The sequence below is a fragment of the Zeus faber genome, assembly GCF_960531495.2.
Source record: "Zeus faber genome assembly, chromosome: 2".
Classification (NCBI taxonomy): Eukaryota; Metazoa; Chordata; class Actinopteri; order Zeiformes; family Zeidae; genus Zeus; species Zeus faber.
In genome coordinates this window covers 47,046,728-47,108,473 of record NC_137189.1, presented here as the reverse complement: position 1 = coordinate 47,108,473, position 61,746 = coordinate 47,046,728, and the positions used below count along the sequence as shown (strand labels likewise).

Below are 61,746 nucleotides of genomic sequence, written 5' to 3'. Positions count from 1 at the left end.
TATTGTGTTATATTATATTATATATTATATTATATTATATTATATTATATATTATATTATATTATATTATATTATATTATATTTTATATTATATTATATTATATTATATATTATATTATATATTATATTATATTATATTATATATTATATTATATTATATTATATTATATTATATTATATTATATTATATATTATATTATATTATATATTATATCATATTATATTGTGTTATATTATATTATATATTATATTATATTATATTATATTATATTATATTATATTATATTATATTATATTATATATTCTATCATATTATATTGTGTTATATTATATTATATATTATATTATATTATATTATATATTATATTATATTATATTATATTATATTTTATATTATATTATATTATATTATATTATATATTATATATTATATTATATTATATTATATTATATTATATTATATATTATATTATATTATATTATATTTTATATTATATTATATTATATTATATTATATTATATATTATATTATATATTATATTATATTATATTATATTATATTATATTATATTATATATTATATTATATTATATATTATATCATATTATATTGTGTTATATTATATTATATATTATATTATATTATATTATATTATATATTATATTATATTATATTATATTATATTATATATTATATTATATTATATTATATATTATATCATATTATATTGTGTTATATTATATTATATATTATATTATATTATATTGTGTTATATTATATTATATATTATATTATATTATATTATATTATATTATATTATATTATATTATATTATATTATATATTATATGCGGCGTTAAATGTTCCTCCTTAACTAAACGATACTTACGTTCCTGCAGAGCTGTGTCAGCCTCCTCGTGCACATCTCCATGGAACTGTAAGGAATGAAGTTCTAAATAATGCTCAAGTCATTCATAACACATCCTGTGCATAGGATCGCTTTGTTTAGATAGATAGATAGATAGACAGATAGACGGATAGATAGATAGATATTATATTATATTATATTATATTATATATTATATTATATTATATTATATATTATATCATATTATATTGTGTTATATTATATATTATATTATATATTATATTATATTATATTATATTATATAATATAATATTATATATTATATTATATTATATTATATTATATTATATTATATTATATATTATATTATATTATATTATATTATATTATAAACAGAATCAACCGACCAGAGTCAGAAGCAAAACACGTGACGTCACCTCCTCCCAGAACTCCGTGCGGCACCATGGCGGACACCAGGGAGAAGGGACTGCAGGACTACAGGAAGAAACTACTGGAACACAAGGAGATCGACGGGCGGTTAAAAGAATGTGAGCGCGTCCAACGGTCGTTCGGGATAGTTGCGCTGCGCCGGGAAATATACCCCACGCCGGGTGTTCATCGGGACACGCCGGGGGAACCGCTCACCGCGGCTAGTCAGCTAACAGGCTAGCTAGTGCTTTGTCATGCAGCGTAGAAATGAATGGGAGTGAGCGCTGCTAGCCCGCTAGCCTAGCTAACAAGTTGTTAGCACGGGGGGGGACTTGGCGACCTGTCGGCCATACGTTGATAGTCGAGATGTTTGATGTGTCGTATGTGTTGTTGTTAAGATTCCCAACTGACACGATAACAAGAGCTCGTTTTGGCGCGATAACGTTGCATGAACCGTCAAGTGACAACGCTGTTTGCTAAGCTAGCGTCACACTGTTACCCCGCGCGGTAGCGTTGGATCGTGTCGACGGTAGGAACCCATTTAACGGCGTTTAATTGCTCTCTGTTGGGCGTCGGATCCGGTTCCCAGTGAGGGAGCAGCTGCGGGAGCAAACCAAGCAGTACGAGAAGTCAGAGAACGACCTGAAGGCTCTCCAGAGCGTTGGGCAGGTAAGACTTGTCTCCACCACGGCACCGGTTTGTTAAAAAAAAAAAAAAAAGAGGACAGAGTAACGGACAAAAGTGAATAACTGTTCCTCTGCAGATTGTCGGCGAGGTTCTCAAGCAGCTGACGGAAGAGAAATGTAAGTTTGCAAAGTGACTTTTACCCTGACGTGTACACACTACATCCAGCTGTGGGTCATCGATCATCTCGTGTTTTGCTCCTGGTTGCAGTTATTGTCAAGGCCACGAATGGTCCTCGCTATGTGGTGGGATGCCGCAGGCAGGTACGTCTTCTTTCCTTCATGTACCGTGTCCGTCCTCTCAGTACTCCATGTCTAATGCCGTAGTTTAATCTGAGAAAGGGGCTTTGATTTGAATAAACGCCGCGTGTGCTGGATGTTTCTATAAGGCAAGTTAACGATGTGGAAATGATATATTCACAATAGTTTGTTGATGTCACCTAATTTCCCTCAATCAGTCTATTTTTTTTCCTGTAATTGTCGGGTTGTATGTTTTGGACTAAAGCAATATAATAAGAAAAAAAAAATGTGCATCGACATTGCTGGAAAAGGTCTCGGACACTTTGATTTACCTGTGGGATCCATTGATGATTTCATTGATTTTGAGAGCCACGTTAGTTTGGTGCAAACTACAATTTCGCTCGATTTTTATTTTTTTTGTTTTGTTTTAGTTGCGTGTATTTTTTTCTTTCAGTTGGATAAATCGCAGCTCAAACCTGGCACCCGAGTGGCGTTGGACATGACGACCCTCACTATAATGAGGTATGTTGGAAGATCATTTCGGACCCCCTGTGTGTTTATGATTTCTGTTCTCTGATTCATTCACCGTTTAGTTTAAAGCGTGAAGAATTACGTGTTTATTCTCGTTAAGCAGTCGACAAGTTAAAGGAAATTTCCTTCTTTTCTCATTTGTCCACTTCCAAGCGGCTTTAGGAGGATTGATTGATTTGTGTTTCATGGTCTCGGTGCGTCCCCCCCCAGGTACCTGCCACGCGAGGTGGACCCCCTGGTGTACAACATGTCCCACGAGGATCCGGGCAGCGTCTCCTACTCCGAGATCGGTGGCTTGTCCGAACAGATTCGCGAGCTGAGAGAGGTACGTTTCAGGGGAGAAGGACAAAGCCGGAGGGTGGAGTTGGCTGGCTTCGTGTTGTTTGAACTACCTGAAATACAACCAGTTGATGTGGCATGAGTAGCACGACAACATATGTTAAACCTTCATTTACAATCCGCGTTTCTATTTTCTGCGCGGCCATGATGTGTCCGCCCAAACCTGTAACTTAGGAGAGCCAACTAAAAAAAACAAACAACTTCTGAGGAATCTGAACAACAAAGGTCTATGGTGTTGTATTGTTTTGCATATGAAGGGTGTGAAGAATGTGAAGTTGACTTCATTTTTGTTGTGTTCCAGGTGATCGAGCTTCCTCTGACCAACCCCGAGCTCTTCCAGAGAGTCGGCATCATCCCCCCCAAGGGCTGCCTGCTGTACGGGCCTCCAGGTGAGGACGCACCCCACACTGCTGCCGCTTTGAAATTCCCCAGAAGTAGGATCAGCTCAAATACCCTATAAACCCAAATATATATATATATATATACACACCCCCCCCTGGAAAAAAAGTGTTGTTGTCTTGTATTTGGGTTGAGACTTTTAAATGTCAATATACGGTGTAATCATAAAAGATAAAATGGTGCTTTGGATGGAGTGTTTCAAATTGTTTCCGCACACATTCATCACCTTACAACTGTGGAACAACGCCGACACCGTCCTCGTCCCATCCACCAGTCGCCCTCCGTCGCTGTCGTAGTGCATTCGGAGCCCGATGTGTTGTCAGACATGTTTTAAAAGAAGCAGGCGGGGTCTTCCAGCTCCTGTGTGTCAGACTCATTTGCACTCAGCACAGTCAGCTTTAGCTTAGCATGTTGCTAACGGCATCCCAGTGGCACTCGCGCTTGTTAGATTGGTTACAATTCACGTGCCATCAATCTTGGCACATTCCGTACAGCTGTAGACTGCGTTATCATTATTTTGAAATGATTTTCTTAATAAAAAAAAACAAAACAAAATTTGTTCTTCAAAAAGTATTTTTCCAGTAAAGAAACAGTGAACCTTTGCTATGCTGGATCGCAGTGAACTTGTCGTTTCATCTCCCGTTCACCGCCCGAACAGTGACGGGCACTTACTTTGACTTATTTTGGGGATTCTCACCGTGAGAAATAGGAGGTGCAGCGTGTGAACTGGTTGACATGTGCGCCTACGTCCACCTACGCCCTCTGTGTGTGAGCAAGTGAAGGAGCTTTGCCCGAGCGCTCGGCTGCTCCGTCTGTTTTTTTTTTAAATATTGCATATGGTGGCAAATATCGATCCCAACCGACACAGCAGCCAGCCCAAGATCCATATCATCATTATTTATCATTTATATATTTTTTTATTCATATGGTCACGTCTGTGTCGACGTTAAACACTGTAACAACTGACGACGATTATTTAAGAGTAGAGGAAGTGAAGGTTAGTTGTTTTAATTCTCTTTGGAGCACTGTGGTGACCGTGGTGAAGGACGGTGGCATCAGTGGGTGGATTATTGCCTGTGGCTGCTGTTTTAAACCTAAAACTGATGTTCTGGGGAAACATAACAAGGAAACAAACAGGAACCTGAGGGAAAAAAAACAAAACAGAATATTCCAGCTCCACTTGTTAAAAGTTGATTTTCAGTTGATTTGGTTAAAATCATTCATTCCTCCACTTGGTCTTTGTCAGGGTGTATTTCATACCCATTAAAAACCTGTCTCTCCTCACAGGGACTGGAAAGACTCTTCTGGCCAGAGCTGTGGCCAGTCAGCTGGACTGCAACTTCCTCAAGGTCAGTGGCAGCGTTAACAGTAAAGTCACGCTTTTATTTTGACATCGCCTCGCTCACGAGGTTAAAGGTCAATTCCACGGGGAAGCCGCGTTAAACTCTGAACAGATCGAGGCGCGGCCGACCGTCCCTCCGGGGTCTGAGCCGGGGTCACATCTGAGGCCTGGTTGAGGTGTTGCGCGTCAGCCTCCTCACGCAGGCGTCGGCCGTGTCTCCTCCAGGTGGTTTCCAGCTCCATCGTGGACAAATACATCGGTGAGAGCGCCAGGCTCATCAGGGAGATGTTCAACTACGCCCGCGACCACCAGCCCTGCATCATCTTCATGGACGAGATAGACGCCATCGGTGAGTTCAGCCGGGGACGAGAACCTGGTCTTATTTTGGAGAGTTTTTATTAAAACATTTTGACAGCAGGGATGTAAAGATATAGTCTATATACTGTGTGTGTGCGCGCGTCCTCCCTCTCAGGCGGTCGTCGTTTCTCCGAGGGAACATCCGCCGACAGAGAGATCCAGAGGACCCTGATGGAGGTGAGTCCTTCTGCCGGCGTTCCCGCGTAGCCTGGAAAAACCTGGAATTTGGTGGTGTGGTTTACCCAGTCCCCGCCTGTAGATTCACCCTCCTCCTCCCCCTCGTCTCAGCTGCTGAATCAGATGGACGGGTTCGACACCCTGCACCGGGTCAAGATGATCATGGCCACCAACCGGCCGGACACCCTGGACCCCGCCCTCCTGCGACCCGGCCGACTGGACCGCAAAATCCGTATGTTGCTCCTGGCGGCGCCGCCGTCGCAGTAAATCAGACCTCTACCGGGGAACCTCCCCCAAAACAATACAACGGAACCTTCACCTTCTTCTTCTTTTTCAAACCCTCTGTAGACATTGAGCTGCCCAACGAGCAGGCACGGCTGGACATCCTGAAGATCCACTCCAGTCCCATCACCAAGCACGGAGAGATAGGTTCGTCACGGCCGTCGAACCTCCTCCTCCATCATCCTCCTCCACCATCCTCCTCCTCCAATCTCCTCATATTCCACCAAGATCCGTTCATCAAGTTTAAAGTAAAGTAAATGAGACCAAAGTGAGTCCTTCTTACTTTCCTGTTTGTTTTGTTGTCTCCATAGATTACGAAGCCATCGTCAAGCTATCGGACGGTTTCAACGGAGCGGATTTAAGGAACGTGTGCACGGAAGCAGGTGAGTGGACGCGAGCGCCGGTCCATCCACCGGGGCCTCGTTCCCCCGAATCGTCGTCGGTGCGACGCGTTCTTACTTGCGGCTGTTCACTGGTTTTTAACGTGCGTCCTGAGCCTCCTGACGCCGCTGTCTGTGGTGCTGCCGCGAAGGTTCAAGACCTTATTTTTTTTTTTTTTTTCCAGAGACTAGGTAGTAATATTTAGTCTTATTTACTACCCATCTTATTTTGTACAGGGTACATGACTTTTATACAGATAAAGTCATAAGGTTTTGGCCTCTGACGAGTGGGTGAAGCTCTGGTTAATCTACAATCATTTCTGAGAGATTTGAGAAGTGAGGTGTTGGATCCTCCTCAGCGCCGTGTTGTACATTTTTTCTTTTTAATTCTCCGTCAGGTTTGTTCGCCATCCGCTCCGACAGGGAGTACGTCACCCAGGAGGATTTCATGAAGGCCGTCCGCAAGGTGGCCGACTCCAAGAAGCTGGAGTCCAAGCTGGACTACAAGCCCGTATAACGCCTGTCCGCCTCCAAAATAAAAGTCCTCTTTTTTTCTCTGTAACCGAAATGTTTTCCAGGAGCTGGGAGTTTTGCATTTTGCCGTGTGTGGTGTCATTTAAGCCAGAACAGAAAGTTTTGTTACTTTTGTGTTTTTATTTCTTTTCTTCCCCCCCCTTTTTTTTTTTTTTTTTGTATGTTTACGTAAAGCAGCGATTCTAGAAGCGCTTCTTTACCGTCGCCGACAAAGTGACAAGAGACTCAATTCACCTGCAGATCGTTTCCGTTTTAGTCTGAGGATGAAGACAGTGACCAGGAAACTATGAGAACACTTGTATAAAATAAAAGTTGAGTTGAAAGTTGGAATTAAAACCCTACATTATAACGCGGCGTCTCTTTGCGGTCATTTGCCAAACTCTGACAAATCAAAGCGAATCTTTCAAACAAGGTGCTGATTTAAACTCCAAACACACTTTCAGGGTCGTACTTTTTACATGTAGTACCCCTGAATTGGCGTTCAAGTGTTTTGTGCGTGGATCTGAGGTTTTCTCTGATTATTCTGTTTAACAGACGCACAGGACATTTCAAATCACGTTTACAGGTTGTTTTTTCTTTTGTTTTTGCTTTGAATCGGGAGTTTATTTCCATAGTTCAATATGAAAGCTCCTATAAGCGCCAACATCCTCCGCAGCCATATTTTTGGATTTGCATATGCCTCTTATACTCTGGTATCGCTTTAAGCAATTCTGCTTGTTAATAAATACAGCAAACAAAAAACATTCACGACCGTGTAGGAAAGGTGCGCAGGGCGTTCTGAGTTTGATCTTTAACTGAAAAATAATTAGTTGAGAATTGTGCGGAACGACCGTCTGATTGTAGCGGTAAAACCTTTCAAAGCTTCGGCGCCGATCGTCCCTCGTAGCCGCTTCAATGAGCTGGAACGGGGGCCCACCGTGCTGAGCCCACACGTGAGCTCAAGAGTCCAACATGCACAAAGCTATTAAAAAAGTTAGTATTTCAATTTGAAGCCTATGTACAGGATTTGTACACGTGAATTTAAAGTATCCAGCGTTCCTCTCTAAACAGGTCAACTTGTTTTCTTTTTTTAATACATTCCTAAAACATGTTAGAGGATCGGACAAAAAAAAAAAAAAAAAGGTCCAGGCGCAGCGATTATCGCCAACCCCTTCCACTTGCTCCGGCGGTGACCGACAACGACCCCGTGGAAATAAATAAGCGAGCAACGCGGCGGCGGCGGCTCATCCGTCCCCTCCCTGCGACAGCGTGAAGGACTCCATGACGACGGCCCGGCAAATGGGGCAGAGCTGGAAGTGCGACACGCAGCCGTCGCACACGCAGGCGTGTCGGCACGGCAGCAGCACGCGGTTGATGGGCGCGTTCTGGCAAACCACGCAGTCCCTGCCCCTCCCCTCGCTCCACTCGTCTTCCTCCACCTCCTCCTCCTGCTGCTGCTGCTCCTCCTGCTCCTCCCCTTCCGACTCCCGGGCCCGCGGCTCCGGGGGCTCGGCCGCTTCGTTCGGCTGCTCCGGAGGTTCCCCCGACATGAAGAGAGGCTGGAGGGAGACGGCAGAGGTGGAAACCAAGTAGTTACTACTCCTCTCAGTACAGTGGCAGAGTACTTTTACCACCCGACAACGGTGAACCCAAGAAAATAAATGTAGTTCTTCTGAAAGTACATCTCCCACCATCAATGATACGACGATATAAGGAGGAAATCCACGATGTTCATCTGTTCTCGATGAAAATATGATCCCATTTGAGACATGAAATAATATAAAGGTATCATGTAAATCACATATTAGGGTATTGGGGTTTGTTTTTTTTCTCCATAACAATAACAATAATGATAAAAATAATAATTACAATAATAATATAATAATAGATCCACTTATAAGAATATAAACAATGTATTCTCATGATTTGCTTTTTTTCACTACGTAAATTGATATTATTTCACGTCTCAAATGGTATCATATTTTCATCGAGAACAGATGAACACCGTGGATTTCCTCCTTACATCGTCGTATCAATGATGGTGGGAGATGTACTTTCAGAAGAACCACAATTATTTTCTTGGGTTCACCGTTGTCCTTTTTTTCCCCCAATAGTAGTTCAAATGCACTTTCGTCCGTACGGACGGAGAAATCAAAAAAACATCGGAAAAGATTTGCTTTCCAGAGACAATCGCAGCAGTGTGTCTCTCTCCAAAGTGAGTTCTTCCAGAACTCCCTAACCCGCCAAAAATATAAATATATTGGAAATAATGACGTTCATCCTGCGGACGTCATCCTGCGAAACAAACGCCGCATTTAAATCTTGATTTGGCGCCTTGACGCCTAGGCGCCAAATCAAGATTTAAATGCGGCGTTTGTTTTGCGGCGCGGCGTGACCCGGTGACCTACCTTCAACTCGTACACGTTCCCCCGCGAGGTGAGGAGGTACTGGAACAGGATCCGAGCGGACACTCTGTGTTTACAGTCGGGAACGTGGAGGACCGTCACGCTGGAGACCTGGGCGGGGGGACAAAACCACGGAACGCGGTCGGTCGCGAGTCACAGCAACGACGCCACGGCCCGATTGCGGTTCCTCTATTTGAGTCCAAACTCGAGAGGAGTTCAAACCGATGCGAGGAATGTGGTAAAGAATAAAATGCAAACACTTTTTTTTTTTCATTCACGAAAAATGTGCACAATACAAGTGTATGGAAAAACACAAACACCCGTAAAGCCTGCTTCACACCGAATCCGACCAACGCCAACATCAAACCGGAAGTCCATTAATTCCTATGGATTCTGTGCAGAATTTTTTGTATTTTTTTTTTTTGCAATTTGCAAACACTACTTCAACGGAGTTTTAAACTCTCATTCAGTGATAATGGTACATGTCCAGCAGAGCAAACGGCTCCCTGTCGTACTGGGGAAAGCTCTCCCATTTCCCACTGACACGTGATGAGATGAGGCGCAGTTCATCCGACGACCACTAGCGGGGGGGGGGGGGGGGGGGGGTCCGACCGTCAGGTGCGGTTACAGTGTCGGTGTGAAGCCGGCTTAAGGAAAAGAAACATAGACAGCGAAATCCGCTTCCACATTTCCTAGAGACATGTTGTTTAAACTGAGCTAAAAACAACCGGCGCGAGCTATTTCTGGGACCCACGATGTTGTACGCCTCCCTGGCTCCGGGCTCGGCCAGCGTCAGCACGGCGACCAGCGGGTAGCGTTCCCGTGGCAACGGGCCAAAGTCCTTCACGCCCAGATCGGCCGGCATCTGCGTGCGCCGCGGCTCGCGGTCGTCCCTGCCGACGCTGAGGCTTCGGTGAAGGAAACCAAACGGACCCCGGCTGAGAAGAACTGGTGCCGGCGAATCGGTGCAAGGTCCGCATCGTTTTTATCATCCCTGAGCGTCAAAACTATTACTATTACTACATCTATTATTATTATTATTTTTGTTTTTATCATTATTATTATTATTATTATTATTATGGAGAAAAAAACAAATAAACCCCAATACCCTAATATGTGATTTACATGATACCTTTATATTATTTCACGTCTCAAATGGGATCATATTTTCATCGAGAGCAGATGAACATCGTGGATTTCCTCCTTATATCGTCGTATCAATGTAAAAATAATCAAAACGCTTCTTTGCGCTACGGTGACGTCCCGGCGACGCCCCGGGTTGCAGAGGATACTGGAAGCTCTGGCAGTGCTGGTACTGCAGGCCCAGCGCCTCCTGGAAGCGGCGCGGCGTGCAGAGTCGGGGGCCGGCCGCGTGGCCCTGCAGGGCCCCCTGCAGTGCGCGCACCCCGCAGCCCCAGAAGCAGCTCAGCACACAGGGCTCCAGGCACCGCAGGCCCAGGGCCACACCCCCTGGAGGAGGAGGAGGAGAAACGACTGTTAGAAGGCGTGAAAGAAGGTGCGTTTTTCCATGAACCTCCAATTTGAGCAAGAATCTTACGTTTAAATTTGACCGTTGCTCATACGGACAAAAACCATTTATTATAATATATTTATTAAATATTTATTGCTGATTCCCCTGCACAAGAGACACAGCGGGAGGGTTTTGGGTTCTTTCTCCAACGTTCATTCATCCCTGGGGATACTATGCCTCACACACAAACACACTGGTTTTCCGACCACCGAGCAGTTGCATTGGAGACATTTTGGGGTGAAATCGTCGGCCATTTCGGGCGGAACCCGGCGCTCGGGCGCTCTGCGTGTTGCCCGCCCACCGTCCACCGTCCTCACCGGCGACCGAGGACGAGCCGGATCCCAGCTCCAGGGCGAAGGGGTTGGTCACCTGGACCATCTTCTTCTCCGGCGTCGGCAGAGTGGCCTCATCGGAGGTGCGCAGGATGACGGGCACGTCGAAAACAAAGCTGCAAGACGGCGCAGACAGACAGATAGATCAATACATAGACAAAACGATAGATCGATAGACAGACAGACCGATCAATAGATGGACAGAACGATCGATAAACAGACAGATCAATAGAAAGAACGGCAGACAGACACTTTATTCACCCCAGGGGGCTGTTAGAATGTCTCACATCAAAACAAAAAGCCAATAACTGTACAATAGATGAACCTTCAAATTAACTTGATGGAAAAAAACAAAGTTAAAAGTTTGCCTAAAAATCAACTTAAAAAACAGAAATTGGCAAAAAAATAAAATGAACCAAGTTTTTTTAAATAATAACAAAAAATGAATGATTCTTAAATATCGACGTCGTCTGGGATTTATTTTTCTGTGACGTCGACTCGTTCATCTGCTCTTTAAGGACAAGTGACAGTCCAGCATCAGTCCACTCCTCCCTCCCCCCTCCCTCCTTTATCCATCCCTCCCTCCCTCCCTCCATCCATCCACTCCTTCACCCCCCCTCCACCCACTCCTTCATCATCCCTCCCTCCATCCACTCCTCCTGCCGTCCATCACTCCCTCCCCCCTCCTACATCCATCGACTCCTCCAGCCATCCATCCCTCCCTCCACTCCTCCCTCCATCCATCCATCCATTCCTTCATCCCCCCTCCACCCACTCCTTCATCATCCCTCCCTCCATCCACTCCTTCCTACATCCATCAATCCACTCTTCCCGTCATCCATCCCTCCCTCCCTCCGTTCCTCCCTCCCTCCCTCCATTCGTTCCTCCCTCCCCCCACTCCTTCATCCATCCCCCCCCCCTCCCCCCGTTCCTCCCTCCCTCCATCCATCCCTTCATCGCGACACTAATCTCACCACATGAGTAAAAGCGGATCCGTAGAAAGGAGGAACGAACCCTTCGCAGACGTGCGGAAGCTACAAACACAAACCAGAACCCTGCGACACGCGCTCGCGTAAACCGTGTATTATGGGATGGGGCTCCTCTGACGTAGTCCTCTTTTCGTGTTGTTCTGTGTCGAGTGGGGTCCATGACGTCGCCGTGACAAGGAGCCGCTTCCACAACTCACCAGCCGAGGACCATGGCGGCCGTGATAACGAAGCACACCGTCACCACGCCGATGTAGAACATGGGGGAGTTCTCGTAGAGGGTCACCAGGAACACGGTCACCATGTTTTGCCATGAGTTATCCCCCCGATGCGACATGTTCAGGGTGAGATCCGCGGGTAAACACTGGCAGCCATGACTCCCACCGCAGCCACTTCCGCTTCCAGCTACGGTGGCCTCGTGCTGCGTTCGGCGGATCCGGAATTTATTTTTATTTTTATTGATTCAATGACAAAAAAGGCGCAACTGCGTTGAAGGCAAAAGTGTTGCCCCGCGTCGGAAAATACACAATAAATGAGGGATGACCTGATGAAACAAAACAAAACAAAACAAAAACAAAAACATTTAAATAAGTCAAAGTCAAACCAAAATAAAATAAAATAAAATAAAATAATATAAAATAAAATACAACCAAATACAATAAAACCACATAAAATAAAACAAACTATATAAAAGATTCAAGATTCAAGAGGTTTGTTCGTCACATACATGTACATACTTTCATACATACATGCAGTGAAATGTCTTTGCAACGCTACCGCAGATTATGCTCAATAGTTACTAAACCGAACATAATGGCTAGCCTAATTCCTACCTAGCAACTAACTGATTCCTAAAACGTAATGCAGTAAGAGAATAGAATAATATAAATAAAAATAAAATAAGACTCAAAAGGATAATACAAAGTGGGGGTACAAAATAGAAGGGAATATAGTTATGCATATGGGATAGGCAATTTGTATATACAGATATGTGCATTACATTACATTACATTTAGTCATTTAGCAGATGCTTTAATCCAAATCGACTTACAAGGGAGAATAACATTCAAGCTACATTGCGACAGAGACATTAGTGTAACAATAAATACTGCTAGGTAGTGCTAAGTAATTGTAGGTTAGGAGAGGAGGTGCTCTCTGAAGAAATGGGCCTTCAAGTGCTTCTTAAAGACAGAGAGGGAGGTCCCTGCTCTGTTCATTTTTGGCAGCTCGTTCCACCAACGTGGAACTACAAATGAGAATAACCTGGATTGCCGTGGCTGTATGGCCGGCAGAGCCAGGCGACGCTCATTTGATGAGCGCAGCATCCGGGGGGCAACATGTGCTCTTACAAGAGCATTTAAGTAGGTGGGATCATTCCCAGCAATCACTCTGTAGGCAGCATCAGAGACTTGAACTTGATGCGAGCGGCTACAGGTAACCAGTGGAGCTCGATGAGCAGCGGAGTGACATGTGCCCTCTTTGGCTGGTTGAACACCAGTCATGCCGCAGCAATCTGTATCATCTGCAGTGGCTTCACCGCACAGGCCGGCAAGCCTGTTAAGAGGGCATTGCAGTAGTCGAGACGGGACATGACCAAGGTTTGTAGCAGCAGTTGAGTGGCATATTGGGTCAGGTACGGCCTGACTTTTCGGATGTTGAATAGTGCGAAGCGGCAGGACCGAGAGACGGCGGCAACATGGTCCGAGAATGTCAGTTGGTCATCGATAATGACACCTAGATTCCTTGCAGCCTTGGTAGGAACAAGAGATAGAGAGTCAATTTTAATATCAATGTTGTGATAAATACCTTGTTTGGCCGGGAAGACCAGCAGTTCCGTCTTCGCCAGGTTTAGTTGAAGATGATAATCCTTCATCCATGTGGATATGTCAGCGAGACAATCCGAGATCCGCGTCGAGATAGTCCTCAGGCAGGAAGGACAGATAGAGTTGAGTATCATCCGCATAGCAGTGATATGAAAAGCCATGCGAGCGGATGATAGGGCCCAGTGAGGTGGTGTATATGGCAAAGAGGAGGGGTCCCAGCACCGAGGCTTGGGGCCCCCCCGTGGTGAGGTTGTGAGGCACAGACAGCTGGCCTTGCCATGTCACACTGAACGAGCGACCAGTGAGGTAAGATTCGAACCAGGAAAGTGCACTGCCCGATATGCTCATACTTGAGAGTAAGGACAGGATTATGCTGTGTTTGACAGTGTCAAAAGCAGCTGATAAGTCTAGCAGAATGAGAACCGAGGATTTGGCAGCAGCTCTAGCAGTTTTTAAGGCCTCTGTCACAGACAACAGGGCTGTTTCGGTGGAGTGACCACTTTTGAAGCCAGATTGAAGTGTATCGAGAAGGTTGTTTCTTGACAGGTATGTGCAGTAAAGTGCATGTGAATACAAAAAAAAAGCAAAACAAAACAAAATAAAATTAGAACATAAGAAATAAGAAAAAATGTATACAATTATAGAGGGAGTAAATTATTCCATCAACCGAGTGCTTTGATCAAAGGAAGGAAAGTTCATGGAGCCTGCAGTAAACGTGTATATGTTTGACAAGCTTGTGAACTCACAGCAAGAAGGTCCTGGGTTCGATTCCCGCCCGGGGCGCTGTTGGCCCCGCGCTCCGGCGGGTTATCTCCCAAATAGGAGCCTTTATGTGTGGAGTTTGCATGTTCTCCCCCGTGCACACGTGGGGTTTCCTCCACCTCACGTCAGTAAGGACCCCCACCAAAAACATGCACCCATCATGGTCTGACCAGCGATGGACACTCGTCACCTCCTGGCTTGTCCCCCCCCCCCCGGAGGAAGGACAAGCCAGGATGGGTGAAATGCAGAGGCCTCGTTTCACTGGCCACCACCCACCAAAAAGCGTGTGTGACATGTTCATTCTTAATTCGACAAGCGTACAGGCGATGGAACCTGCAGTTCGGATCGAAAATCCGCAGTGTATCGGTATTCACATATGTATGCATGTGTATGTGTTTAAAACAACTCGCGTCTCCTTTCCACCATTGCTGTTCGGCACTTTGGCACGAAGATTACTTGTGTTCGAAAGCACTAAATACTCGATAAACGCGAAGTTGAACCCTTTTCTACGTGTAGCGGGTGGGATTTAGTTTTTTGTCCCCCCCCCCCCCCGGGTCCCCGCTCCGACGTCAGAGGCGCGCTGTTTCGCCGGGGCTACGGTGGCCGGCGGGCTCCAAACCCCCCCCCCCAAGCGCACAATAAGGCGTCGCCAGCGTCCGTCGTGTCCGCCGTTTAATCGCGTACGCGCGGGCGCAGACCGGGGCGCGTCGCTGGGATGATTCAGGTTGAATCTACTTCGATTTGAAGAGGAACAACATCCCGTTCCCATCGCCCCGCGTCGCTTCGCTTTGTTTGGTCTTTTTGTTGTTGTCTTATGTCGGAGCCTCCAGATGGTGCAGATGGTGCCAGCTGCGGGGGCCCGTAGCGGTTGCCCCGGCGCCCGGTCCAGCGGCGGAAGGTTCGACGCCCTCGCCCGACTCGCTCTCCGACGCGTCACCGGGTGGCGAGAGTCGCTCGGTCGTCCAGCGCACGATGGCCGCGCGGCGATCGCGGCCGAGCCCGAGCCCGCGGATTCGGACTAAAAATCGTTTATTTTCCGCACAGCGACGCAGCGTGCAGCGTGCGTGACGTATTCAGCTCCCGCCGATGTCCGCCGTTCCCGTTGGCGGAGCGCTCAGCGTCAATCAGTGACTCACCATGAATTAAACAAGATGTCTTTCCCCCCTGCACATGCTTGTGTTCCCCGGTGATTATCTCCAGGTTCTCCCGCTGAGCTCAACGCCGCGCGTCCGGCCGCGGTTACCGAGACGCGAGCGGCTCTCGCCGGGGCGGCTCCCGACCCGAATCGTTTCGAAAGACCCGTTCGCGGCGAGCGGATCGTTCCGCGGGGGGGCTCGTATCGCCGGGGCACGGCGCCGAACCGCGCACCGTGTGTTGATTCTGGTTTGAATACTTGACGGGATGAACCGACCCGATGTGCCCGTCGAGCCATGAGCAGCCCGAAGGAGAACGCGACCGTCCGGCAGCAGAGCTCCGAGAACAACTCGGTCAGCAGCAATGACTGGGACATGGCCAACGACGTGTTCGTGTCCTGCTACGAGGACCCGCTGGCGGTGGCGGACCACCACGGGGGAGCGGAGCCGGCGCAGCCCGGCCCGGACCGGCACCTGCCGCTGCTCCGCGCGGACCGCCACGGCGACCGCGACGACGACGACGACGACGAGATGCTGCTGGGCCTCGTCGGGGAGGAGTACCCCGGGCCGGGCTACCTGGAGCAGGACGTGGACCCCAACTACACCGAGAGCGACGGGAGCGTCTCCGCCAAGAAGCGGACCCGCTCCAACGGCTCCCGGCACCGCGGCGAGGTGGTGACGGAGCTGGGACCCGAGGAGGTGCGCTGGTTCTACAAGGAGGACAAGCGGACGTGGAAGCCGTTCATCGGGCACGACTCGTTGAAAATCGAGATGGTCTACCGGAGGTTCTGTGAGCTCAACCCGGGCAAGGTGAAGCGACGCGCCGCCGGGGAGGGGGAGGACGCGGCGGAGGCGACGCCGGCGGAGGGCGCGGCGGAGGCGGCGGGCGCTCTGGCGGACACGGCGGCGGGCGACCGGAGGACCCGGGGCTCCGCGTCCGAGGAGCCGAGGGACCCGGACGGGGTCACCGTCAGCGTGGAGGCCGTGTGTGTCCGGGGGGGTCTGTACGAGGTGGACGTGAAGGAGAAGGAGTGCTACCCGGTCTACTGGAACCGTGAGCCTTACTGCTTTTTACCTGGGGCTAGAGCCAGGGGTGCCCAAACCGCGGTCCGCGGCCTCCTTCGGGGGTCCCCGCAGGAAAGTTCATGTTTATACTGGTGGAGAAATGAGACAGGAATTAAATTGTTCTAACTAACCCAAATTTTAACACAACGAAAGGGGGAAAAAGATCCACCCACCCCCGTTAGCCTTGAAATCAGTTTAACTCAGTCAGTGTGGCTTTGATATTTAGAAATAACAAAAAGATAAAGTTTGGGAACCTCTGGTCTGGACTGTAACTTTGCTACCATTACTATTGGACTTCATCACCACTACTACTGCTACAGCTCTACTGCTCCTAAATTATGCATCATGATGATCATATTCAAGATAATCATCATTATAATCATCATTTATTTGCAAATAAAACATTTACTACTAATATTACTACTTCTACTAATATATTCTACTAGTAATACGAACAGCAATAGTATTCACAAAGAAATACTACTGTGATTTCAATTCACCACACTACCCTACTTTACGGGCTGTAACCATTATGACATTTCAGTTGTCGTTTAACAATTCATCTGCCTTTTGTCTTATGTTTATGCCACTATAATAAACGGTAATTGGACTGCATTTCATAACGCGCTTTTCTAATCTTGCATCCGCTCAAAGAGCTTTGCAGCGCACGCCTCACATCCGCCCGCCCAGACGTCGGTGGGCGAGGCGCGCCACCCGCTCAACGAGAGCGGTTGGGGGTTCAGACCCTCGCCCCACCTCCTGCGCCGCCGTGGCCCTTGATGACATGACGACAATAGAGTCATAATACATATCCACCTTAGGAAGAAACACCATGAATATTGGAGCCTGGAAACTTGGGCGGAGAGTTAATTCGCCTCCGCCCAACCGATGGAAACGTTCCATTTACCGCCCCACGTCAACGGCTCAAGACGCTCCCAGCGTTTCGACGGGACGTTGTGTAGTAGCCGCGGCGGCTCTGACGACACTCGGCGACACGACGTCGCGACGACACCGTTCTTCGGTCGACACGTTTAAGCCGCCTCCCTCTCTCGCCGTCCCGCCAGAACAAGACCGCATCCCGGTGATGCGCGGCCAGTGGTTCATCGACGGCACGTGGCTCCCCCTGGAAGAGGACGAGAGCGACTGCATCGAGCTGAAGCACCTGGCGCGTTTCCGGGGGCAACAGATGAGGGACACCTACGAGGTGGAGGTGGAGGTGGTGGCGGCGGCGACCACGGTGGACACCAAGGACGGTAAGCGGGAGGCGCGCGGGCCCGGTCCGAAAATGGACGTCGTGGCATTATGGGATTGGGGCGAATCGGCCGATACGCCGCTTTTTTTGTTTTTTGTTTGGCGAATTCCACCTGTTTCCAGGGTTTGGGAATCGTGTTTCTAGAGTCTGGGGTTCTTGCCAGTACTTGAGGTGTTTGAAGATCCTCAGAAATTTTAAGTACTGGAATACATTGAAAATTTCCCCCTTTGGGCTGAAGTGCTTAAAAAGTCCTTGGAAAAAAAACGCGATGGTTGGAAACCTGCGATATTCCTCCAGGTTTTGTCATCTTTTACAACATAGACTATGCCAGGGAAATGTACATTTAATCCAGCACGGTTTGAAACACACCTGTAATAGTGGATGGCAAGGAGATTAAGATAATATCATATTTTAAGTCATAAAGATCACATTGAAAATCTATTAAATTTGTTTTGTGTCAAGCCCTTGAAAATGACAAATTTGTGGTTAAAAAGGTACTTGAAAGTCATGGAGTTTCATTTTGTAATGCCAGAATCAACCCTGAGAGTCTTAAGAGACAGTTTCTTTGATCGTTTTCACCAAAAAATGCTTGATATGGCAGCAGACGTTTAATTATTTTTGTTTTATTTGCAGTAAAACTTCAGGAATTGGAAAAAAGTCAAAGAAACCAAAGTCTTTTTAAACTGCCGCCAATAAAGTGATATGTCATCACCTTTTTTCAATAAAACGTATTCCACGTGTTACACAAACAACTTGAAATATTTTAGTAGGAACCATGGGCCCAAAGTTAGTTCAAATAAATAAAGCGATGACGTACTCTCCGTCAAGTTGATACGCTTCGCTGATTCGGTCATTTTATGCGGAAACGTTGCGACAAATGTTTCAAAATATCAAGCTCTCGCAGGTATTGCCGAAAAGTCGCGCTTGAGTGAAAAAGACAAATGAGACGTCTCCGCGGCGGGAAATTGAAATGCCGCTGCACAGGTATCCACGTGGTTCGCTGTCCCAAATCTCAGGAAGAAATCTGTACGTCCTGGAAACAAAAACAAACCAGGGACCTTATGGACCTTCCTTATCCCAGATAAAGAGAGTGTGCGGACGGACGGTGGCACTTTGAGTCCTTCCAGAGAGGGAGGTGTGTAGGACGCAGATAAGACGGGAACAGCTGTTTTTGAGAGAGAGACTGAGGGGCCATGCATGCGTGTGTGTGTGTGTGTGTGTGTGTGTGCTTGCGTGCGTGCTGCCATTGAAAGCAGCTCCACAAAGCCAGTCAGGTGACGTTGTTTTCGCTGACGACAGCCGAACCAATGGGACTCGCAGGAGCTCACCTGAAAGATGTAGGTGTGTGTGTGTGTGTGTGTGTGTGTGTGTTGTGTGTGTGTGTGTGTGTGTGTACACACATAATGTGCCCTTCATTACAGCAGCTCATGCAAACACACACACACACACACTCCTTTCCTTTTCTATTGGCTTCTCACTTGCATAAATCTCTCTCTCCTCTCTCTCTCTCTCTCTCTCTCTCTCTCTCTCTCTCTCTCTCTCTCTCTCTCTCTCTCTCTCTCTCTCTCTCTCTCTCTCTCTCTCTCTCTCTCTCTCTCTCTCTCTCTCTCTCTCTCTCTCTCTCTCTCTCTCTCTGACTTTGGGAGTGATTTATTGTCATTATGTGCCCATGGTTTTCAAAATGACTAAATTAATTTGGAGATGACCTAGAGATGACCTAAAGCACAAGGAGGACGGCATTTCGTCCCGTATAACGACACTCCACAACACGGGGACAGTGTAAACATCCAACATTGAGGTGCTTGAAGTGCTTGAAAAGTCCTCGGGGGGAAAAAAAAAAATGCAATCCTTGAAAACTTGTGATGTTGCCCCTGGTTTTGTTATTCTAATCATAACATAAAAAGAAAATGTTATGACCCTTAAAATCCTGTAGTAGATGAGATTAATAATAGAATATTGCTATACTAATATAGACAATGAGACTAAAAATCATATTTTAATGAATAAAGATCACATTGAAAAAAGATTAGATGTGTTTTGCATAAAGTCCTTGAAAATTGAAAAAAATGTGCTTAAAAAGTACTTCAAAGTCCTTGAATTTCATTTTGTAATGCTAGAATGAACCCTGAATATTATATACAGTAGCTGCTTTCACACATGCGCTGCAACCCTGAAATAATCCAGACATTACCCGGAGGAGCTGCATGTGTGAACGCAAATTGCCTGGACTCTACCCAGCCAGCATCCCTGTACAAAGTCTGCACAATGTCCGATAGAGCGGTATGTGTGAACGGGGGAGGTAATTGTCCAGAGCATTCACAGCGAGCGAGTGGGCGTGTCGCATGTTGATGATGTCTCTATCATGCGTCAGTTATTTACCTTGGTGTGGATCTTGCTGCTCGGAGCGTAGCTGCTCCGTACTCCTGCTCTGCTTCTTCTTTATGTTCCTTTCCACTCCTTCCTTAATATGATGTGATGTCCAAATACATGGAGTATCAACGGCAAAAAAAAGATGAGTCGGTAGCCTCGTCCGCCATCTTGGGTGTCCTTAAACTCCGCAGCGTCATTGCCTCACGTCCTGCCTCGTGCACGCTCTACCCAGGCTCCGCCCCTCGTCCAAACCGAACGGAGTATTTCCAGTAGGGAAATAGTAATGTATGACTATATTAGAATTAGACATGCAGTATATTAGAAACTCATAGATTAGAAACGCGAACACACGCACACACACACAAACACACACACACATACACACACACACACACACAGTTGTTTTTCGTCCATTTTGTGTTCTGCACACAAATGTCATAAATCGGTCTTTCCTGCTCTGTCCATCTGTCTTCTGAACGCTCCTCTCTCTCTCCTCTCTCTCTCTCTCTCTCTATCTCTCTCTCACACACACACACACACACACACACGTATCCCTTCGATCTTGTTTGCACCCGCTGTGTTGCTTTTCTCACAAGCAAACCACATCAGTGCTTCTACCTCTACTCGTCCACTCAGTCTGTTTAGAGCTTTCAGGATCCCTTTCTCTCTCTCTCTCACACACACGCCCACACACACAGGTGAGTATTATTTTGTAATTACTCCTGACGGTGTGTTAATTACCCTCTCCCTCGCCGCCTCGGTCCCGCCCTCTCGGCAGCCATCCTCAGTCTGAAGCTGAGCCGCAGCCATGTGGACTGGCACAGCGTGGATGAGGTCTACCTCTACAGCGACGCCACCACCTCCAAGATCGCCCGCACCGTCACCCAGAGGCTCGGCTTCTCCAAAGGTGAATGAGACCGAGAAGTGGGAACGACAGGAAGAAAACGGCTCCCCTCTCGCTCTGGCTTGGGTTTGAAATTTAAACGTGAAAGGGGAGATTTGGCGGACACAGATCAGATCTAATCACAGAGAAAATCCCACTTTCTAACTGGAATGCTCTTTCTCAGTCACGGTTTGAAATAGCCTCGGACTTGACGTGGTCTGGTTTTAAAACATCCGATTTCCAAGAGGAAGATTAGAGCTGATATAGGTCTGAGTGAAGGCCCAAATTAAACATTGGGATTGAGGGGCGTGGCCCCCAGGTGGACCAGGTCGATCTGGACGAAGACCAGCGCCAAGAGCAGACAGCAGGAGCTGACTAGTCCTTCATCACCTTAGTCCAGGACTTCCTAGTCTGGAATAAATTCATCTGAAATGTAAAATGCATTTTTTAAATTCTGGATTAATTGAAGTAGGATTATTAGTCCCGATTTAGATTTTAATCCCCCGTCTGCGAAACTACCCCATAGTGTTTCAGAATGTTGAATGTGGAGCATGTCTTTATGCAATGTCATTTCGCAGACATGCAGGGGAGAAGAAGTTTGACATAATGCTTTTGTTCGCGTACAAAAAAATTGGAAATTTCGCGCTCATGTTAAAAAAATAAAAGTTCTACTTTCAGCCTGGTTTTGGCTGAGACATAACGCACGATGATATTTAGACACACGAAATAATAATCTAAGCAACCATTACTAATGTGGAAATGACCAAGCAGGTCAGTCTATGAAGATGAGTCAATGTAACGATAACCAAAATCCCAAACAATATCTAGTCTCACATCACAATATCGTATTGACGTGTGTGTGTGTGTGTGTGTGTGTGTCTGTGTGTATGTATATGTATATATATATGTATGTGTATATATATATATATATATATATATATATATATCGCTGGGCCTAATAGTATCGCTACACCCCTCCATCCCCCGCGCTCGCAGCCTCCAGCAGCGGCACGCGGCTCCACCGGGGCTGCGTGGAGGAGGCGGCCCCCGAGGACACGCCGCCCGAGACCACGCACATCGTGTTCGTGGTGCACGGCATCGGCCAGAAGATGGACCAGGGCCGGATCATCCGCAACACCAGCATGTGAGTTTTAAGAAGTGGGGGGGGGGGGGCAAGTTCTATCAGCTGTCATTTGCTCAGACTCACAAAACGGTGGCCATTTTGATCCTCAGTGAATAAAATGTCTATTTTTAATAATCAGATATTCATATTCAGATCAATGCACCTGGATGACCGCGGAAGTTTCTGAACATACATCGTACATCGTGTTTATTTTTCATTCAACGTATGAAAAGTTGTCGGCAATGGGGCAACCGGACGGGATCTCTGCTACAAAGGGAATTCTGAATTTCACCGATTTATTACCAGTAAAAAAAAATGTTTCGTCATAATTCTTCTTTGAATCTTTGCAAACTCATGACATCACTCGCACAGCAGGAGGGTCTTTAGAAACATCAAAAAATTGGGACTTGGCTCACGATTGTCGGAAGGAAGGGGGGGGCTGAAATCGGCTTCATTATCGACTGATTGCACTGCCGATTATTGGCCTTTTTTGTCGGTTAAACAAACGCTGCTCCCGGCGCTTTTGTGCTTAGACGTTAAATTCCCAACCGCCGCTGTCAGTTTTTTTCACGTTGTTTTTTACTCGTTGCAAAACGTCTCCCGTGATAAACCCCACGTCTCTGCATCATTTATCTGCTCCCGGCTCCGCCGACGGCCGAAGTTCAGCTTCAGGAGCTGAAATTAAACCGCGTGCGCGCTCGGGGGGAAAAAAAAAAGAAAACAACCCCTTTCCCCCCTCGCAAGCGGAGTTTTACTTTTTAATTAATCCCAGGTTTTGATTCAGCGCCCCCCCCCCCAGGGTTTTTTTTAGGTTGAGTGATGGAAATATCGAGAGGCCTCAGATGTGTCGAGATCGAAGTCTTAATCATGAAACTTTAATTTAGTGCCACAGAGCAGAGATGGCTGAGATTGATGTGAGGGCTTCTGGCGCACGTTGGAAGGTCTCGCTCAAATTAAAAAGCTTCCTTTGGTCCAAAGCAATTAGTTGTGTTTGGGACCCGCCAGCTCACGGTTTGCACTCATGAACTCAGATTCATGTTTCGGAAAAATACTCTGAGATCATGTTCAACTTCTACTTATTTATCTATTTTATAAATGTTATGTGTATTTCAAATTGTATATCTACCTGATCTCCTTTTGCTTGCTCGTTCCTGTCCAATCTGCTTTTGCCATCACTTTCTTGCTTGTAAAAATTGAAAATTTTATTAGTTTTAATCTGTTTTCATTTGATTGTACAGTGCTTTGAGTTCTGAGAAAAGCGCTTTATAAATAAAATGCATTATATTTATTATTATTTATTATTATTATTATTATTATTATTATTATTATTATTATTATTTTTTTTTTTATTATAATTATTATGAATAACTTTGTATACATTTTCTCTTTTTTTCACACACAATTTAATTATATTTCTTATTTAACAGTGAATGAATCAATTACTAAAAATAATAATTACTCAAAATCAGTGATCTCGGTATTATTGTAACCGAGTTTGAGTATTTTAACTACTCTGTATCGGAGAGTACCCATGGTGCCCAATGGACCAAATGTCTGTTCCTAGTTCTTAAATGCATCAGGAAAAAGCATCTGCATGAAGTCAAACTGATGCTGTAACCATGATTGAAATATTTAATATTAAACAGAAGCTACAGCAGTTCAAACGAGTTAATCGCCTCCCGAACAGCGGAACCTCTGCCGAGGGATTGTTTTCCGCTGAAATATGAAAGGGAAATCGAAATGCTTTTTATGCGCCTGTGTGCCCGTGTGTGTTCAGGATGAGGGACGCCGCCCGGAAGATGGAGGAGAAGCACTTCTCCGACCGAACCACAGAGCATGTGGAGTTCCTGCCCGTTGAGTGGAGGTCCAAGCTGGCGCTGGACGGAGGTACCCTGCACCCAGCGGCCAAAGATAACGTTTAATAAACTGGAATTTATTCCGAAAATATCTTTAAAGTCCCTATTACCGTGTAGCTCTGTTGGATTCCCGAAGGTGGAGTTCGGGTTTATCAGCAGTGTCGCCACATCCAACCGCACCGCGTTGAGTTCTCTGTGATCGACGCGGTGATTGAAATTCTCGGTGTCCTTCCGCCCTCAGACACGGTGGACTCCATCACCCCGGACAAGGTGCGCGGCCTCCGGGACATGTTGAACAGCAGTGCCATGGACATCATGTACTACACCAGCCCTCTGTACCGAGACGAGGTGAGACCCCCACCCCACCCCACCCCACCGCTGTACGTGCTGCATGTTTAATAAGCACACGCACTGCTTTTAGATTATGCAAATCTCAAGAGCTTTAAGTTTGAAAATCTGTGCTCTGTGTGTTTGTGTGTGTGTGTGTGTTCATTATTGTACATTTACAGAGGGCAGGTGTGTGTACCAGGGGTGTGGTCCCGTATTTGTATGGTTTTTATTTTGTGGCTGCGGTTGTGTGTGTGTGTGTGTGTGTGTGTGTGTGTGTGTACAGCTGTGTATTGAATATGTGTGTGTGTGTGTTGTATGCATGTGTGCTTTTTTCTCTGTGTGTTTGTGTGTGAGCGAGTGCAAGTAAGTACAATGTGACTGCCTGTCTGTTCCTCTGTGTGTGTGTTTGGTTTGTTTTTGCATCCGTGTGTGTGTTGCATAAGTGTGTCTCTGTGGGGTTTTTGTGTGTGTGTGTGTGTGTGTTCCCTGTTTTACACCCGAGACAGCGTGCCGGAGATGAAACCTCTTAAATGTCATGTTGAACAGCTGCAATATAAATATTTGACTCTTCCGCATCTACAATATTCTGCGTGCGTGCGATGTGCAGATCACCAGGGGTCTGACTCTGGAGCTGAACCGCCTCTACACTCTCTTCTGCACCCGCAACCCGGAGTTCGAGGAGAACGGCAAGGTGTCGATCGTGTCGCACTCGCTGGGCTGCGTCATCACCTTCGACATCATGACGGGCTGGGACCCCGTGCGCTTCCACCACCTGGAGGCCCCGGACCCCGAGGAGACCCGGGCGCGCTGGCCCAGCCACGAGGAGCGCCACCTGCAGGAGCAGCTCAGACTCACGCGCCTCAGGTTCCGCCTCAGTTTTGAAGGGAATCAAATGATGACTCTATAATTCAATATAATCACTTATAATGAATTATTAATCATATTAAGTATTAAAGTACAACTATTTGAAGTTGAACTGGTTCTCACAGTTCTTCTATTTCACAAGTTATATAGTCAATTTTATGCAAAAGATCGCCCGTTACACCCCTATTTGGTCCAATCGAGGGGTAAAATATTAACTGAATAATCGATTAATCAGTTGACAGAGAATTATTCAAATAAAACTCAAGTAACCGTTTAAATGGTTTAGTGATGTAACATGAAGAACATTTAAAATATGCCTTTTACATTTTTACCCAAGTCAGATTTCCGTGTTGTGAAATGGAAAACTGTATTCAGGATTTTCTGGGCAAACATATTGATTGACTCATTATCAGGACGTTTCGATAACCTTCATTCTGTACATTATCACCTTAATCTGCCATTGTATTATTGTTTAAATTTATCATTTCAAATGTTGGTTCAATCTGCTAAAGATGAGGAAGTTATAAAAATAACCGTTCATTTCGGAAGAGTATTATGGTCTGCTTCTCAAGCCGGGTGGAGTCTATTACTGTAGCTTCTCCTCACAGTTACACATATTTGACAGACGCCGAAGCGACACAAGCAGCAGGTGATGAGCGGCTGCTTTTACCTGAAGTCCTCCTTACTCTGATTTAGATGATTGCAGGTGTTGATGGTAATTAACTGTACCGTAGGTTAAAGGTCAGATGAGGAGTTCCCAACCTGGGGTGCAAGGAGAGATCACAAGGGGGTCACAAGGTCCTTGGACAATCTGAGGCAAATGTGTCCTAACAGTCAAATGTTAGTAAAAAGAAATCCAATATAAATTGTAACAAAATCCTTGGCTGTATGTTCTAATGAACGAATCGTGGCAAAATACATGATTATGTAGTGTGTGTAAATACGTGTTATATATTATTGTATGTAACTATGTACCCACTTTAAATAAGAGGGTCTGAGCAAATAATACGTCTGAGCAAGTTGCACGTTGCGACTGGTCTCATTTACGGCAAATGTGAGATTCGGACTGCATTTCAGCGCCTTCAGTGGGTGAATATTGACTGTGGCCTGACTCTCTGACAGACTGAGGGACCTCCAGGACCAGTTTCAAGGTTTGCAGACCTCTTCCTTTGTCGCGGTGCCAGCCCTGAAATTCAAGGTAAGGGTTTTTTTTGTTTTGTTTTTTTTCAAAAGCTTGGCAGAGACATTTTCATTTCAATAAAGTGCTTCGACCTTTTAGCCGCAGAGATACTCAGAGAGAGTCCCGTGTAAGAACCACATCAAAGGCAAATTTTGGATAAAATACAGGGAGGAAATGTCCAAATCACCGATATATCCAAGACGGAATGTTTCATGGATCGTTTACTGACATGAACTCGTCGCGTCTCAGCTCAACGATCTCCCTTGCGCCGCCTCAGGTGGAGAACTTCTTCTGCATGGGCTCTCCCCTCGCCGTCTTTTTGGCGCTGCGGGGGATCCGGCCCGGAAACAACGGCGTCCAGGAGCACATCCTCCCCAAGTCCATCTGCCGGCGGCTCTTCAACATCTTCCACCCCACCGACCCCGTGGTGAGACGGCGCGAAACGCACCCGAGAGTTTCCGTCTTGGCCCAGAGGGCTTCTTGTTTGCAGTGTGGGAAGGGAGGGGTTCTCTGACTATTACCTCGTATGTGATGCCATTATTCCATTATAATCCAGGCAAAATATGGGGTTTTATGCTTCATCGGGGGTTAAGCTCGCTTATAATCCTGGACCCCCCCCCCACAGGGATTAATAAAGTCTTATTTTAACGCCGTCCTCTGTTTATTTCCAGGCATACAGGCTGGAGCCACTTATCCTCAAGCACTACAGCAACATTTCACCCGTTCAAATCCACTGGTGAGACCTGTACTACTGGACATAATGAGCTCATAATATACACATCATCATATACTGCACATAATAACCTATGATATATATTTACATAATAACCGCGGGCATAGTAACCTATTCAATACATGCTAACCTCATAATAAACATAATAACATATAGTAAACAACACTGGGCTGGGCAGACCACCATCAATGATTCAAATCTTCATCCACAAGGGGGTCACAAATTAACCCTATATGCAACACATCTGTTTTCTGTTTTGTATAACCTGTTACAATGTTTTTTGCATTGTCCCTGACAAATTAATTAATAATAATCATTAAAATAAAACATACCGTATGTATTTATAATATTGTGTGTGTTTCCCGACCCTCCGCGCAGGTACGACACCATCAGCCCGACGCCGTACGTCCACATCCGCCCCACGCTGCTCAACCCCCTGAAGGAGAGCGCCTCCGTGTCGGACTCGGACAGCATCCCCAGCCCCTGCACCTCGCCCCCCCAGGCCCGGAGGCACTACGGGGAGTCCATCACCAGTCTGGGCAAGGCCAGCATCATGGGTCAGTCCCGGGCGCGGGGGCGGGGGGTGGAGCTTTGAGAAACTTTCCAACATTGGCTTAAAAATCTCCATGAAATTTGGAAGGAGACGGGTCATTGTAGAGCGGAGCGTTTTTTCTTTTTGTCCGTTCTGATATGATTATTAACCCATATTAACCCAATCAAGCCAATATTAAAGGACATACCTACCAAAATGAGGATCAATTGGGTTAGGAGGAAGAGGTTTGAACGGATGAGTTTGATTTTATTCATAATGTTCAGTGACTTAAAGGTGTTCAGGAAGAAGGTCATTCGCCTTTTGCTTTATCTATGTTACCTCGTTGTCAAGCCGCTGTCAGGCAACTCACTGACAACCAAATCGGTCGACAGATATTTGCCACTGACAATCAACTGAAAAAAAGCAGTGTGGGAGGTTTATCCCACTTTAAACTACAGACACCGAAGTACGACTCGCACAAGGGACGGACGGGGTTGAACCTCGGCGCGAGCGTCGTCGCTCTCCGACATTTTTGCAGTGAGCTCCCGGGGAGCAGCGGCAGAGTTGCTTGTTTGGCTGATATTGTAGCCAGGCCAGCAGCAGGACGTCCAGCGCTAAACAAATCAATGGAGCAACGGAGCAATTAGCTCCCGTCTGCCATCCTGACGTCCCCCAGGCCCCGCGTCCCCGCTGCAGCGGAGGGAGGGAGGGAGGGAGAGAGAGAGGGAGAGAGAGATGGAGAGAGAAAGAGAGAACGCCCCGACAAGCACTTAAGAGCTGGGAGACGCCGCTCCTGGCACCGCCCGCTGTACACCGCGCGCAGGAAACAGCACAAAGTGCCGCGTGATCGCTTCGTTTTCCTCTCGGTGTGACTCAGCGAAAAACGCCCGAGAGGAATAAAGTGATCAGAGGACGCGATGATTTATCATTCTTATCATCATCATCATCACTCATTCTAAACCAGTATTATTATTATTATTATTATTACTTTGTTTTAATGCGGAAGGGAAACAGCATCTGTTCCTCCGTGAGAGAGGGACACGGCGTCTTCTCTGCTCTACTCATGCAGAGAGAACTGACGAGGGAATCCACGATTTTCACCATCTTGACGTCACTTACTTGACAGAAATATATGATATTTGTCAACATAAAGACGTAATAAGACATGGAATTTTGTCCGTTATTTTTTACGTTTATCCCAAATTTATGCCCTTGGCGTTAATTTAACATTAGATTATGGTAAGTTTCATTGAGGAGGATTTAAATGTATATTTAATACAACACAGACAATTAATTCTATTATATAATTATAGAACCCAGAATCGCGATTGTGGCATCTTGCGGCCGCCTGCGCGACCACCTCGTGTCGATTACGCACATTTTAGTATTTTTAGTATTTTTGGAGCTTATTGTGCGTAAGCACCGGGTGTCATGACATTTCACTGCATATATGACTGCGCGATATATCTGTGCAGTACCACCAACTACCAGTAGGGGCGTGCGTTTCCATTTGAGAACCACTGGTCTCCCTTTAATGTCCGACTCCGCTCGGGGCTCGACATAAATGTGTGAAGGGGTCGGAGTTGATTTCCGGCTCCTGCACCAGACCTCGGCGGCGGATTATTTCAGTGACTCCATCTCCCCTGACCCAGGGAAGCCATTCCACCGTGTGCTCCCCACCTCCAGGCGCCGCGAGCATCGGGAAGGGCATCGGCGGGATCCTGTTCTCCCGCTTCTCGCGCTCCAGCGGCTACGTGAGCGGCGTGGAGGAGGAGCCGTCCGACTCGGAGGGCGGGGCCTCGGAGGCGGAGAACGCCGCCGGAGAGGCGGAGGAGGAGGAGAAACCAAAGGAGGAGGAGGAGGAGGAGGAGCCAAGGGAGGCGGAGCCCTCCATGTCCCAGTCCACCTCGGCCATCTTGGACGTCACCTCCGGTACGTCGAGAGATGTCCGCCTGTCCGTCTGTCTGTCTGTCTGTCCGTCCGCCCGCCCGCCCCTCCATTCACCCATCTGTCCCATCTTGCAGTGGAGCTGGAGCAGCGGATCGACTTCGAGCTGCGTGAGGGGCTGGTGGAGAGCCGCTACTGGCGGGCGGTGACGTCCCACACGGGGTACTGGTGCTCCCACGACGTGGCGCTGTTCCTGCTCACCTTCATGTACAAACAGAAGGAGCCACCTGAGGGCGCCGAGGACCACGCAGAGTCATCCTAGCCCCCACGGCGTCACACACACACACACACACACACACACACACACACACACACACACACACACAACTGACAGGGCTGGACTGGGCCACAATTCACTCCTACTGTCGATCATCTTTTTGTGGTGTTGCGTCGTCATAAATGATGATGTCGTTCTCACGCTGCGATGTGGGAATGACAGTTTTTGCACTATAAATTGAAGGCATGCTCCAGTTTTTGGGGACATTTGGCTTTTTGTCCGTCTTGCGCGGATTCAGACGAGAGGGTCGGCGCGTCGGCGCGGCGACGGGCTGCATGCTAACCGCGTTAGCCCACAGCATGGCGGCGGAGGGAAGCAGCTAGCCTAGCTCCTGTGAAAGAGTTATTTATGAGCTGCGTCTTGCGTCAATTGACGAGCGAGAACAAAGAGCTTAAAAGGGTCCGTGTTCAGAGCTATTTTTGACGGGTAACCACAAAGATATGTTTTTTTTTATTTTACTCATGATACAAAAATAATGATGTATAAAGATTATGATTCCGGGCTCGGTGTCATGACAACTGACCCAGTTTAAGGTAAACTGGTTGTGTAGAATGCGTAATTTCGAAAACAGTCCGTGAGATTTATTCGTCATTCAAATGCCAAATAATAATAACATAATTTAAATGCTAAAGTCTCTCTGCTTTGCCAGATGTTGTTTTAGGCCTTCATACAGGGACAAGTCAAACCGGACGTCACCGCCCGTCATAAAGGCACTACGAGCAGTAGGCGTTTCAGGGATATTGGCGCCCCCTGTGGCCTGTGTGCGGTAGCGTTTCCAGCGCCGTCACCGCGACAGAGCGACCACCTCGACTCTGATGGTTCACTTGGATCGAAGAGAATGATAGCGGTGATACCGAACATCCGGTTATAAGATTAACAGCGAAGAGGTGACGTGAAAAAAATAATAAAAATAAAATAAAAATGCATGAACATTTTCGATTTTTTTCTAATGTCAGTCGTTAAAAAAAAAAACAAAAAAAAAACTTGAATACTGATGCATAAATGGTAGGAAACCACTCGTAGTGCCTTTAGACTGATTTAGGGGAATAATGATCGGACCGACGTTCCAACCATTTTCCACTGAATAATGTTCAAATTTGACCATGGCCTCATTTCAACTAAAACCTCCCGTTCGATCGGACTTAAAAAAAAAAAAAAAAAAAAAAAAAGGCCCTCCCCCGCTCTGACACGGATGCATGCATTGTTAGAAAAGAGGGGGAGACACACACACAGTCACACACACAGTCACACACACGCACAGTGAAAACTCCAGATCCACGTCCTCTCTGCGACCTCTCAGACCTGAACCCGCCCCGCCCTTTTTTTTCCTTTCCCCGCGTTTCTTTTGTGCTCGATAATAACGACTGTTAACTTCCTGCAAGTCCAGCTCTCCCCGCCTGTGACTTTTTGACTTTCTCATGATCGCGTTATCAGTGATTGGCCCCGCCCCCGACCCTCCCGGAATCGAACCCCCCCCCCCCCCCGCCCCCTTTCATCCGCTCTCGTCCCCGCCCGTCCATCTGTCGACGGGATCCGCGGATCCGGAGCCGCCCGGCGCCCAGCGCCAGCGCTCAAGGTCTTACCGCACCTGGGATGAAAACACGTGGACGCCCGACCTGACGCCCAGGTCACCGTTCTCCACATCCCTCTCTGTTCCAGAGGGGTTTTTTTTTTTTTTTGTTTGTTTTGAGACCACCCCCGAAAACAGAATGTGTGTTTCTGGTATGGAATCCAAAAAAAACCACATGCCAAACAGAGTCGAAGACGGTCGGTCAAAAATGATCCCTGTTATTGAATGGTTTCATGTGGGACCCCCACATGAAACCATTCAATAACAGCTATCGATGACAGGTTTCACCCAGTCATGTTTACATTTAACTAAAGTCGGTTTTGTTTGTTTACATTTATTTATTTATTTAAGTGTTTGCGTATTTATTTTTTTGTTTGTTTGTTTGTTTGTTTATTTATCTATTTATTTATTTTTATGGAAATAACACCCATATTTCTGAGCCTTCATACAGTGCAAAACCTGCTGTTCTGTTCCGGTGCACTGTGGTCATTTCGGGACTTCCGCTGTTTTCTGTTTCAGCTTCGTGCGGGAAAATGATGCGGAATGTTTAAACACAAGAGGCACAAAAGGGGGGGGTGGACCCGGGTCCAGAAGGTTTGAAAATAAAACACTCCGGGATTCCGAGTCAACCCCGTGGATTTGCTGACGGGCGTCGACACGGAGGAACGACCGGCGGATCAGTGCGGGGCCGGAGCGGGAAAAACCTGGAAACAGGGTTTTTAACTTTCCGGACCCGGGGTCGTCCGCCTCTGCAGACGGTTCCGGCATCTCCTGCAAATACTGACGGTTTCGCGTTTTACAAATCACCTTTTTGTTTTCCATTTCGCCCGAATGCGCTCGGGTGGAGGGACCTGAGCGCATTCGGGCGTTGGTTTCATGTCATGCGGGACACGCGTAATGATGTTTTGCTTTGGGTTTTTTTTTTCGACCACTGAGCCGCATCAGAGTCACATTTATTTTTCTCCCGCTGCGCATTCGACACGTTTCCTCTGATAACCCTTCAGGGCCCCGGCGTGAACGGAGCGCGGTACAGTATGGCCGCGCGCCGCGGATGTGGAGCTTTGAGCTTTGCTGTGATTTAGTCGAATTCCCGAGCTCGGTTTTCGGACGAACGACGCCGTCCGACGTCGTCCGACGTCGGGACCGCGGCTTTCGTTAAGTTCCGTTTATTCCCCCCCCCCGTTCTATGAGTTTGTCGACGCGGTTCTACCGTCGCACTTAGCTGCCGCCACTTTCTCAACTACGTAGAAAGTGCTTTTTCCCCCTTCGTTTGATCAGTGTTTGGAAACCTAAAAACTTAAAGAATGTTTGCATAACTCCCAAACAAAGTAATCGGTTCAGAAATCGAAACGATAGGATTCGGCATGGGTCTTTTTTTTTTTTCTGCTTAGTGCTGTTTGGTGGACGCTCCTACATCGTGTCCCAGTGACACGAGTGTGTTTTGGGTGGAGGTTATTTTTCTTTTCCGCCGGAGGAAGAGCAATAAAGAACGCCGTGCCCTGTTCTAGTTCTGTGATGGAAACCCTCCTACTCCACCTCCACCTCCTCTTCCTCCCACTCCACCTCCTCTTCCTCCTCCCCCCGCCCCTCCTACTCCACCTCCTCCCTCCTCCGTTGCCTCGGACCGCCGTTGGAGTCTGGTCACTTCTGTTTCCCTTCTCTCAATTCCACACGGAGAGTTAGGCGACGGAACGTGGAGATGGAGCCGTCCACATGTTGTTTTATGCCCCGATTGTAATGATTTAAAAAAAAAAAAAAAAAATAAAATAAAAGTCCTGCTTAATGTTCAAATCCCCTCAAATTTCACATTGAAATGAACTTCTGAATGGAAACTGAATCTCGACTCAAGCTCTCATTAGAAAAGCCCCCTCGTAGCCCTGGGCTCCTGTTGCTTTCCCGGATGATGTGGTGCTTTACCTCGGTCGGTCTTGTTTTTCTTTTTCTTTTCCATTAAAATAGACCTTTGCACCTTCCCTTCCGTGGCCTCCGTCCATTCATTCACAAATGTCTACCACTGGCTTTTCACATGTAAACTATTGATGAGCTGACTCCCTGTTGATCTTGTTTGTTTTTTGTTTTTCTGGAAACTCAGGACCACCACGCGTCCTCGGCTCTTTGGGGTTCAGAGGTTAGGAAAGCGAAAAAATGAAAAGGGTGCAACAACATTAAAAACACGACAACTTTGCGTTTCCGTCACAGGTTCTGGTTCCTCACAGTTCCACAGCCACATGTATTGATGCGGGATCGTGTTCGGAGGTGAGCTTTTGAAGACCTCGCCATTCTTGTGCGATCCGGTCCAGGCCGAGCCTTTTTGAGGGAAAGGAGCAAGTCGAGAGCAAGATTTTTCCCATACTTCCCAAACACTGACTGAGGACGGACATTTTTTGTTTGCATGTTTTTTTGTTTTTTTTGTTTTTTTTTTATAATATAGATTTCATTTCACTTAAATAGATTTAGTTGTTGCATGTAAAACAGATTGCCTCGAGGATCCCGAGACCCCCTAATTTACAGTACATATAGACACGCAGCGCAGTATGTCTCTTTAATGTAGTTTCCAGTCAGGCTGCTTTCAATGGGACTGTGTTTTCCTCTTTGAATGGGATCCATCACTCAGTCCACACGTGATCTTTCCACTTGATAAAGCTGGTTTCTCTGTGGGTGCTCGCGCCTTCACCGCAAGGCGCGGTGCGGAGCGACACTCCATCTACTTCCCTCTAGGATAAATAGCAAAGAGCGCACTTTGTGCACTAGGGAGCGTTTTCAAGGAGAAAAGAAAGAAGAAGAAAAAAAGCAACAGCCAAGACCTGACTCAGGTAAAGTTATTCATTTAGAAATTAAATTATAAATAAAACGCTTCCGGGAATAAAATAGAACCCTACCAGGTATCTCCGGACACCATGAGCCTCCAGGCTGCTGTGAAGAAGGAGGTCTTCATCCCCCGCGACGAGAGGATGCTGGTTGCGGTGGAGGTGAAGAGGAGGAAGAGGAAGAGAGTGCCCTTCCTCCCCACCGGAGGCACGGGCGACTACGTGACCTTCATCTGTCTCTCAGGTAAACTTTTGGAAAAAAAGGAAATCTTCTGAACACGCAACAGCAGGAGTCTGGGGGCAGTTTGTACCTCAGCCTTCCTTAAGCTGCTCTTATCATCGAAGCTTTGGAAACATTTTGCCCAAGGGCACTTCAACAGTGGGGACAGACGGTGTCTTTATTATATTTCTTAGCCGCGTTGGGCGCATTGAGTTTATTCCTAAAATGCTTAATGCCACAATGTACCAGTCATTTTAATAGTGTGCTCATGGTATACTAACGTTGCATCTAAATGGCATACTTAAAGTAGTAATCCACAGGATTACCACATTTTATCAATTTTTCAAGATGGTACTTATTAAGAAACAGCCATTCATTGTATTTGCGGTACGCATTAGCTCCTCTATATGGTGATGCTGTTGCCATTGAACCTTTCCCGAGAGGAGTGCACACTTGCAAAAAAATAAAAGGCAGCACCAGTGAATTTCATAAACAAGAAGCTATGTGTGGCTCCCTCGGATTAAAAAATATCCCGGCCGACTTAAGTGACCCGGGAAAAAAAAACGCAAAATCAATCGATCAGGCAAAAACTTTGAAGAAAAGAAAGTGACGTCTTATATGGAGACGAGGGCAAACCTGGATTGTGGAGAAAAATCAAAACGTTGCAGTTTCGGATCAAAGCCTCAGATTTTTAGTGAAATCTGCGCAACGCAGACCATTTAATGGATTGGCACTTTGAAGGCAGGGCTGATGGTTTTCAGGGTTTTTAAAAGGCTGTGTTGGGGTTCGTTCCTCTGGTGCGTCCCGGTTGAGGTGGATCTCATACAGTGGCGCCGCTGTCAGATGGTGCATCACAGGAGCCCTTGTTTTGCCGAGAACACAGTGCTGACAGTGTGTTAAAAGAACAGTGCTTAATATCACACCACATCACCGGCTCTGACACCGTTCCTGGGTGTCAGAGCGACTGATATCGATCTGATGTAGTCACGTTGTCACAACCGCATGTTGTAGAGATGGTGCAAGAGGCTTTGAATGGACAGAGAGCTGGTTCTCTGCAAAGCGTTGATCCTGCTGTGGGTAAAAAAAACCAAAAAACGGAATAGTCCCAGTCATTTAATATGGAAGCAAATCTAATTTAATATTAAATTGTTTATGTTGGCGCAAAGATAAAAAAATACAAAATGCCCTAAAAATGCAGAGGTGAAAAATAATTAAAATCAGCTGCAGCCCGCCCCGCTCCGCCAGCATTCGGCAACTTCCGGTCGATTGGCAACCGTTCTAATTCCTTCTCCAAATATAGTAGATCGATGTGGATCAAACTTGGACCACAAAATATCTGAACTGCCCAGAATCCAACGACACTTCATTCATGTCCATGGGTTGCTGTGCGCCAGACACTTTTAGCCCTAAAAATGCAGAGGTGAAAAAGTAATTAAAATCAGAACAAAAACAATAGGGTTCCAGCACTGCGAGCTGGAACCCTAAATATTAAAATATGCATATTGGCAGACTCCACATGAATCACCCCATAAATTGCATATTATTCTATTATCCCTATCTATTATACATAATTATTTATATTATACTATTATATTATAAATTATTATACTATTATCTATTTTTATTTAAGGTATTTAAATGTATTACAAACTACATTGAAAAACCTGAAATGTCAGTATTTTTGATTTTCTATCAACACGAAATATACTTTTGTTACATAACCTTTATTTTGTATTTGTTCTTCATCGTCCAGTGACCAACAAGAGGCCTCACCAGCTCCTCATCACGAAGGTGAAGCGTTTTGGAGGCTCCGCCTCCTTCACCACCAGGTCACAGTGGAATGTGGAGCAGCTGAGACAGGTCAACGGCATCAACCCCCATAAGGTGAGTGAGGGAGGGAGGAAGGAACCACAGAGGAAGGAAGGAAGGAAGGAAGGTTGTGTGTATCCTCTAATTAAAACAAGGTTTCATATAACAGTCTCCTGTAAGTACGTCCTGAAAAATTGACAAGGATAAAAATAGATCAAAATATTTAATACAGCACTGGCATCAGACACAGTCACAAAACACTTTTCATTTCGTCTTGATTTATCATCACATGCATCAAATCATTTCACAATTCACAATATCACACAAACTGCTTTTTTTTGGCCGATGTTATCTTCCTCTTATCATGATATTACCGACAAACTCCCAACACACACACACCACGTTGTCGAACCATGCCTCCTCCCCCGTCTCCCCCTCCCAGGACAGCCCAGAGTTTGACCTGGTCTTCGACAACGCCTCGGACCAGTGGGTGGCCAGCTCCTCGGCCGAGAAGTGCATCCTAATCCAGATCCTGTACCACGCCTGCCAGACCTACTGGGAGGGCAAGGTGGGCCAGCTGGCCAAGGCGGCCAGCCTGGGGAAGGCGGCCAGCGGGCGGGGCAGATCGAGCCCCGACACCAAGGACTCCCACGGAGCCGGACCCGGACCCGGCGACCTCCAGGCGGAACCCCGGCCCAGGTCCAGGAGCCTTCACGTCAGACGGAAGAGCTACGCGCCCCCCAGGCAGACGGAGTTCATCAACTGTCAGCCCAAGCTGACCGGAGGTACGGCACGAAGGGGCTCGGCGTGGGCATGTCCGCTTCTCCGGGAAACCGGACGCTTCATTCCAGATGATGAATGAATTGGTTAAATCAGCGTATTGGGCCGGTTTGAACCTGTTTGGCGCCGAGCCGTCCTGGAGGGAGGAAGTCTCCTTTTAGTCTCTCCTCAAGGTTTCAACGGTTTCGGACGCTGGGCTTCTTGTGGAAGTCTTGGTTTTTTCCAGATCGGGGATGGCCGCCGTTTCATCCGGTAGCTGCAGGGAAGTTGTAAAAGCCATTTGAGGCGGGTTCTATTGTGATGAAGGGCGACGTAAATAACTCGAGTTGACTGGCCCTCATTGTCTCCGTGTTGGTTTTTCCTAGAGGCCTGCACCATGAACCTGGTCATCTTCCGCTGCCAGGCTTTCTTTAATCGCATGAAGACCAGGATGGCCGCCAACCAAGGTCATTCACAGTTTAAAGGTAAGATATCTGAGTTAGATAGTGTTGATGGTCAATAAGATTGTGTGTGTGTGTGTGTGTGTGTGTGTGTGTGTGTGTGTGTGTGTGTGTGTGTGTGTGTGTGTGTGTATACAGGTATTGATCAATCACTTAACCAGTGGATGCTTATCATTGATTACCGCACAGAGCACATTTCTGGGTTTTAAAACATCCAGGGTCTCAGACCTGTGCTCCACCTTGCGTCCTGGGCTTTGTCGTTCATGCCGCATTGTCTTTTTTTAATTTTTTTTCTATTCCCAGAAAAGGTTTCCTTTAACCACAACCTGGACCGCTTTTAGAATGATCCACGAACGGCGTAGGGCTTGGAACCATCAATCCTCTTTACACTGGCATGACTTCCCCTCTCATTTCATCCCAGTCTCTCTCTCTCTCTCTCTCTCTCTCTCTCTCTGCTTTTTGTCTATTGTCCTCTGCCCGGCTTCACCTCGCCACTGGTGCCGGAGAATGGATCCTCTGTGATGTGGCCGCCAGATGAGAGGGGACTTTGTTTTATCGCGGGAGGGCGGGCTCCCACACAATGCCTCGCCTTTTCGGAGGTCCGGGGCCTTTTTTAGACGGAGGGAGAGCGCTCTGCACCACTGAACCCACTGACAGGGGGATTGTAATGGATGGGAGAGGTGCCAGGCCACAGCGTGGCAATGCGCTGCCCATCAACTGCAGCAGGCCCTGGCTGCCCAACGGGATTTTGGCCTTTGAAGTAGCCGTGTGATACTACGACCGCCCCTGTGGAGGGGTCCATCTCCTCTGCTACCTCCTATGGACGGGTTTATCAGCGACACCATTTGGAGATGCAGAGGCGGACGGGAAGGAAGGAAGATGGAACAGGAAGCGGTGTTGTGGAGAGGTTGAAGGGCAGGAAGCTGAGTTGTAAAGTTAGCTGCCTGTTGTCACAAAGGTGATGGGCAGAGGAAACATCTGAACCGTCTATTTCTTTATATCAGAAAGAAAACACACATTGGAACCAGAGAATTGATTGTGTTGAATAAAACCATGCAAATCAGACATCCATACATTTTGTATTATGAAGACACCGTCCAGTTCATTGTCAAGAGATGGGCTTTAGTCCTAACAGTGGAAGGTCTGTCTACTCATCCAGCCCCAATTTTTTGGGAGCTTGGTCACCTCCTTCGATCATCTGATTAAAGAACCCTCCGTTCTGAACAATTGGGACTTGAATCCGTGACGGCGGCGCTGGAAGGCAGTGTCTGAAACATTAAGCCACCAGGTCCTCCTTGGTGCTCACCCCTGGTCCCCGGGTGCTTTTCAACGCGCCCTCGAGGAGCCGCCTTTCAAAAACCCACGCGGCATCAAAGCCTCAAGTCTTCCGACAGCGACCTATCTCTTTGAGCCACCGAGTCCTCGTGAGGTTGGCTCCTCCAACCATCTGATTTAAGGAACGACGGCAGTGACTCGGCTGGAGTGTCTTCCTGGGTGTGTGTCGTTCCCTTAAGATAGACGACTCTGATATCATATGCTGCTGCCCATTGAGAGTCTCTTATGAAGCTTGGGCTTGTCATCCAATCATTCGATTAAAGGAACAGGAGTTGAACCAACATGCCACCAGGTCGCCTTCACGCTGAGCATTTAAATACGGGCTCGTGTCGCAAGCTTTCAGAAGCTCTCCTGGCAACAAACCCTCACGTCCTCGCACACAACAACACTCGACGACTGGTCCCTTTGAGCCACCGAGTCTTATGAAACTCGGTTGTCTCCTACAATCATCCGATTAAAGGAATAGGACTTGAAATTGATACCTGAACCTGTAGCGGCAGCTGTGGACCGTGCCGCGCCCTCACACCACAGGGTCCTGCTGGGACACAGCTTCTCTGCGATGACCTTCACCGGCTTCCGTTGACATGAGGGTTACTGCCACACTGTCGGTAAACTCACCACCTCCTACGACGATGTGTTCAGTCGAGTATGTAGATCAACACACATCAGGAAGTCCTCCCTCGCTCACTGTGTCACACCGCCTCAATCAAACGAACAGAGTCTGAAAATTGAACTACTCGGCAATTACAGAACGTCTAAATGATCAAACGCGATTCTCCTTTCATTGGTAAACTTGAGGTTTTTTTCTGATGGACACAGAGCTGCTATTCCGCCGGAGCCGATGAATTAGATGAATCAATGCAGCCTGGCAAATTTGATCTTGCGGCACAAGAGCTACTTTCCATTATTTCTTTTGAAGTGGAATTTAAGAAATGTTTCACGGCACACCTGGCGATCGGGCGAGCGCGGAGGTTGAAAAACGTTTTAGATATAACCTGCTGTGATTTAAAAAAAAAAAAAAAAATTGCATGTTGGTTAGTCGTAACCGATATGGAACACAGATTTCTTTGTGTTTTGTCTGCAATATCAGTGTTCAAGTCGTAGTAGAAGTAAATATCTGATATTAAATATGTTAAGTATATGAATTCATAGCATTCGTTGACACACTGTCGCATGGATACAATATGTGACTATGTCTGCGTGGCAGTTCGGCCTGCCACACGCCACCCGGGTGACGTTTTCAGGGCACAGAGACACAGGCGATGGGTTGTAGACATCAGTTTAAGGTGGAGAGGAGGCTGGGTGGAATTAGCCAGGAGCAGATCGTGTCATGACACGGCTCCTCTCCTGAGTGAGTGTGAAGAGGGAGGTTTTAACCTGTTGCCCGTTAGCCCCACCAACGAGCAATAGGTATGCAGCCACCCTGACCCAATCACCGAGATCCAGGTCCGGTGTGGCTGCTCAAACCATCCCATCCCCACACCACAGTCTCGTTAATGCGTTATATAATATAAATACAATTCAGATATTATCGTCATCATCATTTTATGTCTTTTGCTCACATTTGTCCAGAAAATCTAGACCAAGCACACAAGGCCCGCTGATAATGTGAATGTATGACATTTATTATATTATCTTCTCAATAACTGCCTCTCGTGGCATCTTTCTTTCTGTTCTTTTCACAGGTCAGCCCGGGCAGCACCGTCCAGGGGGCATTGTGGGTACTGCGGTCAAGCGAGCCACCGTGGCCCTGGGGGAGCGAGGACAGAGACTGAGTCAGGCTGAGGACCGCACCGTGGAGCTGATGCAAAAAGCCCAGCAGTTTGCCGACACCGCCCACAAGGTGGCGTAGCCTCATCACTATCAAACACTCATCCGTTCCTTCGTTCGGCCCTTCCATTTTTGTTCCATTGCGAGGCCCAAAAAGGTGACCATAAGGATGCTGTGTACCTCGAATTTAAGGCGCGAACATTGAATGGTCCTGCACGAGCGTGACGGATGAATTTAATGCACACTGGCTGCGGTTCAAAAATATCTATATATGTTAATGGCTCTTATGTTACAGTTCATGTTAAGGGGATTTTATGTTAATGATTCACATGTCATAGTCATGTGTTTTGATTTAGACCAGGTTCTAATGTGCATGATTATTTCAGAATAATGAAATTCAATATACTTCAGTCCAATTCCTGACTGTCACTGATGGTAAATAACAACAAAACACAGGAAAACAAAAGGCATGCAGAATGAAAACAAACATATGCATGACCAGGACGGTGAGGAGCAGGAGGAGGAGGAGGGGGGTGGAGATTCTATCCGTGCAAGGTGGGCGTACGTCCGAAAGTGCGATAACCGGCGGCGTGCCCGAAATCCCCCCGTCGTACGGTCGTTGCCGTCCGATCAGGCGGCGCGGCGCAGGGGAGAGCGCCGCGGCCGGCTCTGGAAAGGAGACGCGGTGTCCTGCAGGGGAAAAAAGGCTTCCTCGCTCTCCCTCCTCTCGCAGCCGCTCGGCGATCGAGCCGACCGAGTCGATCCGCCCGAGCGCCCCGGGAGAGACAAACGGGACAGGAGTCGCAGGAATGTCGACCACTCAAAATGCACGACCGGAACTAACCGCCGTTTCAGAACGCATGAGGTTCTGGTGCGTCTCGTGCGTTGATGGTCTCATGAAGCATGGCGCTCTGACTCGCACCCTATTTCCCAGCCGGGGCCCCGGTGAGTGTTAGTGATTAACAAGTGGATTAACAAGAGCGATATCAGCCTATTAGGCGAGTGTATAAATCATGTAAAAGCACCGTAAAGATTTAACGCAGTGATTCAAGTCTATGTATTGGCGATGCATCCCATTTTAATTCCCGAAACGGGGGCGAAAGTCTCAGCGGGTCTTAAGAGCCTCGATATGAGCGGTGACCTTGTCCGTCGCCTCGAGGAGCGGCCACGGAGAGCGCTGCGAGCCCCATGAGCCCTCAATCATCCTCGTGCGGCAGGCGGCTATTAACGTCGCTCTCCAGGAAAAACAAATCAAACGGCCCCTTAAGTAAATCCGGCCGCTGATTGACCGGCGCCTGGCGCCGCCGCACGCCCAGTGTTTACGGTGATTAAATGAGAGCCATTTGAATCTGGAGATAGGCCAGATCCAATCAGGCAAAGCCTCCTCTCGATATCAAAGCCGGGGGGGAAAAACGTCGCCCGCTCTCCCGCTCCGCGGATCAGAGCTTTAAAAAGGAACAGTCAGAAGCAATGGAAGTGCTGGAGGAAGGCGTCCGAGCTACGGCCGCGCCTCCTCCCCCGACCCCTCCGTCACCCCCGAGCTACGGCACGGTGGTGTTACCTGATATGATGTAAAGCTGGATAATGTCAAGTTAAAAGGTTATAACGAGCTGTTTTAAATGTAAAAAAAAAACCCCAATAAACAAACAAACAAACACGGACGAACGGAGCGTTTAAAGAGCAAGTCAAGGTCGATTACAAGGTCAATGGTCAATTCACGTAATGAGTGAATAAAATATTACGGATCGGTCCTTTAAGTAGAGGCCTCAAAGCAAGATAATCAAAAACCTTCTTTCCACTGTGATGTGCATTATTTCTGCTTTAGGTTTAAAAAAAAAAAAAAAAAAAAGAAAAGTATTTGTTTCTGTTTCGTTTATGTCCTAACACTCAACACCAACGTCGCATTTCCCGTAATGAATGAAACCGCAACGCGTAAAATGTCTTATATTTTTGGGCTTTCCTTGTTTCCTTCCTCCAGCTGGCCCTGAAGCATTCCAAGTAGAGCCCCTCCCACGCGACGGGCGTCGACGGCGTCGACGGGCGTGCCCGTACACGCTTTGCAGCCTCCTCACAACGTCCACGCTAACCGAGGCGGAGAGCTCCCCCGCCCGTGAAGACTCGCTCCGAGGGGGGGGAATCGAACCGTCGACCCTGCAGACGGTGACCGTGAGCGCTGCGCTCGTAGCTCGCAGGCGGGGGTGGAGAATCCCAGGTCCGGGAGGTGAAAAGCCCCGCGCCGCGTTTTGGCCGCAGCCGCGCACCGCTCGGGCAGTCGGGGTCTCCGGGTCGATGCCGATTAACCAATTCCAAATTTCCGAATCCGAGTTTTCCCGCCTCTGCTCGTAACCAAGCAAGCGTGCGTGATCACCCCCTACGAAACCACTGACCTTTGACCCCCACCGACCCCCACCCCACTGGAGGTTGGGTGGGGCAGGGTGGGGGTTCACCTGCTCTTCTGGCTGGATAACGAAAAAAGGTGACGCCGCTCGCACTGCAGCTGCAGCGTTTTCTGTGTGATTAAGGAGTTTTCTCACATCTGCTCACAAATCCTTAAAATATTTTGGTCGGAGCGTTTCGAGCACTTTATTGTCCACGGGGTTTTTTTTTTTTTTTTTCCTGGGCTTTCGTTCATTTAAGTCCACCCTTCGCCATGGTAGCAGAATTAAAGTTTTTTTTGTTTTGTTTTCCCATAATACTAGACGGATCCGCTTTATTAGCAGCTGTAGGCGTCCTTCTCCGTCGTGCGTATGACGTAGTTTTCATGTTTCATGTTTTTTTCCCCGTGTTATTTCCGTGTAGCTGATATTACGTGTAACAACCCCCCCTTGAGGGCTTGCACAGTCGGGGATATTGTGCGAGCGGTGATCCTAATTTGTGGAGCGCTTTAACCTCAACGTTCCCCCCCCCGTTCCCCCCGTCTCTCTCTCCCTGTCGCTGTCCGTCGTCCGCCGGGGTCTGATCCGACTCAACGCCGTCCGTGGGTTTGATCTCGCTCCGGCGTCCGTGTCCGTGTCCTCGTCGTTGACGTCGGTGCGTCTTGAGCTCTGTGCTCGCCGTCGATCCGTCCGCCGTCTGCCGTCCCTTGTCTTCCGGTCTCCGTGCGGCGTTCGCGTTTTCGCCGCGTGTCCCTGTTTTAGATGTGTGCTCCGTGCCGCTAGGAGTCGATTGAAAAGACGAATTAGCTCCCGGGGTGAGCTCCCTCCGCCAGCCCGGCCTGTGATTGGGGATCCGGGCGACCTTCAGGAGAAGGAGTGGACTCGAGCGCGCTTAAACCGTTGATGTTTGCAAGGTGTGTCTTTAAAATCCGCTCAGCCTCTTTGTTTTTTGGTGTGAAGACTCAGTTTGATGGTTTAATGGTTTTTTCTTTTTTGGGATGAACGTATGTAGCTGTATGTGTTGCTGTGTATGCTATAGTTGATGTGAAAGGACACTACATTAACACTGTTTACTACTCTCTTTTCTTTTGACACAATTAAATAATATGGGAACATATATTTTGTCTTTGCTTCTTGTAGTGACCCGGCGCTCACCACTAGATGGCGCACCGACAGCAAATAAAATAACTTTATTGGAATAAAAAGTAAAAAAAAAAAAAAGAGACAATAAATGATTTTGATATAGACGGAACATAATGTTATTTTTAAAATATTTGATTTTGCTTCCACATTGAGCGAGCGCTTGATCACGATAAACATTCTCACTGTTTCCATCTCAGACAGATTCTGGGCGATAGTGGTTCTATATAAAATAAATGCTTCTGTATTATTCATTGGGGGTTTATTTCTTGACCCATTTCACCGCAGTGAGGAAACAGAGGCAGACTACTAGATTGAAAAACTCGAAAAATCACAAATTTAGATTGCAAAAATAATATATATAATAATAAATACATATAATAAAATAATCCTAAAAAGTAACTAAACATAACATAAAAAGCAATAAATTCAATATTAAATAACCATAAACAATAAACCTATATAGCAACAATTCACATTCTGTAAAAAAAAAAGTAGAGAATTGTGCATAGTATGCATAATATACATACAAATCTGTGAATTCAGTGTAAACAGGGTGAAAACAAAATGTTTATAGTAACAATATAACAGCCATATATATATATATATTATATATATATATATATATATATATATATATACAGCCATATATAACAGCCATATATATATATATATATATATATATATATATATATATATATATATATATATATATATATATTATATATATATATATATATATATATATACAGCCATATATAACAGCCATATATATATATATATATATAATATATATATATATATATATATATATATATATATATATATATATGTAATATATATATATATATATATATATTACATTTCACTGCATATATGTATGGAAGTATGTATATGTATGTGACAAATAAAAATCTTGAATATTAGCATTAGTATTGATAAGTATCAATCAATATAGTATTGCAAAAGACGAGTGTAAAGAAAAACGAATGCAAAGTCTACAGCACATGCTGATTCATGCAGCCATTTGCATCCATCACCATCTGATCAATACGTTTGATCATTATGGGTGAAGGCCGCGGAGTGCGCTGTGTCGTCGTATCGACTGAGGGGATGAGTGTCTCCTGCTCGGATTTGTCACCGGAGCAGGACGGCTCTGACCTTGTGGCTGGAGGAGATACTACGACCTGGCACCAGGCCCACACCCACTCTGCTTGCAGGGGCGCTGGACCGGAACCAGGCCCCTCCACCACCACCACCACCACCACCACCACCAGGGGTCTGAGCCTCACTTTCATCTAGTGAAACACTGTAAATCCACAATACAACAATCTGATGCCGAAAGCCTGAGCAAACGTGTCAGATACCGATGAAAAACATAATTTTCCAGCTTTTGCGGATCCATAAAAGCGTTTTGGGTGATGTGAAAGCTCGGTGGAAGTGATGGATTGGAGCATCACCTGCGAAAATGTCAGGATTAAGACTCACCTAAAGGCTGGAAGAACCATGATTCATTTGGGATGTATTAATAGCTGAGGTCACATAGAGGACACAGATGGAGACAGCATCAAAAGGGCGTGGCTCGAGAGAACGAGAATCAAATATATATCTACTGTTTAAAGATAGTGAGAATAATCATTCTGACATTATCTGTTTGCCAGATTGCTGAGCCGTTTTGTGGAGGGTATGTGCAGGTATTTAAAGTATACTACACCCTTATTAACCTCTTAAATTCTACACCTTCCAGTCTATATATAGATTGGACTGCTGTGCATGGTACGTATTTAGGAACCCACCACTCTTCTTAACAGACAGTACACTAACCTCATCGACTGCCACTAAAGCCTCCTATTGTTCCTCTTAAAACCCTCGCTGCCAGAAGCCTTTTCTTGCCCGTCGACAGCTTAAGTTTCCCAGAGAAGTCGCTGTCACGTGGTTCTCCAAGGACAACCAGACCACGCGCGGCGAGGGGTGACGCTGATTCCGTGCCTCTCTGGCGGGATGTAGACGCCATGTCCGACATGAAACATAAATGTTCGACGGGCGTCTGCGGAAGGCCGTTGTTTTATAGCCTGTCACGCAGCTCGTACGTCGCACCGTGCAGGATTGGCGGCGTGGGGGCTTTGTGCACCGTGGCCGTAATGAGTGACGCTGGCCATCGGGGGGGGGCTGGGGGGCGGCGGCGACGTCTCCCGGACGCCGACGAAATGCAACCCAAAATAGGGAGGCGCATAATTGGACCAAGTCATAATATGTTTGAAGTGCAATAGTTATGTTCAGGCCCCTGTTATGGCAGGAGGCTGAGCTGCCAAAGGGCCCTTGAGCAAAGAAGTAAAGCCATGCACCTTCACCTTCAGGCCAGAGATCAAGGTCGAATGACATTAAATGTCTTTCTTTCTGGATTCTCTCTATGCAATGATTACTGTCTAATATATGAGATATATTCAGTCAAATTTTATTTGATTATTAAATTAAGGCATTTGTGCACAGCGAAAACTACAAGGAGTTTTACTTTTCTGTGTTGGGATAACGAACGGTTTTGCAGTGTACCCTGGAGGTGCATCTCCGGATCGCCTGCGGAGTCCGTCGGTCTAATTCAAATTTGATCATTTTTTGATTCCTTGCTGTGGTGTGGGGATGGGATGGTTTGAGCGGCCACACCTGACATGGATCTAGGTGATCGGGATCAGGGTGGCTGCATACCTATTGCTCGTTGGATGGTCTCACGGGCAGCAGGTAAAACCCGCATCCCCACACTCACTCAGGAGAGAGGAGCCCTGTCACGACATGTTCCAACTGCTCCTGGCTAAGTCCAGCGAGCCTCCTCTCTACAATAAACAGGTGTTTACAACCCACCGGCTTCTGTGTCTCTGTGCCGGAGGTCCCTGAACACGCCGCTTGGGTGGCGCGTGTTAGGAGAAACTGCCACGGCTCCCCTGCTGTTTCCCTGCACAGTTTGCATCTGCACAAAGTCTTGGCCGAGGTGCCCTTCAGCGAGGCACCTCACCACGGAAAACGCCGCGGTGGGGCGTCACCAGAAGACGAAAAGCGCTAAAACTGCAGCTTCCAGGCTTGACAACACAACAGAGAGCGGCTGTTTCGGGGAAGATTCCAGAATCAGGAGTTTGGACTTGGTTTTGGAATTCGAGGCGAGCACGCGCGCAGAGCGTGGCGCGTGGGTGAGCGGCGCGGCGCGCCCCCAACGCGGGGGAGGGAGGACGTCGGCGGCTCACAACGCAACGAAACGTGCGGGAACGAGGAGCAGCCGAGTGGAACCGTCGCCGTCCATGGTGGAACCGAGCTTCTCCTCCAATTAACGGCCGGCGCGGCCGCCCCAACAGGGGCGGCTAATCCAATTCTTGAAATGAAAACGGAATCGCAGGGGGCTTGAAAGGAGAGCATCGCTGTTCAGACCCTGCGGCGGGATTAAGGACACATGCGCACACACACGCACACACACACGCACACACACACGTACACACACACGTACACACACACACACACACATGACACATAAACACACACAACAGATACGTTCATAACTAAAGGGAGTGCAGGAAAGTAGGCCAGGATCGGTGCTCATTTGTGTGTGTGTGTGTGAGATTCGGTGACTTGGTGCTCAAACCTGCGCCCCCCCCACCGACTTTGAGATCAGTATCTGGGGCAAAACCCACAATGACTTTTGGCAACATGTGCTTTCCTGCACATGTCGAGAGCCACAACACCAGGCTGCTGACGGTAGAGAGGTGGAGGTGGAGGTGGAGGTGGTGGTGTTGTTCTTCTTCTTAAATTGCTGAATCCATGCATGTTGTACAGTGGATGCAAAGAGTCAGTGAACAGCTGCTAAATAATACATGTAAGAATAATTTGAGAGGAAGAATTAATATTGACACATACATCTCTATCTGTCTGTCTGTCCATCTATCTATATATCTGTCTGTCTGTTTGTCTGTCTGTCTGTGACTGAGAGCGAGGGAACCAGATTTTGACAGCAGCGTCAAAAAGGTGAGGTAGGCAACATGGTTTTCAGCCAGATACTGACATCAGTGGTGTGTGTGTGTGTGTGTGTGTGTGTGTGTGTGTGTGTGTGTGTGTGTGTGTGTGTGTGTGTGTGTGTGTGTGTGTGTGTGTGTGTGTGTGTGTGTGTGTGTGTGTGTGTGTGTGTGTGTGTGTGTAAAGGTGACCAGAGGTGTGGTTGTTGCAGTGAGTAGATGAGTCCAGATGGTCCTGCTGTGAGCCTGGATCTCTGGCCAGACCTGAAACAGCAGACCACACACAAACGCAAATACACGCACACACACACACACACACACACTCTTTCTTTGTAAAAAGCATTGTAACTTAGGTGTGATATAGGCAGATTTATTGGCACCACACTGAGAATAACTTGAAACTTATTTCTTACACACACACACACACACACACACACACACATACAGAGAACTCATTGAAACTTTCGCCGATCTGTTTCACAAAGATCTCACATTCCCTCTGACACACACACATACACTCAGAATAAATGATTCTCTTTCACCATCTTCCTCGTTATATCACTGTCACTTTACGTCTCACACTTTCCAACACACACACACACACGCACACACACACTCCACACACTCTGTTTTTCTCTTTCTGACCTCTCTTCTAATAATACCTGGCTGAGTTGTCTCCTCTTCATCACGCAGCTTAAAAGCAGAGATTTGGGTCCAGGTGTTTGGCAGCACGAGTTGTAGAGGTGTTAAGCTGCTTTCCAGAGAACATCCCTAATCTAACAGGGGCTGATTTGGGAAATTGGTGTGTCTAAGTAGTTCTGTTTTGTTCCCGTGTCCGTACGCGTGTATGTGTGGGTGTCTGTGTGTGTGTTTATTTAAAGAATGTTTTTAAATTCCTATATCTGTATGTGTACAGTATATCTGTATAATGTATATGTGTGCGCAAAAAAGCACATTCTCGCGTGTGTGTGTGTGTGTGTGTGTGTGTGTGTGTGTGTGTGTGTGTGTGTGTGTGTGTGTGTTAGAGTGGGGTGCTTGCTTGGTTAAGTCCTCTGGGTTCATGGACAGGCCAACGAACAGAGAGCTGGGTTATACGGAGAGCGGTGCTCAGACGAGGCCGGCGCAGTAAACGATGCAACAAAGCAACAAACATCGACCTTATTCGAATGATTTCCTGCCGCCGTCGGTATTTTAAAATCACAGCAAGCTTTTTGTCTTGAGTTTCGTCTTCGCGTCTCCCGGCAAATCCAATGTGCCGTCTGTTTGACGCTTTTATTTGTCACTAACTGACCGAGCGATTTCCGAAAGCCATGTTGACCAGTCAGATGTCATCAGTCGCCTCCGGATCACAGTCCTCTCCACCAATCGCAAATCATCTAACAAATGATACAACTCAGCACTTCCAAACAGAATAATTAAAATTTTAGCGCATCTAGCATGGTTTTAATGAATACATCCGGTTCTAATTTGGAATAAACGTGCATTTTGTTGCGTAAATAATCCAAAAAACAAGTATCCGTCCATCCAGACTCATCATCCAGGAATGATGATCCTCTGCTGCTGCACTGTACGTGCAGCCTCCTCCTCTCGGTCTTGGAGCGGTGGATCCATTAGCGTGAGCTCCTCTCGGGGCTTATCGTTTGAATTGCATTGTTGTCGTAATTAAAACGCAGCTGGAGACGCAGGAGCGGAACGGCAACGTGGACGCCGTGAGATCTCCGTGACCTCCTCGCACGTGGACGCTGCAGGTGGAGCCGGGCGCCGCGGCGGGAATTGGCAGGAACTCGCCGGAGCCGGATAAAGGTCGGAGGCGACCGGCCACGGGGAGGTCTCTGGACCCTGTCCCTAGCAGTAATGATTTAATAAAAAAAAATATTGTATTAAAAAAATGATTAAATAAAAAAAAAAAAAGTACTGGAATAAGGCTGGGGGATATTGACAAAATACCTCAATATCACATTTCTCATTATATCATAATCATCATAATAATAGTTCATCATAATAATTTTATAATATTTTTTATAATAATAATATATTATTACCATTGATTAGAAGCTGTCTATGAAGTAAAATAAATCACATTACTTTTACTGTAAAACAACGTTAAAGACAGCATTTAACTATATAATGATTTTACGATAAACAAAATCCCAGATGATGAATACTGATCTTCACAGGACGTAGTATGAGATGCACGAGACTTCAGGTCCCCAAACTAAAATAAAAAATGTAAATGAATCCTGTTTTCCTGCCATCGCTGCAATCCATCCAAACATCACACATGTTAGAGCATCGTCAGAATTAGAATGAATCTGTTGATTCCTTCCTTCCTTCCTTCCTTCCTTCATTCACTGTTCTCCACTCCATAACTGGAAACAACATCTTGCATCACGCTCATTAACCTTAATCTCCTCCCATCTCTCATTTGTCCGTCGCAGGGACGCATCCATGCGTTTGGAACCACAAAACCACACGCACATGTACACACACACGCACTGCACAGCATCATATGTCACACTCGGTGCATTGTACTTCCTTTCTTGTCTATTTATATCCGGGGCTGTAATCCAGGTGGCCATTACTCTAAATGTGCTGCCATGTTATCTGGGATGTGCGGACATCCCATAGTGAGCGGCGGCCGCGGCTCGGGGTCTCGTCACGTCTGGTGGACGCGGCTCAGAACGCGTCGGTTATGCAACGGAACAAGGCTTTGTGGTTAAAATACTGTGCAGTGTTGAGGTTATCACCATGTTTCTGGAGTGTTTCATGGTGTATGGTTTACTGGGAGGATTATTATGTATGTCACCTTTTTACCACAGATAGTGACACTTCTATCTATCTGTCTATCTATCTATGTCTGTCTATCTGTCTGTCTATCTGTCTATCTGTCTATCTATCTGTCTATCTGTCTGTCTATCTATCTATCTGTCTATCTATCTGTCTATCCGTCTGTTAATCTATCTATCTTTCCGTCTATCCGTCTGTCTGTCTGTCTGTGTCTGTCTGTCTGTCTGTCTGTCTGTCTGTCTATCGATCCGTCGATCCGTCTGTCTGTCTGTCTGTCTGTCTGTCTTAGAGCTGTATAGTTTGCGTGCTGGGATTAATCTGGGATGCCCGTGACAGAAAGATTTAAAGCTGCATTAACTAAAAGGGTTTTAATGCACAGTAGCGTGACAATGCACTTAATGCATCAACTGGAGGAACTGAGCGTGTGGCAGCTCCGCCCACCGCTCTCCACCTCCACGGGCGCCGTCCGGCACAGAGACACGGCCAGAGATGTGGCAAACACCAGTTTATTGTGGAGAGTGGCCAGGTGGAACAAGCCGGGAGCACATGTCGTGACGGCGGATCTTCCTGTGTGTGTGTGTGTGTGTGTGTGTGTGTGTGTGTGTGTGTGTGTGTGTGTGTGTGTGTGTGTGTGTGTGTGTGTGTGTGTGTGTGTGTTTGGACGGGTGATTTACCTGTTGCTCGTTGATTGCTCTGACCTGCAACAGGCGTACAGCCACCTCCGATGCCGGGCCCAATTACCGAGACCCGAGACAGGTGTGGCTGCTTCAACCGCACCACCCCCCACACCACAAGGAGGATAGAGATATTGTCTTTATATTAAAAATATACATTTATTTTCCGGAACTCACCTGACCAAAAACCTTTCCTTACGATCTGACCCGCATGGAGAGGCGTGTGTTCCTTTTGGTGAAGTGCTCGATGTTTGTGTTTATAAGATTCCGTATTTAAAGATCTGAAATGATAAAAACCTTTGCTTCACACAAGCATATCCACAAACAGAAAGAAAGCAAAGAGAGATTAAAAATAAAGCAAAACATACAGGTAAGACTCCAGTACATGCAAATACATAAAGGACACACAAGTACCATCAGCTCGACTTGGATACTGTCTATGTCTGATCCACCTCCAAAACGTTCCTCGATTTTCTCATTTTTTATCGTGTCTGTTCATTTATAAATCATGAGATACCGTATATATCCTAAAAGCAGGGGAGACCAGCGCTCTGTACGGCCCGTCGACGCCGCCCGTCCTGCATCCCATCTCCCCCATCTCTCTCCAGGTTTTCTTCGAGCCCCCCTCCCTGATTACACCCCACAGCTTTTCGTGAACAACCTTGCCCCGCGCACACACGCACGCACGCGCCCACACTCCCATTTCCACTCCCACAGCCACGGAATTGGGATATTTGACGGTCAAGGCTGGCGGAGGGTTGTGGGGTGGGGTGTGGGGTGGGGGGCTATGAGAGGATGGACGTCGTTGTGTAATCAGAGGCCGGCACAACCACGATGATGGATCCGTCGATGGGTTTGCGTTTGTTAAATCCTTGGAGAATGTGCCGTTGGAAACCAGGGATCGAAGACTTCCTGCTTCCGACTCAGACTTTAACTTAAACGGCGACAGACAGACGTCACTCCGGGGAAAGAAAAGCTGAAATTCACGACGTCGCCGCAAAGCGCCCAACATGAAAAGAGTACCTGTATTTTGGGTACATTCTGTGCCGGGCGCTGTGTTCACGCCGTGCCGTGAACATCAATCCTGGAATGTGCGCGGGATTCATCCGGGAGATGATACGGAATTTCGCTTCCGGGCCGGCGGCGCGATGCGGTGCCGGTGAGCGATCGACAGCAACGCCACGGACGAAAGGACGCCGCGCCTGGATGAACCGATTTCCCGTCCCGAAGTTTGACTAAACGCGGTGGATGAGCCACAACTGCACCGCTCGTGGAGGTCTTTTAAGGCTTGGGAGCGGGCTCTGCCGGAACGCTCCGGCCTCTGTGCCGGAAGGAGATCCCGTCTTGAGACGCGACCTACCCGCGAGAGAAGGACGCCGCGTCCTCCGTTGGAATGCGCAGGGTCCCACCGGGTAAGAGGATAATAATATTAATAGTAATAATACTAATAATACTACTACTACTACTATTACAACTACTACTACTACTACTACTAATAAAAATAATAATAGCCTTTATTTGTATAGCAACTTCCATACGCGACATGTAACTCAAAGGGCTTTACAGTACAATAAAAGAATGAAATAAATGAAGGTGGGAATAAGCGTTGCACAGTGTGTTTCTCTACACCTCACCGGGAGTGATGAGCAGCAGAGCCCAGACGTCCAAACCCAAACGACGCTAAATGAATGAACGCCATTTTAAATTCAATCTTAGAATGGTCTGTCACAAATGTATTGTTTTGACGTTGCCATGGTCGCGTTGATGTACAGAGATAAATATGTAGATGAGCTTATTTCACCGCGGCCGCGGTATGTTTTGCCTTTTTCAGATACAGAGAATCCGGCTGATGTCGTAGCCGTGTCTTTGTATCCCTGCTTAAGCTCGTGGTTTTATGGCCCCTAATTACATTAATTTAGATTAGATTTGATTGTGTTTGATGAATCCCTGTTGGGGAACTGCATTACTGCACAGGCAGATGCAAAGGGCAGCAGAGGACGTCATGCAGGATATATTAAAACAGCAACCAGAAAATGCACCAAATTCTAGATAACAGTTAATAGCTTATAGTTACATAATTTGAGATAAAACACACCAACATGTCTTATTACAGGCTAATAAATAGGGATTAACTGCACAATAAAAACTGATACATTAAAAAAATAAAGATGAGAGTGTTGAGGGTTGTTTCCAGATGGAGAAGAACAGCAGCTTGGTTTGAGGAAGATGCAGCTTGACTTCACTGCTGCAGTTAAAGACGGAAACATGTGGAAGGATATGGAGGAGACACGGGCACGCTCATGTATGCACGCACGCATACACACACAGGTACGCACACACACACACACACACACACACACACACACACACACACACACACACACACACACACACACACACACACACAGGTACGCACACACACACACACACACACACACACACACACAGGTACGCCGGACACACACACAAACACACACACATACACACACAGACACACACACCCACACACACACACACACACGCACATATATATGGAAATGATAAAAACTCTCCCAAACCGGAACCACAGCCCGCCTCTGATCTGCGAGGTTCTGGGTCAGCGGAACTCAACTGTCGAGAAGGCATCAAAAATAAACCTCAGAGCTAATTTACCTGGACCAGCACCTGGAACCAGACGGGCACATTAACCAGAGAGAGAGAGAGAGAGAGGGAGAGAGAGAGAGAGAGAGAGAGAGAGGGAGAATGAAAAAACTAAATTATTTTATGGAACATCTTTCAATATTTCACACGTTTACAGAAACAGATAACCAAAGAATATTGCTTTTGCGGCATGAGAAGAGCATGCTCTTTGAATACGAAATTGAAAATAGGATTGTTGATGATTATCATTCCTTCCTTTCCATCCCTTTTAAATAATTAAAGAAAATAAATAAGACAAAAAAGGACAATAAATAAAAGTAATAAGATAAGTAAGTAAGATAATAAACAAATACATTTTTGTATTATTATTATTATTATTATTATTATTAATAAGAATAGTAATAATAATAATAATTATGATGATGGTTATTATGATGACGATTATATAATAATAATAATAATAATAATAATAATAATAATCATGATGATTATTATTGAAAATAATGAAAATTGCTTCTTTATTGTGTTAGATATTCGGCTATTTCAACATCTGGAACAATAACAAAAACAAACTTTGTATTTACTTTGCATTTCAATAATAATAAATACATTTTATTTTATAAATATAATAAATACTTGTGAGTTGTAATTACTACTTTGTTGTATTTTTTCTCTTAATGTACAATTGTAAAATTCAGTTGAATAGATTACTCGTCTATATTGTAATGCAGACATCATTAATGGAACTTTAACATTAATTTGTCATTTGAATTATTATGGAAGACCTTGTCAGTACTTCACTTTCTGTATTTTCATTGAAATCTGCCACGTTTAACTGTAGGAAACTGTTGAGACATATTTAAAACAACATTTTATTTTTTACTTTAAACCAAACCTTGTCATTGTTATAACTTACCTTGTTGTGTGTGAGCACATGTGGAGTCTCGGTAGCTGACGTTGGGTCTCATGTGCGTCAATGAGGACATATTTACGCAGGTTTACGTATTTACAGAGATTTACGATAGTAGTAGAATTAACGTAATTGAAGTGGTGACTTTTTTACTTGGATTACATTTTCAGTAAGTCACGTTTCCATGAAATACGGAAAACGTTGGTGGTATACGTTCTATTTCTCTGAGTAATTACCATTGCACGGCTTCCACATTTCCGATGGATCGCTGGATCTTGAACACATCACTCAGTCCCACATTCCAGTGGATAATACTCGACGTGGTCACAAGTTTTTGTGGATGACCGTCTTTCGTATTTTTGATTCACCCAGCGAAGTCATGGAGAGCAAAGAATTAAAATATTAATCGCACAGATCCACAGACATGTACCAGGTAAGAAAGTACATTCATATATCCGTCAATGTATAGTTTGTAATGTCAAACCACTACAGAGCAATGGAGTCTACACTGCACACTGGACATGGTGCCAATGTACATTCTGAATCAGAACTTGCATATTTATTGTAAATAGTATGATGATGTCATAACGCATTTTACTCTAAATCTCATGTTGTTTATTTTGTTTACAAACAGTGAAATGTCAGTCAAGCAGGACCAGCGGAATATTTGGAGTCAAAGTTGTTTGGTTTTTCACTAATATCTGTGACATCCTTGTGACATACTGGTTCAAACAACACCTCAACCGTGTTCTTAGCTTCTGTCATTGTTGTGTTCCAGATGCTTCTAGCCGGGTTGGACATATTTTGGCGTGAAATGAATTGGACCACGTCTGTGATATAGATAGAATTTGATGTCAGCTGTGTTTGTAGCTTCTGCCGTTCTTGTGTTTCGAATAGATTTCGATTTCAAAATTCAAAGAATTTTCCCACAACAATATCAATAGGGGGCTGGACCCCTAATAATAATACTACTACTACTACTACTAATAATAATAATAAAATAATAAAATAATAATAATAATAAAAACAATAATACTACTAATAATAATAATAATAATAATCATCATCAATGAATGAAAGAAACTGAAATGAAAAAATAAACAACTGTGAAAAATGATGTTCTTCTTGACAATATTGCAGCATTGTTCTTGAAGTGAAAGATTCTTTGAGAGGCAGATTGTTCCAAAAACACAAAGTTTCACTCGCTTTCACGATAAAAAAGCCGAAACATCTGGGACTGTTGACGGATTAAGGAGCGTCGCTCCGCAAACCAATGCAGGAAGCGTTCAAGAACACATGGACGGACGTCCTTCGGAAACAAATCAAGCTGTCGACAAACAGCGCCCCCCCCCCCCCGTTTCAAAAATAAAATAAAAATAGGTATTTAAAACCTCTGTTTTGGATTTGAATGGATTTCTTTCTTTCCTGGATTCGCCCAGAGCTTTGACAGCCAGGGTGGCTTTAGCCACGGTGTCCCCAAACACTGGCCTACTTCACCTGAAAAACAATGAGAGAGAGACTGCGAGAGAGAGGAAATAGAGAGAGGGGGGGGGGGGGGGGGGGGAGCGAGAGAGAGAGAGGGAGAGAGAGAGGGAGGCAGCTGCAAATCCCATAATCCGCGCACGCTGCTGGCTGTGGGATGATTAAAGGGGCCAGACACAATCGTGTGCTCTGCTTTGAATAACACCAGTCCCAAATACGCCTAATGGCCGCGCCCTCGAGGGACGGACACCGCGTGAATCCAGGACAGAGCGCGCCGTGCCGAGGCCGCCGCCCCCAAAAACCGCTCATCCAACTATTTATTTCCTTATTCGCCGACCGGTGATGATGTAACGTAGATGCATCTTTCGGGAACAACACCGTCCCCACTGCTCCAAGTGCTGAACGTCCAAGCGATGTCGCCGCTTTCCTTCTAGTTTGAAAATATTTTTGTTTGCTGATGTTTTAAATTCCTCCGTGAGAGCCGTCGTGTCAGAGGTAGCGTTGAACTAATCCGTACCCCAAATTGATCTACAGTTCATCACGTTTGGTCTTCGATGCCACGCACACTCGCGTGGTCGGGGCCGCTTACTGTCGTTCCAGGCTTTCTCCCTCGCGGACTGATTATTTACTACACTGATACTTTGCTCTTACCACGTTAAACCACATATCGTCTAAAGTGACTGCTTTAATGAACAGGCGGCCTCAGAGTCGCCCGTCTCCATCCAGAGCCGCCAAACCCCCCTCACGTGGAGTAAACTCCGCTTGTTCTTCCGGTGGCACAAACCACAGAGTTTCGTCCCGTTTTTTAAGTGCCGTCTCCGCGGCTCCAAACGGGGTCTTTCTCTAGTCTTTATCTTGAGATTGAAATCGCAAAATGCCAGAGAAGCGGCCGCCTGCCGCCTCAGCCCCGCACCGCGTTTCAAGAGGCTGTTTGTCTCCGAGCGGGAGCCTGTTGATTCTCCATTCATATGGTGCACACACGCATGCACACACACACATGTACACACACACACACACACGCACGCACGCACACACACACATGTACACACACACACACACACACGCACGCACGCACGCAAGCACACGCACACGCACACATGCACACACACATGCACATACACACGCACACACATGCACACACACATGCACATACACACGCACACACATGCACACACACACACACACACACACACACACACACACACACGCACGCACGCACGCGCATGCAGGCACAGGCACGCACACACACACACATGCACATACACACGCACATGCACACTCACACGCACACGCACACGCACACACACACACACACACACACGTCGCTCTCGTATGGTCTTTGTGTTCCAGCCTCAGTTCCGCCGCAGCCCTCCAGCAGCTGGCAGGTCTCACAGTTCCGTGGTGAATTAAAAGCGGGCGGTAAAAAGGAAGTAATAATGGAAAAGCGTCGCTCCCATTCAGATCCCAGAGAAACCCGGCAGTCGAGGCTGAAAGACGCGGAACTGAGACAGAACCAAGCCCGCCTGCCGAACATGCAGTGTTTCTTGAATATTATTAAAAAGTATTGGGTGACAGGGAGAACGGAAGCGAAATAGTCTTGCGATGAAAGGTGTGTATGATATTATACAAACAAGTGAGATGACAGCGATACCAAACCCCTTATTGTTTAGGCGGGGGCTGATGGCCGAAACGGATTTGTGAAGGGGAGGGAGGGACTCGTTCTCTCTTTATTGTTGAGGAGCAGGCTCTGGGTTCGGCACGTTTCGACGCGACGCCTCTGTCGTTTTTCTCCCGCCTGCGCCCTGAGCTCTGGAGCCGTTGGAGCTCTGATCCAAACGCTCGTTACCACACGTTCTCTCATTAGGTCTGAGAGTTGAAACAATAACGAGATTTAACTATTAATCGTTTCGCTTTGGGGGGGACCCGCTGGGACGTCTTGAAGGACCCCTGCGGGTCCCCGGACCCCGCGTTGAGAACCGCTGCTATATAGAATACAGAAAAATATCCACTGTCATGACAGAAGAAGGTTTTCATAACACAATGAGTGTGTTGTTGTGGCCGTTCTGGTGGTAGAGGGTGGAGGTGACTGGATCACCACTTCGTCCAAATTCACCGGTAAAAGCTGCGAATGAGGGAAAGGAGCCTCCTGCCTCCTTCTCCTCCTTCTCCTCCTCCTGCCTTCTCCTCCTCCTCCTCATCCCCCCTTCTCCTTCACCTCCTCCTCCTCCTCCTCCTGCCTCCTTCTCCTCCTTCTCCTTCTCCTCCTCCTCCTCCTCCTCCTCCTCCTCCTCCCCCCCCTTCTCCTTCACCTTCCCCTCCTCCTCCTGCCTCCTTCTCCTCCTTCTCTTCCTCCTCCTCCTTCTCCTCCTCGTCCTCCTGCCTTCTCATCATCCTCCTGCCTCCTCCTCCTCCTTCTCCTCCTCCTCCGTCTCCTTCTGCTCCTCCTCCTCCTCCTCCTCCTCCTCCTCCTCCTCCTCCGTCTCCTCCTTCTCAACCTGCCTCCTGCCGTGACCTTAAAACGCTTCCTTCTTTCCCAAATTCCCCGCCTCGCACCGTGACATCTTGAGCCAAAAACAAAACTCTTGCGTGCGGAAGTGAATCCTCTCCGACCCAAACATCTGGAGGAGAGCGGCTTTGGCGGCGTCGTACACAGCTACTCCTCCGAGTAGTTGCAGGGTGAGACGGGGTTACAGACAGACACACGCGCACACGCACACGCACGCGCGCGCACACACACACAGACACACACACACACACACACACACACACACACACACACACACACACACACACACACACACACACACACACAGTTAAGAAGCTCGCCACCTCCCAGACATGCTGTATCAAAGGGAAACTAGGCCAGCCTGTTCCGTCACCGGTGATTGAAAGCTCCCTGAGTCTAATGCGATGGGGGGGGGGGGGGTGTTGAGGTGCATCCGAAAGCCCCCAAAGCGAGCCAACCCCCCCGCCCCCCCCCCCTCCCCCCGACGACGTCCCCCCTCTGCCGCCCTCGCCGCCGTGCATGCCCGGTAACGCATGCACTTCCAGGTGTCAGCACATTGCACACCGGGGTGTCAGGGCGGATATCTCACGCCGCGACAGCTCGGGCGACCTCCAAAGCCCCGAGTCAGCGCCGGGGCCCGGCCGAGTCAGCGCCGGGGCCCGGCCGACCGGCCACCGGGGAGCAACGACAAACACAAGCGGCACGCTCCCTCTTTGTCTGCTTGTTTGTTTTGTGGGTGTCGTCCCGGCGTGATGGAGCTGTGTGCGTGCGACCCGGCAGAGTCCGGGGACGGAGGCGGAAATGACATCAAATAACATGACACGGGATCACGTGGCGGCATTCAGCGAACCATGTTGTCCAAAAGTTGACTTTCAGCGAGAGCCTTCGTCATCAGCGGTGAAACTGAGCGTTAAGACTCGCAAACGATTCGTTTGCATTGAACCACATCGTTGAAATGATCCAGGGGTCAGGGGTCGCTCCGGTAGAAGAGCCCTGCGTTCATTTTTTCTTCTCGACTCAATAACTACAACCAGACGCGCGGGAATTCACCGAATCTCAAATCGGCATTGGCGAAGGGAGGAGCTGTGAGGGGCGAGTCGCTCTGCCTCCAGCGACCAAGCCACGAGCACGAAAAGGTCCTCAGCTTTTGATTCATCTTCCCCAGCGAGCCAAAACTCTCTCCACCCAGTCTCTGCGAGCAAAGGCGTCGAGAAGAACCCGAGTCGCCAAAACACGGGATGGAGCGACTCCCGTGACCCCGTGGCGGTAGCGGCGCCCGAGGGACCGGCGAGGGCGGAGGACGGGAGCGGACGGAGTGACTGAGCGGGGGAACAACAAGGAGCGAATATCCCTTCGAACTTCGGACGTGCGGGGCGGCGGGGCCGCCACGGGGAACCATCCGCGACAACGCCGAAGAAAACGGAGGTGGGGAAAGCGGCGGCGTTACGGTGTTCGACTGGCCAGGCGTCGTCCCGTCGGTTCCACTCGCCGCTCGCAGCCGACCGAGCTAACTCTCCTCCGCTGGAGGACCCCCCTCGCTCGCCCCGGCCGTTACACCAACTGGACCGGACAACGGAAGAGTTGGGGAAACCGAAACGACTCCGCTCGCCGAGTCGGTCGCCGAGAACCGAGTCTCGAAAAAACCCGATCCGAAGCGCCACCCCCTCGAGGAAAAAAAACAAAAACAAATAAAGAACCCGGGGATCGCAGGGATGATCGTTGTGAAAACTCCATTCTTTATTCATCAACGTTTGATCCCCGGTCACGTCTCCGGGCGGGGTCCACGTCGCGTCTGACGATTCAAAAATAGAGCCCCAAGACCCCCACACGGGGGGCCGGGGCCCCCGAGACGCCCTGACACCGATGGAGATCGCACGCAGCGTCTCGCGCCCGCTCACCCGTGGGATTTGGAACCGACAGCCCGGGGCGTCCGGGGCCCTGGTCCGGTGTGCGCGCCGGCTGCTCTCTCCTGCCGCCGTGGGAGCTGCTGTGCTTTTCGGATCTGGATTCCACTCTTGATGGCGCGTGGGGCGTCGCAGGCAGCCAATCAGACGCCCCCCCCCTCCCCATCCGGCTGCCGGGTAGCGGGGCCCCCCCCCTTTGTTTTCCGCTGTTCCGGCAGAGCTACACTTGGTTGGGAGCATGTTTGCAGGGGGCGTAACATGTACTTGTACGTGTGTAGATATTTTGGGACATTTGATCGGTCCTGTACATATACTGTATGAATTCGCTGAATCTGATTTTAAAGGCGGACAAAAGCATTTAGATCGTTTCAAAATTCCTAGCGATAAAAGCGATAAAAACGGCTCTCAATCTGAGTGTTTGCAGATGTATGGAGGTGGTCGGGTCAAATGACTTGATACTGTGAAGACACCTCGCCCGCCCTTCTGAGAGGAGAGAGACAGAGAGGGAGAGAGAGAAAAGGAGGGACAGTCAGTTATGAGGCGGTCCTCAGCCCTGAGGCCAGGGCCGCCACGCCCGTCCCTCCAGCGTGGCCCTGACCTCCGGGCGCCCATCCGTCAGCGTCCGGGACAGGGCGACGGGGACGGAGCGGGGATGATGCGTTGCCGGGGGGCGACCACGCCC

The 61,746-nt window shown here is 47.2% G+C and overlaps 4 protein-coding genes across 4 annotated transcripts; 3 read left to right on the top strand and 1 right to left on the bottom strand.

Annotated features, from left to right (window-relative positions):
* Nucleotides 1-1,317: 1,317 nt before the first annotated feature.
* Nucleotides 1,318-6,909, top strand: psmc6 (proteasome 26S subunit, ATPase 6). Its single transcript, XM_079996827.1, has 14 exons — nt 1,318-1,415; nt 1,886-1,965; nt 2,060-2,099; nt 2,191-2,243; nt 2,674-2,741; nt 2,961-3,075; nt 3,391-3,478; nt 4,776-4,837; nt 5,056-5,179; nt 5,303-5,364; nt 5,476-5,596; nt 5,713-5,793; nt 5,958-6,029; nt 6,425-6,909. Exons 1-14 carry the CDS (start codon nt 1,331-1,333, stop codon nt 6,541-6,543), a joined length of 1,170 nt encoding a protein of 389 aa, XP_079852953.1. The 5' UTR covers nt 1,318-1,330; the 3' UTR covers nt 6,544-6,909.
* A 120-nt stretch (nt 6,910-7,029) lies between these two features.
* Nucleotides 7,030-12,162, bottom strand: cgrrf1 (cell growth regulator with ring finger domain 1). The gene is made up of 6 exons (XM_079996828.1): nt 11,994-12,162; nt 10,793-10,923; nt 10,237-10,414; nt 9,699-9,846; nt 8,948-9,055; nt 7,030-8,098 (listed from the first exon to the last, which is right to left on the bottom strand). The coding sequence occupies exons 1-6, from the start codon at nt 12,128-12,130 to the stop codon at nt 7,784-7,786; spliced, it is 1,017 nt and encodes a 338-aa protein (XP_079852954.1). The 5' UTR covers nt 12,131-12,162; the 3' UTR covers nt 7,030-7,783.
* A 3,646-nt stretch (nt 12,163-15,808) lies between these two features.
* ddhd1b (DDHD domain containing 1b) lies at nt 15,809-29,908 on the top strand (the record flags this gene model as incomplete). The annotated part of the gene is made up of 13 exons (XM_079996829.1): nt 15,809-16,565; nt 17,641-17,829; nt 20,977-21,105; nt 22,078-22,225; nt 23,982-24,091; nt 24,302-24,408; nt 24,998-25,254; nt 26,377-26,452; nt 26,712-26,861; nt 27,106-27,170; nt 27,546-27,724; nt 29,386-29,631; nt 29,724-29,908. 13 exons carry the CDS (start codon nt 15,809-15,811, stop codon nt 29,906-29,908), a joined length of 2,598 nt encoding a protein of 865 aa, XP_079852955.1.
* A 4,482-nt stretch (nt 29,909-34,390) lies between these two features.
* On the top strand, nt 34,391-40,736 carry stxbp6l (syntaxin binding protein 6 (amisyn), like; the record flags this gene model as incomplete). Its single annotated transcript, XM_080023945.1, has 5 exons — nt 34,391-34,544; nt 36,274-36,404; nt 36,772-37,114; nt 37,475-37,573; nt 40,570-40,736. The coding sequence occupies 5 exons, from the start codon at nt 34,391-34,393 to the stop codon at nt 40,734-40,736; spliced, it is 894 nt and encodes a 297-aa protein (XP_079880071.1).
* Between the last annotated feature and the right edge of the window lie 21,010 nt (nt 40,737-61,746).

Excerpts from the sequence above, each read along its gene's own strand:
- psmc6 (XM_079996827.1), top strand. The coding sequence starts at position 1,331 with ATGGCGGACACCAGGGAGAAGGGACTGCAGGACTACAGGAAGAAACTA. Across the intron at positions 5,180-5,302 it reads GGACGAGATAGACGCCATCG|GCGGTCGTCGTTTCTCCGAG; the intron begins GTGAGTTCAGCC and ends CCTCCCTCTCAG. Across the intron at positions 5,597-5,712 it reads CCGACTGGACCGCAAAATCC|ACATTGAGCTGCCCAACGAG; the intron begins GTATGTTGCTCC and ends AACCCTCTGTAG.
- cgrrf1 (XM_079996828.1), bottom strand. The coding sequence starts at position 12,130 with ATGTCGCATCGGGGGGATAACTCATGGCAAAACATGGTGACCGTGTTC. Across the intron at positions 10,415-10,792 it reads CGGCTCGTCCTCGGTCGCCG|GGGGTGTGGCCCTGGGCCTG; the intron begins GTGAGGACGGTG and ends CTCCTCCTCCAG. Across the intron at positions 9,847-10,236 it reads CAGCACTGCCAGAGCTTCCA|CGTCGGCAGGGACGACCGCG; the intron begins GTATCCTCTGCA and ends CCGAAGCCTCAG.